The sequence below is a fragment of the Carya illinoinensis genome, chromosome 4 (assembly GCF_018687715.1).
Source record: "Carya illinoinensis cultivar Pawnee chromosome 4, C.illinoinensisPawnee_v1, whole genome shotgun sequence".
Classification (NCBI taxonomy): Eukaryota; Viridiplantae; Streptophyta; class Magnoliopsida; order Fagales; family Juglandaceae; genus Carya; species Carya illinoinensis.
The window spans coordinates 32,936,013-33,008,101 of NC_056755.1; the positions used below are offsets into that span (position 1 = coordinate 32,936,013).

The following is a 72,089-nucleotide window of genomic DNA, read 5'->3' on the forward strand; positions in this document are numbered from 1 at the left end:
CTGTAAAATAGACATCTTCATCTGACTATAATAACGTGATAGCATATTCCTCCATATGTGTCTATATTTAGTATACCGGATAATTAACATGTGACCAAGTCAGCCATGCTGAACTAATAGTGGGTTTTGCCTAGGAAATAGCATTAACTATCAAAACTGAATAACTTATCAAAGCCTCAAAACTATCAAAACTGAATAAATATAAGTAAGCTTAAAAAGACAGCCTTAGGAATAAGATCTTACATTAGCATGAGCTTTGTTTGAAAATTCACACCTAGTAGCCCGTACCAAGCATACTAAAATTGAATTTAACTAAATCAAAGTGATTTTTGGAATGAACAAAAATAACTCTTGCTATATACTTGTTTTTTGTTTAAAGCCTGCATGGACAATGTTGGAGATATACGGTTTCTTTTTCCCTAATCAATTATTTCCCAGAATCTAGCCCTAAAACTAACCTCAAATGCACATTGTTAGAATCATGGAGAAATCACAGCAGCAATTGCCAACTATATATCGATCAGTGAAAGACCTAATATATTAGAGGTTATATATGCAGAAATTGCCAACTACCATATATGGATAATCAACCAATGAATCCACAATAGCCACAGCATCGACAGATCACAAAAAAATAAAAATACATATAAAAAAACGACAACGAGTTTATCTAAAAGGGATTGTTATAGTCATCCAACAATCCAAGTAACCAAATTCAAATGGGGCTATGTTCATGCATGTATGGAGAAAATAATGACTTCCAAACAGAGTTTCTGAGTAGAAAACTACCTTGGACACGCTGAGCAGCACCCGAGCAGTGGATTTTGGCCAACCAAGGGCTTAGAATGGACTATTCATCCTCGCACACAGGATGCTTGGGACAGGGATTTTAGGGGGATTTCTGGTAGCTCTAATGCACAACAGAGGGCGATTTTGGCAGTTCTCGCCGTCTGTCCATATGCATTCAACAGGAGGGGGTGGCGATTCTTGGTAGCCGAAGTATTGGGTGGCCGAAGTAGAATGTTTGAAGGGGGTTTATACAATTTCCTAATGGGTTAGTCGTAAAATGGAGGCAAAGCTTGGGTTTTGGAAGGAATGGATGAGAAACCTTCGCCGGCACAAGGAAATTGTAGTGGAGGTGTATCGATGGGGCTTCGGGAGCGTTTCGGAAATGGGGATTCCTACTATCACTACCACGTATGGCTTCGTCGGAACGGATTTTCGAAATCGCTGATGGGCAATCGAATGATGTGCAGAGAGGGTACTGTGTGAACTACTCGCGGGGAGGGAAATAAAGTGAAAGTTTGGCGCCTGAGATGATTTATGACATTTAGCAGCGACATTTTTCGCCGCTAAAAGATGAAAAAATTGCTGCGATACTCCAAGTGCCGATTCTCGCCAGCTGATTTAATATTTCCTCCAGCGACTAAGAAATCGCCGTGATAAGTAACATATTACGGCGATTTATTTCCCGGCAATTTTTAAATCGCTGCTAAAAGTCCAGATTCTTGTAGTGTACTCATCATCTCACAACAAACCTTACATATTTTAAAATTATTTTTTATTTTATTTTATGTTTGTAAAATTAATTGAATTGTTTTATTTGTAAACTATAAAATGTCAAGTAATATGGAAGAAAAAGTATTTCATTTGAATGGAATATTATACCATTCAAATGGTGTAGAACTGTATTCGAATAGATGGGTTTGGCTTAAGGATTGGCGGGAGAAATTTCTACCAAACCTCGGATGACTTTTTGATTCGAATGCAATATTAAACATTCAAACATATCCATGACTAATGACATATACATTTGATGGAATATGATGAGGAATATTTCTTTCACTCTGTTCACATAGAACATAACTCATTTGAATAGTTTCTGGTTGAAATTTGGCCGCGGCAGATACGTCGCTAATCTAAAAATTTCACATTCAAACTTGTAAATAAGTATTTGTACGCAAACATTTCAATTAGATTGCTCCAGACTTTTGTCTTCTGGGACCTCACAATCCCAAGCCACCGAGAACAAAAACCTACACACACAGAGAATTCGTTCAAAAAAGAGTGTATTTTCACAGTGAGGGTTTTGGTGTTGATAGTGTGCAAATCTATTGAGGTTTATATTTTTCTAATCCCAATAGTACTTAATTTCAAACTTTCACTAGTTTTTGTATTTTTAATTTATTCGTTGAGTTCTCTCTCATCTTATGTAGTTTTTGAATTATAGGTTTTGAAAATTTGGTCATTGCTATTGGATTGCATCCCTAGATGTGAATTGTTGTATGTATTTTTATAGTGGGTTTTTGTATATTTCGAATTTGCACATACTATGTTAGGGAATTTCGAATTTGTGATAACATTTAGATCAGCGGAGCTTTCTTATGTTTCATGTGGTCTCTTTATCTTGTTTCATAAACTGGATATGTTTTGGTCTTTCATTGGTTTCTGTGTTCCTTTAAAGCAACTGCCCATCTCCTGTTCTTGGGAAATTGCAACACTCGTACATTTAATATTTATTGCCAAGTTCTTTTTTTTTATTATGTCTATACGAATCTTGTACATATATATATATATATATATATATATATTGTCATCTATTGAAATGAATCTCGTACATATATTTGGATTTTGTGAATGAAGTTGTGAATAAATGTGGATATGAAATATATAATTGTAATGAATTTTGTGGATTATTTGAATGAAGTTGTGATTAAATTTTGTGTACGTGAAATATATGATTGAAATGGATTTATTAAAAAATAATAACTCTAAGATGAAATAGACGACGTAAAACATAAATTAATCTAATGTACACAAACTACTAACTATAAAACAAAATTTAATAAATCTAGTGCAATTTCCCCATAAAAACAACTATTATAGTAGTATCATAGTTCACTAATTTATGAATTATAATAAATAAAAATAACTTATTAAAAAAATAATAACTCTTAGATCAAATAGACAATACGTACACATACTAATAACTATAAAACCAAAATTTAATAAATCTAGTGCAATTACCCCATAAAAACAACTATTATATTAGTGTCATGGTTCACTAGTTTATGAATTATAATAAATGAAAAGAATTTATTAAAATTACAAGAACTCTTAGATCAAATAGACAATAAGTGCATAAATTATAATGTACACATACTAGTAACTATTAAATAATAATAATAATAATAAATCTAGTGCAATTAACCCATAAAAACCAAAGATCAAATAGGCATTAAGTACATAACTCAGTATTAGATTATATTACTTGTATCGAAGTAGATACTTCTTATGGAAGTATAATGAAGTGTGGTTGCATAATTGATTTTCTATCCAATTGAACTTTAGACCCGTTCAAGAGTTGTGTCCTATTATTCATGAAGAATGTTTGGGTATAACTCTTGAATTATCTAAAATGAACAGTTTGATTTCTATTATCTATATTGCAGGTAGATTCAATCTAAACTCTTGTGTTAGCTTTGGAATTTTGGTTCAATGTTTCCTTTCATTTTTCGGGTGTGTGGTCCATAAGTTCATTACTTGTGGATAGGGTTGTTGACCTTTTGCGACTAGCATACTTAGAGAATTATGGGGAAATGTTGCCAAAACTCTGACCAACATAGAAGTTTTTGGTTGAGTATATATACAATATAGATGATAGTCTCTCGAATGAAATAGGACTAACTTCCTTATGAAATCTATGTTGGTAGTGAATATAGAAACACTCGTGATAGTGTCTACCCTGATAGTGTATATGTTGGTTTTTTTGTTTCGATAGTCGACTCACGAAAGTATAATGGATAAGAGTTGGATGCTTCTAGGAGATAAATTTGGTAGAGACTATAAGGAACATGCAAAAGGAGTCAAGTTTTTTTCATAGAATTTGTTCACTAGAGTGTTGACACTTGAGTTTATAAGAAATTTGTGTAGGAAGGCAAAAATCTTAGTTCTTATAACTTGGTGGCAGTGGAGGAGCATTTATATGTCAATGGAATCAATCCTAAATACTCAATGTGGGTCTTACATGGGAAACCATTTCCTCAAGATATCAGACTTGGCACTCAGGCCAAGCAAATGTAGGAAGATAATGACATCAATATAAATGACAGAAATATGGATGTATCTTATGATAGTGATGATAATCGAAATGATATGACAGAGATGTTAGGCGATCTTGGTGCAGGGATTTTTGGGGCAAGGGATGCAGAAGGGACATCTACTCATTAATCATCTGAGTCATGGAAATTTTGGAAGATTGTGGGAGGACAGATAATGAAAACTGCACGAGGGGTGCACTCATCATAGCAAGTTATCTTTCATAGTGAAGTTGCTTCATATTAAGTTTGTATGTCGTATTTCAAGAAAGGTCATTGACATGTTGCTCAATTTATTTAAAGAGGTTCTCCCATCGAATAACATATTACCCCATAATTTTTATAAAGTGAAGCAAGGGTTAGGATTCAATTATAATATAATTCACGCATGTAACAATGTATGTGTTCTCTTCTAGCCCTTGGTTGGTATACACTGTCAAATGGGTGGTCAGCTTATATGCCCCTCGGTTGGTATACATTATCAAACGATGAAAGAAAAAAATTATGTGAGTGGTTCATGGCAATCGAATTATACCTGATGGCTATACTTCGAACATATCAAAATGTGTGCGAACCCATGATTGAAAGATAGCTGATTTTAAATGTCACAATTTTCATGTATTTTTACAATGTTTGTTTTTAGTTATGGTGCATGAAAAGCTTACTCGAGATGTTTATTCAGCACTAATTTAATTAAGGGAATTTTTTAGGGACATTTGCAATAAAACGTTGAAATTTGATACATTAATAAAGATGGAAGCTAACAATGCAGTGATAATGTCCAATTTGTAGGGTATGTATCTACCATCATTCTTTGATACAATCGTCAACTTGGTTGTGCACCTACCTCGTGAGGCTTTAGTTACTAGCTCGGTCCAGTATAGATGGATATATGGTTTTTCGGAAAGGTTAAGCGATCCGTAGGGAATAAGGCTTTTCCAGAAGGTTTGATTATAGAGTCATACATTGAGAATGAATGACATACATTTGTTCTATGTATTTCAGTGGGGTTGATTCACCATTCTCTGTCTAATGGTATGTATTGAATAACTACGCAGACATTGACAACTACTTGAGGTTAGTGATTTGTGCATATAAAAATAAATAATATAACTTCTATGAATTAATTGTTAACTTTAACATGTGTAGTGAACATATTCAGTTACTTCAAATGGATGGTGTAATTGACATAGAAAATAGGGGTATAAAAACAAATCGATAAACCAGTAAACTGGATCAGACCAGACCAAATTGGTGGGATTGGTCTAGTTCCAAGTTTAGTTTGGTCCGATACCGGTTTTATTTTTTTTTAAACTGATCAAAATCGGTCCGATTTCGATTTTTTTTTTCTAAAACCGGATCGGACTAGACCAATTTATATATATTTTTTAATTTTTTATATTATATATAATATTTATATATAACATATAACTATATATAAAATAGTTTTGTATTATATGATAAATTACTAATTAATATAATATTAAATTTTAAAATCATATATCATTTTGTTTATTGTATTAATAGTTACAATAATATTATATAATGCATATTAATAGTTATACGAATACAATATCACTATATATTATAATATACTATAATATATTATGACTATAGTATTATATACTATAATATACTATATTATATATATTATATAATATATAATATAATACATTAAAACAAGTAAAACCGGACCAAACAAGACCCGAAATGGGTAAAACTGGAGTATCGGTTTAGGAGGGTAACTGGTGCGTAATCGGTTTTGAAAAATACAAAACCAGTGCATACCGGTTCGGTCCTAAATTTTGGCAAAACTCGGACCGAACCGGACCGGTTACACTCTTAGTAGAAAAGAAGTACAAAGAAGAGTCTGCCTTGTGGTTTGAATAGACAGTATTAGTAAATAATGTTCTACTATCTACAAATTTCATACCACTAAAATGGATTTTTTCTAACACTGATATAACTGGAATAAAATTTATTAATGTTGGTTGTATCAAAATATGGTGATAATTCAGAAAAAAATCTAAAGTGAACTGTATACTTTGGCATATGGTCCATCCAGGCAGGCCAGTCAATACTCAACATGTTTGATGAGTGGATATAGATTTCACGTAATTGATAGAGAACAATATAAAAAAACTCAAAATCGTGATGTCGTAGTCGAAGGAAGTCATGGGGAGGAGAGCATTGACTTTTACAAAGTTGTCAAAGATATCATTGGGTTAAAGTACATGGGGGACATATGGTCTGGTTGTTTACATGTAATTGATTGGATGTCTCAAATCCAAGTTTCGGAGTGCATAATAATGAATATTTTATGAGTATCAATACATTTTGCATAGGGTATAATGATGATCCGTCCATTCTTCCTTACCAAGCAAATCAAGTTTTTTATTTAGATAATCTAGAGTATGGAAACCCATGGCAAGTAGTACAGAAGTTTGTACCAAAAAATGTATATAACTACATTCCAAAGACAGATGGACAACATGAAGAATTTGATAGTCCAACAAATGAAAAAACATATCAAGAAAATGAGTTCGACATCAATTTATTTGTTATTCTCAACCAATATGACATGGTTCTATTGCGTAGAGAAGATGTTAAACCAGTAGTAATTGAGGGCTATTTGTCAGAAGAACATTAGTCAACTGAAGTGTCTAGTGAATATGTGTGATACCCCGTATTTACGTGTATTTTGACTAAGTAATTATAGTATTTATTAGGATTATGGGCTTTCTTGTTTTAAATTTTAGATGATTTTCATGGTATTATTTTAGGACTTTTAATTGTGAAATTTAATTCATGTGTTTTATTGTTATTGATTATTGATCATTATTTAAAATGCTCTTTATTTTAAATTATCTCATTGTTTTATTGTTGAATTTTATTATTTTATTTTATTCAACCACTTTGTTTGAATTATTTCATTTAATTTTCGGTTTGAAATTTTATTTTTAAATGATCAGTTTGAGACCCACGATGAAAAGAGTGGATCTCTATTTTTCTTTTTTCCTTCCTTCTTTCTTTTTCTATTTTCTTCTTTCATTTTCTTCTATTCTTTTTTCCTCCCTGCCTCCCAGCTTGTGCGACCACCCCCTCCCCATATTTCTCTCTGTGCACCTCTCCCTCATCTCGCCGCCGTGTGCCACCTTATGGCATCACTGCCTAGCCCATCCTCTTCCCCACTGGCCAGAGACCACTCCCCTCCAATCACAGCCCCTACCTCACCTCTACCTCCCTCACACATACTCAACCCGAGTGGGTTTCCACCCACTCCGTTCCACCATCGCACGGCATTAGCACTGCTACCATCTACAGCCAGCTGCCTCCCCTTTCACTAGTGAACTCCTAGACACCAAACCCAGCCCCTCACAACAACCCTTTCCCCCCCATGAGCACCACCCGAAATGGTTTTTGCCCTCTTTGCACTGCCTAAATCTCCCACTAGGCCCGTTGTAGACCGCCCTCTTGAGCCACCACCAACTCCACTGACAGCCACTCAACCACCTCCATGCCTATCTTAGCCAGCCAATCTCTCCCTTCGAAATTCTCAGTTTTGAGACCTACGACCATTGCTTGGAAAACACTGCTCCACCGCTACTTCGCCACTTTTGGCGTGACTTTTGATCTTCCAGAGTTTCTTTCATTATTGGAAGTAACTTTTCAAATAAATTTTTGAGATATAAATATATTTTTGCGCTAACTCATATTTACTGTGATTTGGTTGGTTGTGCCGGACTGAGTCCGAAGAGTTTTGGGGTCGATTGGATTGGATGATGGAGTTATTTGTGTGATTGGATTATGCTAGGATTTGATAACTGTTGAATATTTGTGTCGTATCATATACATTGCATAACTGCACGCATGCTCATGTTTGTAAATGAAAAGTGACTTTTCGCATAATTGCATGCATGTTCATGTGTATATTTGAAATCTGGATTTTTATGTGAGAAATAGTTTTTGGATGCATGTGTATCATGACTCCAAGCCGAAATAGGGCATTATCTTGATGGAGCTCTTCTAGTTAGGAGCGTAATATACTGAGTGACGTTCCCTTGGTTGTCACTGGGCGACAACAGGATTGGATAGAATGGTAACGCTCTCATACCGACTCCGTGGCCTCTCTGCTGGCGGGGGCTAGAGCACGCTTGACCACGAACTCATTGGGTGCGGAACCGGATATCGCTCGTTACAAAGTCACATGTACGGTCATTACCCATGGTGTGACGAATGAAGCCAAGGTGTATGGATGGTCCCTATGGGAGATCATTGTGCATACGATAAAAATAGATAATGGGCCATTTTCTAGAAAAATGGTGGTTTCGATAAATGGATATTTGTGGACCAGTTTCTAGGAAAATGGTGGATTTTATATTGGGCCATTTTCTGAGAAACTGGCAGAGGTTATTTCAATAGACTTGATTTTTGGTCCAAATGGGATTTTGGCATGTGTTAGAAAATAATCATTTTCAGGAAAAATGATGTTTTAGATATCATGCATATTTCATCATATGCACGCATATTTGTTGGTTGCATTAATGCATTTTTATCTCTTGGGTTGTTTGGGTTGTTACTTGCTGAGACTTGCAATCTCATGCTATTCGATACCCTATGATATCATTTTCATGGTATCGTAGATTTTGATGCAAATAATGAAGTAGAGTCTGAGGATGCGGCTCCACCAGAAGAGTGATTGGGGATCACTTTCTTATGTATCGGGATTTGTTTCTCACTTTTGGTTGTTGTATTTTGGCTTTATTATGTCATTATTGGATAACTGATTACTTTTTGAAATGCTTGTATTTAAGCGAATTTATATTTAACAATTCTAGTACTTAGTTGATTTAGTTTAATTTATCTGCTGCATTTTTTTCTTACACGTGTTACATGTGCATACACTTAGCAGTTGTCATTGGGGTGTGTGACTCATGTTGTTATCATCCTAATTTCTCGATTTTCGCGTGTCCGTACATGAGAGTTGGGGGCGTTATAGGATAAGGGTGACTGGTCCAGCAAAACCGATAGTGAATGATAGTTGTTTATATGAAAGTATTGTTGTTGTAAAAATAATAACATTTTTGTGAATAATAATTTATTACAGTTTAAAACAGATATGCCTCACAAACGCGAAGTAACTCATGTGCCATCTCCATCCATTTATGACTCCCTAATTGGTTCATCTCCCATGAATTGTTGGCCAATATCACCAGACGTAGAGCAAAGTATGTTACATAGAAACTTGATCTTATGTGATGATTTAAGTAATAGTGTTTTAAAAATAGAATAATTTTTTGATATTATCAACTAATATATAGTTGTTGTAAGCCATTGTCAAGGTCGAGGGTCTATTAGAGGTGTCTGCATAGAGAAAGTAAGGGAAATGGAAAAAATTAAAGTTGATATTCCTGATGATCACACCGGTGGCTCAAGAGATTTGGCAGCTTGGCTTGCTTTCTATGTTGGTACCCTTAGCGACATCCTCTTCGACTGAAGTTAACTAAGATTTGAAAAACCACATCAAAAATCATTTCTTGGTAATAAGTTACTTAGAAAACAATTACATATAACTTATTACTTAATTTATAATTAGTTTGTATCTGAACTAATCGTTTATAATTTTTTCAATGATGAGTTTCAATTTAATTTTGACCAGTGAAAGGATCAAGTAACGATTGATGAGTTGATGTCCAATGCATTCCGGAGGTACAAAGGTAGATGTCATGCACACTATCAAAACTTTAGTAGTGCAACAGAGGCGCATTAAAATCCATTCCAAGACAAGCCACCAAACAAATAGGAGAAGTTTTGTCATATATTTGAAGATCTCGCATATCAGGTAATTTCGCTGCTATCTTTATTTATAGTATATGTTAGATGCATTAAACAAATATAGTAATAATTTTGTTTCTTTTTTTGTAGTAACAGAGTATTGTCAACAAAGTAAATAGAGCAAAGTTAATGATACACTATCATACAGGTTCTAGATCTTTTCATCGATAATCAAAAAATTGGTAACTTTATACTAGTCCCTTTTAAATATTAACATATCAAAATTTGTGATTAAAGTTATAATATAAATTTTCCTTTTGCAGGAACTAGATAGTCCTACTTAGGGTTGTAATCGAATCGAGCCGAGCCGAGCCGAGTTTTGGCTTGCTGAGCTCGGCTCGACTCAAAATACTCGAGCTCTAGCTCGAGCCCGAGGTCGAGATTTTTTTTTAATTTTTTGTTCGAGCTCGACTCGATAAATTAAAATCTCAACTTGAGCTCGAACTCAAGTTCGTCCCACAAACGAGTTCGAGTCAAGTTCGAGCTTGAATTGTTTTTTTTAATAAAATTTAATAATTAATAAATAAAATAAATAAATAAATAAGAACTAATATTAAATTTATACAACTAACAAGTAGAATCTCTATTAAATTATAAAATTTTAAAAAATTTATAAATAATTAATATCTAACTAGTTGATATTTATCCAAAATAACAATATATTATATGCCTATATATATTATTAATACATACACTTAATATAATAGAATATATCTATTTCATATATGGTTCCCACATATTAGTATATGAAATTATTAAATTTTATCAACTAATTATTATACAAAGTATAAACAAGCGGTATGCTTACGTAATTAGAATTTTATCAACTAATTATAAAATATACCTATAAAGTATATTTACTATATAGACATACGTAATTAGAATACATATTATATATTTAATTATAAAAGTGGTATGCTTATATTATTAGCTAATACATATATATATGCATAGGTGTATGTATATATTTATCAATATATGAATGAGTTTTAATCGAGTCGAGCTAACGAGTCGACTCGAGCATAAACAAGCGAGCCTAAACAAGCCTTAATCGAGTCGAGTCGAGTTTTGTCGAGTATGTGTCATTTACAAATCGAGCGAGTATCTACTTTAATGAACGAGCTTTTTTTTCACGAGTCGAGTTCGATTCGAGTTTAACCGAACGAGTACCGAGTGAGCTATCGAACAGACTGGTTCATTTACAGCTCTAGTCCTACTAACCATAATTTGATCCATTTGTATACTAAATTACATACAAATTGTGATAGTGTTTGGACCAATTGTGAACTAGAAACATATTATGTAGGTTTAATTTTTTTATTATTTGTATTTTCTAATAACATTTTTGTTATTTATACTATTTCTATTTTTTTTTATATAGGACAAGAATGCATCACTTCTAGAAAATGATGTGGCTCCATCTGATAAATAATATGTGAATGAAGTTCAAATCTTTTCTTAGGTTTTTGGACCACATTCTGGATATTTGATGGGTTTAGGACGTTGCGTGAAGCCTTCCTCAACATCATTCTTTTATCAAGTCAGATCAAATAACAACTCTCGAGAATTAGAGGAAGCAAGGCTCGAGATCGAATATTTGAAGTCCAAGCAACGAGAGTTCCAAACTCAATTAGATCAGGCAACGAATATAGAAGCTAGAGATTCAATCCCAAAAAATGTTTGAATAGTGGCAATTAATGATGTCCCAAAACTCTATGCTACCAACATCCTAGAAATTATTTTCTTTAGTTATGTCTTTTGACTTATTCTGAATTGATGTAACATTTGAACAATTGTCATATTTTAATTACAATATTTAATATTAGTTTCTTATTTTGAATTTACAGCTTATTATATCATGAGTACCATTCGAACGTAAAATACCCAGTTCGTATGAAAATTTACAGTTTATTACCCTTCTAACACATTTTCGCTGACATTCAATGACCAATCAAAACAATTCGAATAGATTAATTGTCTATTCGAACAGATTGTATGTTTTAACATTCGAACAACTAATATTTTGTTCGAACACATTTGCCATCATTCGAATGTACCATGCAACATTCAAATAAAAATATCAAACAAATTGTTCAAATAGATTTTCTCAACTCAAACGTTTGTCAATGGTGTTCAATCAGATTCTATTTGCTCGAACATAAATATATTTGTTCGAATATAAATAAACTGTTCAAAAACTCACTCCATTCAAACATGAGCAAATAAATTCGCATCGTTCTAATCAAATTTCAATAATGTTCGAATAGCTACCCGACTGTCCAAATAGTACTTGTGTCATTCGAACGGCTTTTTCGGAAGAAAACATTTCATTCAAAAAAACATTCTCATTTGAACATGTTCCACCAATTTGGCCAGATTTCATCCCTAAAAGTATTTTTTGAGACAAAAAAAAACAAATTTCATCTCCAAAAACCTTTTGAGACAAACCTTCTGAGACAGAATTGTTTCATTTCTAAAACTTTTTTGGGATGAAAATGGCATTTTTTTGTACAAAATCTTTTGTCCCAAAAAATGTACATATTCTCTTGTAGTGTATAAGATTCCGTCCATCATTAAGACTGCAATAAACGTGTAGTATATATATCAAGCTAGAAAATGAAGCTTTTATAATTTTTTCTTTTTTTTTTGGTAAAAAAAAGGTTTCGAATATGACCACGATTTGAGGCTGATCGACAAAATATAGCTTAAATGATCATACATAGGTACGTAGTAGTCAAAGAAGAATTTCAGGCCCATTAAACTCAAAAAATTCGGACCATCAAAATATTTATATATGTTGCACAAAAGAAAAAAATTAAAAAATAAAATAAAAAAAGACACAGAACAACTTAAAGGCAAGCTGAGTAAAGTATGTTTATAATTAAACATATAGCCATCCACGCATCTTATCAATATGTAGAATATATATATATATATATATATATTACAGTTTTTACATTATAAATCTCCAACAATACAGATCGAACAGTAATGTATGGAGATACAAAAACCCTGAAAGAAGCAAAAATTAACGCAAATACAGTTAATCAGGAAAAATACTGCAAGTCTAAAAATGGTGCTACAAAATAGATCAAAGGACAACCTTAGTATTTTTGCCTCTAATCAGCCTAATTATACCATTTTTGGTTAACTTAATCGTTAGTGAAAATCCTGTGTCCTGGCGATAGTATGATTTTGGGATCAAACTGATTCTTTCTCTCTTGAAATGTCCTCCATTTAATACCAAAATGGTATCTCCATTCTTCCGTCGTCTTGTAATTGGGAAGATACTGCTTAACCTCAATACCCGAATCATAACAAAACTGCAGGATTTCTTTGTTCTGTACATCGAGGGCTCCCCAGTTGTCAAACCCACTTGAATGCAAGAATCCGATGGTGTAGAAAACTTCTTCATCAGGTATAATTGCAGACATCCTATCATCCCACCTGTAATAAAAAAGGTACGTTGCAACAATTTTTTTGAGATTAATGCATGTTTCGAAATGTGTGCCCTATGTAAGTGCACGTGCATGTAAAGAGTATTTTATAAAAATAAAAAAGAGAAAAGATATCAACTGTTTATCCATAAGCTATGAAAGTCTTTTCACCGTTCAGTAACATCTGGCGATTAGGATTTGTGCTACGTAGGTTGCCAATCATTCTATAATCTCAACGTTGTCTGACGATTAAGGCACTGCAAAGTGTTTAAACTCATGATAGCTTGAGTGTGCAAAGTGTATCTTTTTTCTTTAAAGATAGAGAGAGAGAGAGAACTTACTTGCTCCGAATCATGGGATAAACAAGGATTGGTCCTGTGGTAATGTTACGTTTAAGAATAATGTCGTTGAAAACTCCATTATTGAAATCTGAGATATGCGACTTCGGCACAAAGAGATTTAACCACGGATGAGGAACATCCCAGAGTCCTTGTGACTGCAGCTTTATCTCTCCACTTCGAACTCTATTCAGAAAATCCACATACAAGACGTCTTTCTCATACACAAATCCTGGCATGAAGCTCAATTCTTCCCACAAAGCTTGGACTTCCTATATTTCAAGGAAAAAAAAATTATCACCTATTCTTGAAGGTAACTTTTTATAAAATAAGGTATGCAAGCTAGTTTTGATGATCATTATGTGATATATTTACCGTGTCCATGGAGGCAAGAGTGTGATCGTCATAAAATTTGACTACTTCAAGACAGTAAAGGATGCCGTATTTGGTTAGCAAGGAAATGATTTTGGAGTGATCTGATAGTGAAAAAAAGGATGATCTCCAATTATTTGGATGAGGACCCTGGCTCATGAGAAGTGAACCTTCCAAATAATTGACTGCGTTCTTTTGCTTTCTTCCATTAAATGAGATCAAATGCTCTTGGTCTCTTGTAAATGCAGAGAAATCATTGTAAAGCATTCGAACCCACTTGACCTGCAAACAAATTCATCACAAATCACGTACTGAAAAACGAGAGATCTAGTCATTTGTATTAGAATATAATTAAAATAATTAAATTTACTTCTTCCAATCGAGTTAAGATTAATTTGGAACATGTGATTTAATATGGTATCGAAGCAGAAATCTGATTCAAACCAGACTCCGTACTTTACCCTATTTAAAAGCTTGAGATGGCTTTAAGCTTTTTCCTGATGTGCAACCAGAACTTTCATATAATCATGAATTATTACTTGATCATCAATCCTATGTTCTTAATGGTTTGTAAAAAATCATGGGTAGTTGGTAGGTTACTTTTGTCAGACTTCATCATCAATATCATAGTTGTAACATAAATATCAGATATTAACACTGAGTTAAGGAACATGTCATGCATGAAATCGACATTAGACTGGAAAGTGATCAGAGCGATACATAAGGTAAATCTAAGTAATTGATCTATCTACTTCGTACATACCGTCTTTGGTGCTGGTTCTAGGGGAATTCTCGCTCTGACTATAATCCCAAACTGCCCTAAACCTCCAAGAACCGCATAAAAGAGCTCCGTATTCTTTTCTGGGGAACAAGTTACGAAATCTCCTTTCCCTTAATCAAACAAAAGCAAGCCAAAAACCTCATAAGTAAACCCTAATTAATGGCTGCATGCATGCAGCTAAATATAATTTTGCATGAACAGTAAGTATTATTGAAATAAGGGGGATTTCGTTTACTACTAGTCGTCTTTGTAGCCATGATATTTTCATCATTTCCTAGTTTAGCTTGAAATGATTAAAAAATATTGAAGGCGTGTAGTATAAAGGGTTTAGAATAGAGTTATTCTTAAATATTAATAAGTTAAATACTTATTTTTAACTACTATATTATTTATAAAATATTATAATTTTTTTTTTAAAAAAAAAAAGGGAAAGAAAAAAGGTGAATATGGAGAAGAAATTCATACCAGTGATGACATCCATTTCAAGGACATTGCTAATCTGAGGACCGAACCTGAAGGTTTGCCCACTAATCCCCGCATTGGAAAGTGTGCCCCCAACCGTTAGGTACAAATAGTCTGTCCAAGATACCGGTGCAAATCCATGTTCAAGCGTGGCATTCAATACATCTACCCAAAGCTGCTCTCCCCCAACATCTGCATACCAACCCACTGACGATGATGCTGCAGATGACACCTTGACTCCATTCCCATTTCTATGGTTTCTTAAGGATTTCATGTCCACCACAACCCCATCTCGAGCCATTGCTTGTCCGCGGATGGAATGGCCTTGGCCTCTAGCAGCTATCTGAAATGGAGGAGAACTACTGTGTGAAAATTTGATTAAGCTTGCAATATCATTGTTGGAAGATGGATAAAGAACTGCAGCTGGGATCTCTTTAGCCATATTTCCGAAGTCGGTTGAGGCTAATTTAATGGCACTAGGATCATCACTCAGCCTATCTGCAAGATGGATATTTTGAAGCTTGGTTGGTAGCAAATTTGTCCATGACTTTGGCTGTCCTGAGGTGGACATCAAATGGCTTACATATATAAAATATATGACCATAACATATGTTGCAATTGGAACATTGTCTGCCATTTTTGACAACAGAGAGAAAGGAAACTAGTGAGGGAGGAGTTGTTGGTTTTTGTGGGGATTGTGGAAGAAGAGGTAAAGCTTGGTAGAATATATACATGAGAGAGAGAGAGAGAGAGAGAGAGAGAGAGAGAGAGAGAGAGAGAGAGAGAGAGAGAGAGAGAGGAAAGTTGCATGAGAATCTGGATGCATGGAAATCTGCCTGCAGGGAGGAAAATCTTTGGTGTTTGCAGAGAACACGAGTCACGACGTCGTGGCCTGACTGGTATGCTTATTCAAAGATACGCAAGGACAGAGACCTTGGATTGATTCATTGTTTTTCTAATTTTCTCGTTTTCCTTCATTATTTCCAAGCGTCGACACGAAATATTGCACCTGTCAATGGATTAAAAAATTTACATTTTTACTACGTTTTTTGTGTTTTTATGAGTCGGTCGTGATAGTGTGTTGATGAAGATTCAAAGCCACCCACAGAAGTCTTCATTCTTGTGGCCCTCCCAAGGACCACAACTTCTAATATAGCCCGTGGGATCATCATCTCAAGGTCAAGATTAGTCAAGTTTGGTCATTTGGAATCTTACCAAAGCGTTGTTTAAAATTAGAAAATGGGTCGTTTCGCACTCGAGGCAGAGGAAAGTGGTCAAAATTAGGTAATCATCAAAAGGATCTTTGAGATTTTCTTTTTGGATAGATTGGGTGAATTCTTATGAAACAAGGCGCGCTAATCAGAGATTCATTGGACATCAAACAATATCATTTTTCTTCCATCTAGATCATCTTCTTTGTGCTTCTAATGATCCAAGGCTTACATGCATGCATGCATGCATGGTACCTATATTCGTACGTGGATCTCAATTTGGATTCGAATTACAAATATTTCCCAGCCCATTTTGTCTAAAATAATATTCTATATATATATATATTTATATACTATAAGAAAATTAGACAGTTATTGCCACTTATTTCCTATAAAGATGACTATATCTTGTTAAAATAATTCTGTTTTAGCAGAATATAGTCATTTTCGCAAGAAATAAGTGACAATAACTATCTAATTTTTTTTATAGTGATATATAATAGCCAGGCAGTAATATTAATTTGCTTTAATTTCAAACTTCAACAGGTAAAACAAATAGTACTACGTCGTAATTATATCCTGTAATAATATAAATTATCCACATTTTGCATGCATTTAGAAATATAGCAAATCAAATGCACATGGCTTGATTGGCATAATCCCTAATCTCCAAAATAGAGATAGGTATTGGGTTCGAAACCTGATCCCCAAATATATCAATATATATATAGCAAGAAAACTAGTGGTTTAAAAATAAAATAAAAAAATATATTAAAAAAAAAACAATAGTGGATTAGCAGCTCTAATTAAACGATTTGTAACGATCGATCTTTTTTTCCCTATAATTTTTGGTTGCAAAATGTTAATGTAGAGAACTCAGAAATAAGTTTATAAAGATGCATATATGAAGATTGTGAATTGGGATCATTAGAGTAAATTAGAAATTATTAAACTGAAGATTCAACGGACAATCTTTGACCTAAAGATCTCGTGGGTAGGGGGGAGTTGTCGGATAGCAAGACCCCCGACCATATTGCAACCAGCTAATTAATTAAATGTGTCCATATTCTATTGATCTGTACATTAATATATATTCGAAATATTATATAAAATTCGAGAATATTAATTAATCATATACACATGTCATTATAATAAGTCCCTTCCATGCATGCATATTGATCCTCCTCATGTCTAATCGATCCATACGTAACCTGCCTTTAAAAAAATTACAAGTTACTGATCATATTCTCTAGTACCTAGCTAACCGTGTCGGTCGTGTCATATATTCTACCAAAAGTATAAAATTAATGTCGGTCGTGCCATATATATAATATTAATTAATTGGAATATATAAATGTAAAGAAAAAGGAAAAGGTACGTATATTAATGACCTACACCAATGTTTGAAGAATTATATATATTTGTATGGTGCTGATCACACCGCGTACGTATCGTACATTATGATCTATATATTGTGTGATACGTACAATATTATTATTATTAAAAAAATGTTAAAAGAGTTGTTTGAATTGAAAATTACTCTCAATCAATCTCATCTTATCGTCTCAACTTTCTCAAATTTTTTCATAAAATATAAAAATAATTCAATTTTTTTAAATTTTAAAATAATAATAATATTAAAAAATAATATTTTATTTAATTTTCAAATCCATCTAAAATCATCTCATTTCATTTTATTATCTAAATAATCTCTAATTGATAAGATAGATTTTCACATTAATAATTTATTTGATATGTCAATAAAAAAGATTAAAATTTGTAAAGTTTTTCAGATTTCAAAAGTCGTCATTAGTGAACTTTCGGGAATGGTCGACATTAATGATCAAAACAGTTCATAAAAAGACAAAATTAAGGGCATATATAATATGTTGGAAGCGACCAAAATGGACTTTGATGAAAACTAGATCTCACCAGAAAATGTGGTAAAAATTAGAAAAGAGTGTTGGGTTATCCACCCAGGCCGGCTAGGGTATGAACTTGGACAAATTAAGCTAGCTGGTTTAGTTGTGGGAGTAGTACTGGAATTAGTCATGATGATTTAGGGAATTTCAAGCTTTTATTATAAGCTTAGTAATTATAATGTCTGCAGGTGAAATAATGGTATTACATGTACATGCATTTAGTTCTCATGCATATTATATATATATATATAAATATATATTAATGTCCTACTTCTTGTAGACTATTCTAAGATTCTGGAAATCTTTATGGGGATTTAAGCCTACCAGCACCCAACGTCATCACATGCTAACTCCAATTAAAATAATATACTTCTCATTTTTACTGTTATTTATACCATCATTATTTGAATTTGAGAATGTTTTTATGAAACAATATTATTTTTATAAATTATTTTATAACTATGCTTAAGTGAACAGCCAAATTCATGTCATTTTGATAGCAGAAATAATTTGGGACCAGTAGTGTCCCGAATGGGTTTTCTCTGTTTTTATTTAGTGATTAAAGAAGTATTTTTTAGTGATGTTGTAAATTTAAAAAAAATATATTAAAAACTATAAAAAAAAAAATTCACCATTATTATAACTTTAAGATCTGACCTTTATGGCTAAAAAGAGACAAATGTATTGCCTTCACGAGCCATTACAGATTTCGAAGTCTACCGAAATTGGTCCAAACTGTAATCCGTCATTTTTTATATCTATCATACCGCTTTCTTTTTTTATTTCCTTATTAATGTTAATTAAAATTTAAAAAAATAGTTTGTTTCTCAGACTTTTGTATGTAGAAGTTGAGTTCTCTATTTTTAGGAATGGTGAGTTTGAGTCTCTATTTAGGTAGAAAGTATGGTCTCTTGGATATTTATCTGTAGAGAGTATTAACAATAATGAAAATCAGACCAGTCACAAAATAAAATAATATGATAGTGAAGCTCCAAATGTGTTATTTTAGTTTATGATATCATGTTTAATATAGAAATATTCTAAATTATATCCGATCATGAATGTAAGTTTTTTTTTTAAATGAATGATGACAGTCTCCTTTAAAAAAAAGAAAAAAGAAACATATCCCTGAGTATATACTAAATTTTTTTAATATTTTTAATTTTATCTATTCCTTTTAATAATTTAAAAACAAATAATATAGACCTTAGTGTATTTAATGTTTCCTGTATATAGCATTTAATACAAAATCTATTATAGTGACATACATCTGGCATATCCGCGTTTAAGATAGAAAATTGTAGGAAATATCAATCCATCAATATCTAATCTGGGATCGGTTGTTGTCCTTGTTGATTTGGTTTGATTTTTCTATCACTCATAGTTTTAGAGAATGGAACATAGTGACAGATAAGTTGGCTAGAGCTGAGGCTTTAGAAAAGGAACTGCTAGTATTAGAGGCAGTGAATTTGCCACATGAGGTGCAAGATTTATTCAAGTTAGATCTTATGGGTACAACTTGTATTTAGCGTCGATATTAATTTCTGGCATGTTTTTTGGGTTAAAGTTTGTTTTGTTTTTTTATTAATATTTATAGTTTTATAAGTGGGTTCGGTCTTTTGTTATGGTATTCCTCCATTATAAATGAGAATTTATTAATATATATGGAGAGATATCATTTTGACTGGTGACCCTGACTCTTAAAAAAAAAAAAAAAACTGAAAGGTATGTGCATAGACACTCGGTTGAGCATTTTGGTTTGTTTAGGTTAATTAAGGCATTGTTTTGGTAATGAGATGATATTAGAATTTAATAAATAATAGTGAAATAGTTTGTAAATAGTAATGAAATAATTTAAATTAAAATATTTTATTAAAGCTTTTTTGGAATTAAAAATCATTTTAACTCGTCTCATCTCATCTAATCATTATAACTTTTTTAAACTTTCAAATAAAATATAATGAACAATTCAACTTTTTCAAATTTCAAAACAAAAATACTATTCTAATAATTTTTATTTAACTTTCAACTTTCAATTCATCTCATCTCAACACAACTCACTATCCAAATCTCCCTTAAAGGCTGATTTGGTTACCTCCCTTAAAGGCTGATTTGGTTACCAGAAACCAAATTATCTCATCTCATTTTATCTCATTTAATCATTACAATTTTTTCAAGTTTTCACACAAAATATAATAAGTAATTCAAAATTTTCAAATTCTAAAACAAAATTAATATTATAAAAATATTTTATTCAACTTTCAACAAAATATTTCACTTCATCTCATCTAAATTGTGTAATCAAATGAGTTTTGAAAAAGAAGAAAATTTTGAATAAAAATAATATAAAGTTAAAATATTGTTAAATATAATTTTTTAATATTTATTGTTATTTTGAAATTTAAAAATGTTATATGTCTTTTTTGTCTTTTGTAATAATGGTTAGGTAAGAAATAGATGAAAATGTTGAAGATTTGAAATTGAAAAAAATTTATATTTGAATGATATTTAAAAAAGAAATTATGAGAGTTTTGAAATAAGATAAGATCAAATCAAATCATCTCACTTCCCAAACAATCCTCAAATACTTGTATTTTTTTAATGTAAAAAAGAAAAAAAAAAGACATCAATTAAAACTTTTAATAAACCCTTTAATTAAAACTTCATTCCATCCTAATTAACCAAAAAAGTAATATTATGTATAAGTCTTAAATATAAAAGTTTTGTTCAAATTTTTTGTAAAACGTGGGCACCACCAAAGAAAAAAAAGAATTTTTCACACTTTTTCATAATAAAATTCATTTTTTTATAAAATGACTATGCAAAATATGTACATTTAAAGGTCGTATGTATCATTTCTCTAACAGAAAGGATGACCAATGTAACAATTCACACGAAAAACGCATGCAGGTGCGTGCATCGATGGTCAAATTTAATTTTTTCCATGTGGCTAAGGTCTCAGCCAGCGCATGGGTAGCCGGCCAGATCTAGAACCATCCCGACGCCTCTCCCAACCACCCTCACTATACGGCAATCCAATTTAGGTTTGAAAAATACGCAATTCATACGACCTAATTATTAACATTTCCACAAGTGGATTAATATAAAATGACAGCATTAGCTCTCACTCAGCACAATTCTATGAACCAACTGTTGGAGGGTTAACACCGATCAAAACAATTGATAATAAGACAGAACGTACGTAAGGCTCATGGCGCAAGAAAACGGAAAAACCTGCAAGAGGTACAGCTAGCTTGGGTCCTACGACATAAATTTAGGAAGGAAAGAGGAATGAGCTACTTCAAAATGTCATAAAAGCTCTCTAACTATCAACTATATATGGAGGGCTGCTACGTACGTGTACAGCCTTTTCAACCCGATGATCGAAAGTTTTACATCTTTAGAGTTTTGTTTGACAAAACGACCGGCCCTACTTGCCTAACTCGTGATTTGATTCTGTCTGTACTATGGGGAACCTAGTACAAGATTTGAGCGAATAGGTTAGACATCTAGGTCCTGTGTTCTTCATTGTTAGCTCCGTTTGTAAAGTAAAAAGTGTTTCGCGATAATTATAATTTTTTTAAATTTTTATATAAAATATAATTAGTTATTTATTTTTTTAATTTTAAAATAATAATAATAATATTAAAAATAATATTTTAATAATATTATTTTAAAATTTTAAATTTCATTTCAACTCTACCATTCATCATTCTTTCCGACTACACTCTCCCAAATTTAAGAATTTGTTTTGTCTTTCAAGAATTTTTATTTTAAATTTAAAATTATCATCTCTTCATTATAATTTTTTTAAAATTTTTATATAAAATATAATAAATAATTTAATTTTTTCTTAATTTTTTTAAATCTTAAAACAATAATAATATTAAAATATAATATTTTAAAACTCAAAATTCTCATTTCAAAATTTTTACTTACCAAACCATGCCCTAAGCCTTGTTTAGATGACAGGGATATTCTAAAAATTTCTCCAAACTTGAAGATTGCAAGCATATATACAGGGTACGCAGTACTGCATTTGGAGTTCTTCTTGATGCATGTCCGTTTGCAATATGGTTAACTTTCCAATTATTAATAGATTATTATAAAAGAATTATTAATTTACGATTAGTTATTTTCAGTGAAATGATTATTTTTAATTAAAATGAATATGTTTTCATTGCAACTAATTATTTTTATTACAAAAAATTAGTTATAAATATTTGTTTTCCTTATAATCGATGCATGCATATATCATCCATTCTCAACCATTAATACTGTTCAAGCTGCTAGCTAGCTCTATGTGCTTGCAACTCTTTGAATCTTTCATAACCTAGCTAGCTAGTTCCAAAAAAGCATTAAAATTTCATACTCTTCAACCGATTTCATTAAGTTGGACCTAATATTAATTAGAAGACTCGTGATCGATTATGCAACCTACAACAATAGTTGAGAAGAATTTTCCATATATGTATGCTTTTAGTGTCTGTATATATGGTATGCAATGGAAAATAGTAGTTCTTGTACAAGCTATTACAATAACTACCTTGTTTAAATTAAGAAACCATCTTAACTCATGTTATTATTATAATTTTAATAAATTTTCATATAAAATATAATAAATAATTTAATTTTTTTAAATTTTAAAATAATAATAATATTAAAAAATAATATTTTAATAATATTTTACTTAATCTTTTAACTTCTACCTTAACTTAACTTAGTTTATGATTATCTAACCCCAATTAAAAGGTAAACGACGTGGAAAACGTGTTTTCGAAACCCTACTACCGGCAGCTTCCGATATTATATTTTTATTACTAGCCATAAAAGTCTAGTCTATGACAATGGAAATTAACGAGCGCCGATGCATACATACATACAGTATATGCATGGACAGTACACTTTTTTGAAATTTCTTCGCAAAAACGATCCATCAATCAAAATCAAAATAGTCGATTTATGGGACTTTGGAATTGAAGTACTTTCTCTTTTTTTTGAGTCCAAGTCCACGAGAGAGATTCGTCGATGTCCTGCATAGATAGTGTATATGATCACTGAGATCTGCTTCCTCTCTTTCTGCAATGCATGTAACCTTTTTCTTGCGTGAACCCGTACTTGGTTTCTATTTTCTTTCTATGGATTGTGGCCAGTGATTCAACCCAACGTGTAAGCTGTACTTCAGTCTCTGTTTTTTAGTGAACTGCAGATCACTCTTTCCTCTTTGGTCAAGTTGCATTTTGTCTCTACTCACTGATCCTGCTGGAGAAAATCTCCTGCTGGAGGAAATCCATGAAAAGTTTCAACTTTTACAGATTTGATTCGTTGTTTTCCGCACTAGCGTGTTGTTGGTTCTACTTTATATGATCCACGGTCAACTAAAGCTAGCCTTTTTTCACGTGCATGATATGTTAAAATAAAGTTATTCTTTTCCCACTCGATCTATCAAACTCATTGAAATCTCATAAAGAGCATAATACTTATCACTCTTTAAGCAATGTGAGATTTGATGCACCATCTATCCTTATTCTTATCATATGGAATATCACAATCTCCATTCTCGTAAATTCTCTATGTCCACATCACCATTTCTAATGCCTCAATATAGGTACAAACCACATTATATATACTTCAAAAGAATTAGTCAATAATAAAATTGGAGCCGAATTAGAATATTATAAAAAGTAAGAACTTCTCATTCCCAAACAATGGGGGATCTCTCATACACCACCTACCCTTATTCTTATCATATTATCACAATTTATCTCTCTTAAATTTTTAATGTCCTCATCAAACCATTCTGTCGTAGGTAGCACAGCTTAAGTATTCTTACAAATGGCTCTAATAGTACCATTTGTAATGTCTCAATTAAAAAATCACATGATATATATTCTAAAATGACTAGTCAATTATATAATTGAAACTCCATTAATGGAACCTTATAAAGAATAAAAAATTCTCATTCCCAAATAATATGAGATCTTACACACCACCTACTCTTATCATTATCACTATCACATGGGATCCTATAAACCATCTACTTTTATTCTTATCATACGAGGTATCACAACATATATAATATCTAAGCAATTTTTCCTTCCCAAATATAAGATCTTATTTTCATCATTCTTCTAATTTATAAAATTTCTCCCTTTAATTCCCAACCTCTTCGTCAAGCTATTTTAGCATTGATGGCACAACTCATATTAACTCTGTATTTTTAATCACTAGCTAAGGATTAATATCAATGATACCATCTATTTCGATACAAGAATAGTTCAATTCACATCTTTGCCTATTTTCGTATAAAAATAGTCGAATCATATTATAATAACTATTAATTATAACGATCAAGAATTTCTTCCTCCTTAAAGATATGAGATATTATTTATTATCTTCCTATACTCAATCTAAGATATTGCATCCATGCAATCATATGTCGTTTTGAAGTAGTTATTAATATGAGTAATGCTAAGTACAAATTTCAATTAGATAAGCCTTATACAAGCTACTGCTAATGTAAAAAAGTGGATCTCACTAATAAAAAATAATTTTTTTTTTTTACACTTACTTTTACAATAATCCATCATCACTTATATTTCAACTTAAAAACAATCAAAATATCATCAAATATATAAAAAGCTTTCATATAAATATATATATATATATATATATATATATGTCAACATATCGGTTTTCCTTAGTCGATGCCTATAATTTAAAACTGCAAAAAAGTTCACAAAAGTCTTTTAAAGCCCGCGGTTTCAAGTGTTTTTGTTTTATACGTTTTTCCGATGGATTACCTTTGGATATCCTCAGCAGTACTAGCATCTTGAAAAGGAACATGAAATTAACAACATAGCCTCAATCACACATGATCTGAGCGCAAAGTTATAACTAAAGCCTTTTAATTTTGAGGGGTTTCAATGTATATAAAACTCGTAAATTAAAACAACTGTAAGAATTTTATTATTATTATTGAATTAAGAAACTTTCTATAGAATAATATCATATCAATTTATTATTTTACATATTTTATGTTTAAGTTAAACTGGTCTGTACCTACGTACTAAAGTAAAATCTTGAGTACTCCACATGCATCTTCAAGTTTTTGCAGTGTTTCCCATGAAGCCTGCACGTACTAAAGTATTCGTCCCTACAGCATATAATAATTCATTATTAAAGTGGATTAATTTGGTACCAAACATTGTTTGGATTTGATGGGCGACCTCAATGGGAACTTTCCTTGTGGAAATTTGAAGTCGTTCATTTGACCAGGTTCAGCATTGTTGACTGTAACATGATTAATTAATAATAATTGTCGTTTTTTGGTTTTTAACTTCTTCTGAAATGAAATAAGTTAAAAATTAAATAAAAAATATTATTTTTAATATTATTATTATTTTAAAATTTGAGAAATTAAATTATTTATTATATTTTATGTAAAAATTTAAAAAATTTATAATGATTAAATAAAATGAGTTGAGATTAATTCTGAATCCAAATAAGGCTATATCTCTTGGGTTTGAGATTATGTTGAATAACTGTTTTAGTCAATATTCACTTTTTTTTGTAGTAATACTCGTTTTAAGGTGGATTTACAAAAAAATAATATGTTATGATCGATTGTTCTTTTTTTTTCTCTTTTTTAATAAAAATATTTTATGAATGTTCTGACCATCGAGATTCATGCAACAATAATTTTGATTAATGAAGAAAACGTGAATGATTCCTGCAGGAATGTTTTGTTTAAGAATGATCATGTCCATGGAAACATCCGACTCGAAACCTGATCGGTTACAAGACTTTGGTACAAAGAGATCTAAGGATTTGCTCTTCACTTCCAACTCTGTATTTTGGAAATTTATGAATGAATGTACATCTTTCACCAACAAATTCCAGGAATAGCTTAAACCCCTTGAGCAAGTAGGCCTATAATTCTGTCACAACCCGATTGAAGATCGGAGGAAATTCATTTGAACCAAACCGAGCTGTTCTAAAACTTGTTCAAAACTGGGTCGGAATAAGCAATTTGTTTTTTTTGTCAACAAGTCCATATGACATTGTCTAGATGTCTAAAAAATAAGGTTGTTCATAGGGGAGCTACCCGCACCTCCCAGGTGGGCAGCCCCTAGCCCCAGTTTAGATGACGGGGTGTGGATTAGCCCCACCCACTGCCTACACAGAGAGAGATACTTAGGACCCAATGGAGGCGATGACGAGAGGGAGAGAGTCCGAGAGACCGGTGGTGGTGACAGAGAGAATAAAATGATGCATAGAAAGGAAAGAGAGGGAAACCGGCAGGGGAGGGAGAAGTTTTTTAAAACAAAATCTAAGATAAAATGACGTCGTTATATTTAAAAAAAAAAAAAAATAATAATAAAAAAAAAAAAAAAAAAAGAGATAAAACAACATTATTTAGATAAATTGTTCTACCCCAAATGATGTCGCTTTATTATAAGAAATTTTTTTTCTAGCATATATAGCATTGCAGCCGTTTGCCTGCACATTGGCCGGGGTGTGCGGGTGCCTCTAGTGGCCCCATGCCACGGCCGAACAAGGGGGCTGGTGGGGTGGATGCAGGGCCACACCCAGCCCGAGCAGTTTGGTTTGATCAAGTCGTTATTCAAAACTACGAAACGTTTTGGTCGGGTCTGAATAAATAGCAACGCGTCTAGGAACTTGTTTTAGAACGATCGGATCAAGTCATAATTGTTTATTTCGGTAATGAGTTCGGGTTGGGTGAAAAATTTTGCACATCCCCGGTGAGCAAAACTTGCCAGTGATGGGAAGAAATGGATGCCTCTCTTGTGTTTGGTAACAAAGACATGTACAGGGTAATGAATTAGAAGTGTAAAATTATACCAATGCGGACTTTCCCTGGTACCATTTCAAGTCCAATATCTGTTAGTTCTATAAAATAAAGGATTTCCCTCAAGTTATAAATCAAAGTTTGTAAGAAATAAAGATGAGTTTTGCTGGATATAAAATGAACTGGGTCCACCGCATTGGAAGCCCATTACCAAGAATAAAAGGAAGAAATAATACGAAGAAGAGATGAAGTCATAAAATAGTTGATTGAAATGCAAAAATGTAAAAATGACATAAGGTAAATAAGATCCAAATACTTTAAAGAATGAAGAAGACCTCTATAAAAGGAAAGAACCACTGCAAACGCAGGGCATCAAGCAACTCTACAAGAAAATACTTTCTTCTACTTCTCTACAACTCGTGGCACTCTCTCTCCAATAGGAAAGCATCTTCTTTAATCTCCCTTCAACTTTATTTTCTCCATTGTATTAAGACTTATGGGAGGCCATGAGAGATTCTAAAATCACCAAATAGATTTCGACCCCAAACAACCCATAGACATAGCTTTTTATACCAAACCACGTAAATTTTTATATCTCACTAAAACCATTGCAAAAAGTTCATTTCTCGCTGGAAAAAAGTATTTGCAATGATGATATCTCATTACCCTAGTCTTGCAAATGCCGTCATGGGAAAGGTATATCCCGATGATGATTTTTTTACTTGCAAATAATTTAGCCACAAAATTTTATTGTTGCAAATAAATTTATCATCGTCATTGTTGTCTTCACGATAATATGTACATTCGTTGCAAATGCCTATTTACAACAAAATGTAAATTCATTGCATATATGCCTAGATGCAATGAAATGTTCTTTCGTTCCAAATAGCTATTTGCAACACACACAAAAAGCTATTTGCAGCGAATGTATCATGATGCAAATAGTCGTGATGCACGTGTTACAATAATTAAAAATACAATTTCACATGTTAGGGATAGGGATCATCACCCATTCAAACATTAAATCAGGCCTCATTCACGTGTTACAATAATTAAAAATGAATCTAAGATAGACAATATGCAAAAAATTCATAGATCTAATCTTTGATAAAAACTAATCATGAGCAAATGAAGATAAGGGTTCATCATCAATTAGGTAGCATGATCCAAAATCAAGCATTACAATTGGCTTGATCTTTTTGCACTTATGATTTATGTTTCATTCCACAACGCTGTGGTTTAAGGCTGAAAATGGTGTTTCATTGGTGTCTAACTAGATAATTGTCTAACTGTCAATTCAGCCAAGAAATCCAAACATAATAGAGCATTGCCTGTCAATGTTAAGATTTAGCAACCTAACCATTAAAGACATGGGGATTGAATTTATATCATAAGGCTTTTAAAAGCCCCTAATGTTGTACCACATAAGCAAAAAGGACCAATACACATATTTCGTCATGATTCAGCGCTACAGAATTAATGATACACCCACATTTCAGTTTTGATATATCGACACATTTTCCATAGGCTAAATTGAAATTACGAAGTGCATAGATATAAAAATGAAGTCTGGAAATGATTTAGCTATGTTTGAAGAACAACAAAACCACTAACAAGGATCAATTCTACAATACATTTGCTGAAGAAGACAATAAAAACATAGATGACATTGGTAAAACAAATCATACACCCGAAAATGACAAACTTATAATCTCTATTTTCAGTGAAAATAAAAATAAAAGGTGCAAATAGCCAGCCTCTTAATGGTTTTACTATCTTCTGGCGAGAAAATTTATCTCGCCTTCACTCTCTCCCTTCTTAACAACCCCTCTCAATTTCAAGGTTTGGGTATTGGATTCAACAATTTGGTCCCTGTTTTCTGGACCCTACATCCAGAGTTGAAGCCTACCACCACCGAGCAACATACTTTATGGTAGTTTTCTTCTTCTACATCCAGAAGTAATATCCAGCTGTGAGAATTGAAACAATCCAACAACAGTTAAGTTCGAACTAAGCCTATTGTGAGAAGAACATCACTGCACTGGGTTCAGGGGTATGGAAAAGAATTAAGATGCAACAACTTCTCACTTAAACAGGTCAGCACACAACATAATTGATATAGAAAGCTACTTGTTCTTCTTAATTTCTAGAACGGTCTTACATAGAGAGAGAGAGAGAGAGAGAGAGAGAGAGAGAGAGAGAGAGAGAGAGAGAGAGAGAGAGTTTAAGATTATAGTAAGGAAGACAACAATAGATCAGATTTCAGAATAGCTACATGACTAACATGCCTCAGGTACACAATAATGCATAAATCAACAAAGTATGACATTTATCAGTGTAAAATAGATACACATGTTCAAGATTGTGATTCAGTAGCCGATAGAAATAACATGTTGTGGTCAAAAAGAAATTTTTGCAGAGCTTTTCATACTTTCCCAAGTTCTCTTTGTCACTGGTGTAGCCCTAAATAGAAAATAAAATGGAACTCAATATCGAAAAAATAGAAGCATAGAGAAAAAAAAACAATGCCAAATAATACACTACCCAAATAAACATAACACAAAGGTTTCAATGCAAACAATAACCAACTAATTTCCAATGAAAAAATACGTCATAAGTGCAAAAACTTTGGTCAAATACTGAAAAATATAAGACTGAGATACATATCAAGTTCATGTATACAAACGAGTAATACCTCAGTATGTGTATTTTCTTTTTTTTCTTTTTTTTTTGCCCATTTATGTACTAACTTGAGTATTGTTCTAAAAATGAAAAACTTAGTATCAATGACTAATACGTCAAATGTCTCAAAAAGTTGGGTTGGTTCCCAAGGAAATAAAAATGAAAGTAAATAGAAGAACTTTAAAATTAAAACTCAGGCATTTTTTTTACCAACCTTCTAGAAAATGCAAATAACCGTGCGTCCACCAAACGAGAAATATCCAAACTGTGCAAGACAATAAAATGACAATCAGAAAACCAAGATGATAAACTTCAGACACAGCTTAAAAAAAATGGTGAACATGAAAGGGGAGAAGACCCATGAATTATGAGATTGATAGAAGATTGTGACCAAACATGGATATCAGGGAAATGCCTTGGCAGCCACCCAATTCATCATGTTCAATTCAAATTTTCAGAGCTTGAGAATAACAAGTTCTGAGGGAAATGAAACCAACATTACAAGGGCGTGACCAAACTTGAGACCAAATAGAGCCAAAAAAGTGCCACACTGCTCATAAGAAAGTAATTCACAAGGCAATGCTACAGACTATACATGAGAGAAACTTAAGTAGGACGTGATTTTATCATCATAAATGAGAGAATATTTAAAAAATTTCAATGACAGATGATTGCATTGACAAACCTTTCCAAAATCCATGGTTGAAATAACTGATACCACTCGGTTATTCTCAGCGAAGACATTACAATACTTGATATTCACAGTACAATGTAAATAAGGAAAGGTTTCAAGAAATACCTGGGATGCCAAACGAAATATCACTAAGGCTCCATCAATAAAAGAACCGAAAGATACATCTTATCCCAAAAGGCCTTGAATTGAAAAACTCAACAAATTTCGGTATATGTTTACCAGATTCAGCAAAATTCATTTTCTTCCCCTGCTTTTTAGATATGCTCTGTAAGAGCACCTTTGCCCCTGTGAACAAATGACGCTTCAAGGTAATTCGCAAACAACTAATATTTTTATGATAGAAAAAGTGAAAAAGTCGAGAAAAACTAGAAAGGCGGAAGGGGAGGGCATGACAGGGTAATGGCGGTGGCTAGGGTTTAGCACCCAAAAGCTTTGGGCTTCAAGATCTAGAATATGTAGGAAGGAAAGAGACAGATTGAGGAGACGAAGAGGCTTATTGGCGTAAGGTGGCGGAGGTAACCAGTGTGAGGCTTTGGTGGCGGCAGATCCAAACCATTTCGGCAACAAATTTCAAACGAAACATAGGAGGTTAAAGCATCACCTTCAGAAGTTCCATCTCCTCCTTGGTCTGAAAGAATCCTGACATTCTCCACATCGATGGTCGCGAAGGTAACCAGCGATTTTAAACCAGAAAACCGGTCCTGTTTTGAACCGGTTGGATCTGGAACCGGTTGTATGATTTTAAAATCGGATAAAATCGGTTTGGTTCGGATTTTACAATTTTCGACATCGGGCCGGACCGGACCTGTTAGTATTTATATATATATAAAATTAATTTTGAATATTATATTAAATATTATATATATAATTTTTATTATAATACATAAAATTATATATAAAATAATTTTATATTATAATTTACAACATAAAATTATAATATTAAACATGAACATTTATTTAATCATATATTATTAATATAAAATATATATAATTAATAAAATATATATATTAATTACATTTTTAGGCCTAATAAATTTTTAATTTTTTTGAATCCTTTCGATAAATATATATATCCTAGATAATATATAATAAAATTATAATAAAATTTCAGGTAATATATAATAAAAGGTAGTAGAACCAGCCAATTGTATATACAAAAGATAAAAAATGATAAAATAGATTTTATTGAAAATATAATACTTATGAAGAGATTAATTCTCAAAAAAATTGAGAACTGTTGACATGAAAAGAAGCTTAGATTATAAGAGATGAAATTTGGAGAGTTGAAAAAGCAAGAGAGGGAACGGGAATGGCTTAGATAATTTCTTAATGCCTTTCTTAAATATAGACTCCCTTTTTATATATATGCATGTACATTAGAGATAGACACTAAAACAGTAGACTGACATTAGCATAGTAGACTGACTGGCACTAGTATAGTAGGCTGATATTAGCTATAAGGTCTATACGTATGCTTTATCTTCCTTTTCTACAGTAATTAACCGTAATATGTAATGTAGACAAAGTCTTTTATCTTTTAATTAGTTGCTAACTTGCAGATAATCATTCATCTGATCTTGAATAATAATCTGACATGTAGTTCTGACAGTAAATAATAATAAATGTAGTTGAACAATACTCTGATAGTGGTTGAACAATACTCTGATGGACGCAATCGTTTATCTTATCCTTCAAGGTGATAATATTTTTGATAATTTTATCCTGTTTTTACATAATTTGAAAATCATAATCAGAGAGTTTCAAATCAAATAGATCTTGAGAATCCATTCAATGGGATAGATAATTTTAAAATGGGAAGGCCTGTTGGGAAGGAGAGGCCCGTTGATAATTTTGAGTAGGAGAGGCATGTTGGAAAGGAGAGGCCTGATTAATTAGTGATGCTGTTGCTGTTTTTTGTAATGGAGATAATCTGATTTGTTGTTGAGGGTTTTCTTCATCGTTACTGTCTGAGACCTGTGACATCGCTTCAACCAGTTTTTTCAAATCCTTTTTGCTGGTAATTGATGCTAATTGTGCCTGAAATCTACTTTTTTGGACTAAAACTTTTGAGAATATTTTTATAACATGATTATAATTGTACTTTTCCCACCATTTCATAGAAACTTTGCTAGCCAAGAACATAATGTTTTTTAGAGAGAGATGCGGTTTAATAACATATTCTCATTTCATGATCCAATTTAATTTTGTTTTAAGAAAGAAAAGAATAAGTGGTGGACAATGTGATAGGGAATGTGGATAATCATTCTGTAGTGTAAAAATTTGGAGGCTTTCTTAGAGAGGAATGGGAACAATGAAAGATTTAAGTCCAAATTGATCCCACCGTAGCAGAAACCATCTTGGAAGAGTTTTAATTTTCTGTAATTTGTCAAAATGAAGGAATCAGGAATGGCACAAATTTTTATTTTGTCTTAAAAATATTTTTATCCATACCTGTTAGTAATCATAATAATCAAAATATGGTAGATCATAGGGTTGAGAAAATCTTCTATTCAAATAAGGGCTTTTTTTCCACTGTTCTAAAGTAAGAAGTTGTTTAATAGTAATTTTATGAAAAACAATAATCGGAGATGCAAGTGAGGATGTGACGCCCCCAAATCCCCACACCCAAACATGGGGAAATCGAGACGTCCGGATGGTGACAACCCGGATCACCATCCTTTCGTCGGGTGCCAAGTGTGTGTAAGAGCAACAAAGTGCACAAGATAAACGCAGCGAAAAGCAAGTCAATAACTAAGTACCAGAATTTTTTCTTAACGTAATACAAGCTGTTTAAAACATACATAAATAAAATATTACAAAAACACAAATACAGGTTTAAAAGCAAATAAAAAGCATAGCATCAGCAACCCGGCGGAGCCGCATCCTCGGGCTCAGCCTCCTCCTCCTCGTCCTCGAACTCTGCACCAAAAGCTACGGAACCAAAAATGGTTCCGCAGGTAAGTATAACCCAAACACTACCAGATAAAAACACATATGACTCAAACAACATCCATGCAAGAACAACCAAAACACATGCCCCGCAAAACCACAATTTCCACGCACGCCAAAAAAACCCATATGGCCCACAAAACATCCAAGAAGTCAAACCTCGCCATTATCCCCGATAATGGCCCAAACCACCATTTTCCCAGAAAATGGATCATAACCGAAAACCATACCACACCCACTCTGTATGCACCATGATCTCCCCTAGGGATCATCCGCACACCCTGGCTCAGTGCCACACCTTAGAGAACGGCTACGCGTGCGACACCTAAACAAGTGATGCCCAGACTCACGTCACACGCGCGAACCATCTGGGCCATCCTCTAGCCCTCGCCAGCGAAAGGCCACGGAGACGGTGAGTAGGGCGATGCCCGGTTCCGCGCCCGGCGCGTTCGTAGCCAAGCATCCCCTAGCCCCGCTCCCGTCATCGCTCTCGACAACTCAGGGGACGTCACTCAGTATTAACCACTCCCGAGTGACCAGAGGAGTTCCGATTTATGCATACACTATGATCTCCCCTAGGGATCATCCGTATACATGGCTCTGTACCACACCGCAGGTAACGACTCCGCATGTGGCACCTAAACGAGTGATGCCCAGACTCACGACACAAGCGCGAACCATCTGGGCCATCCTCTAGTCCCCGCCACTAGAAGGACCACGGAGTCGACACGACATCGTCACCCTATCGTGCGATCCGGTCGTCGCCCTGCGACAACCCAGGGGATGTCACTCAGTATTATCCGCTCCCGAGTGACCAGAGGAGCTCCACCGTGATAATAACCCATCCCGGCTTGGGCTCGTGAGACACATGCAACCAAAGACCAAAAACGCCGATAAACATGAAACACTCAAATAAAATAAAAAAGCACATGTACGAAAATAAAATGCATAAATATCCAATATGCAACGTACGCCGCACGGCACAACCAAAACAACCAACACAACCAACCAAACAAACACTCCGTCCTCAATCCATCCGACCCCCGAAACTCCTCGGACTCAGTCCGGAATCAACAACCAACAACAGATAAATAATTGAAAGAGCAATATATATTAAAATCTGAAAATAGGGTTTGGAAAATACTTACAGCGCTATATGGCAATTTTAGAAAACAAGCGGCGTTGCAAACGGCGGAAAAACAGCAACGTCACAGTGAAAATTCACTGTGGCCGTGGGTCCGAAAAACCCACTTTTGAACGGGGAAAAACTAGGACACGAGATTGATGGGGGGTGGTCAAGGGATGGTTGTGAAGCTAATGGAAGTGACGGACGGCCGTGGGTGGAGGCGGAATGGCCGGAAATGGCCAAAAAGAGCAAATCGGAAAATAAGCTCGTGGGAGCTGCTCCGGTGGTCGTTGGAGGCCGGAAATGGGTGGGTTAGGACGGCAAGGGACCGGTGATAAAGTGGTGAAGAAATGGTGGCCGGAGGTGGAGCGACGGCGGCGGATCGGAGTGAAATCCGTGGAGGCTTGTTGGGCTTTTTCCGGCCAAATGGCCGGCCGGTTGGGGGTGGTTTTCGGTGGGGAGGCGCACCGGATGGAGGAGAAGAGAATGGGACCGGTGGGGGTCCGGTTGGTGGCCGGACGGCGTTGGGCTGGAGGAGAGAGAGAGACGACGCGGGGGAGAGGGAGGAGAGAGAGAGCTCGGGGGGGGAAACCGATCGGGGAGAGAGAAAAAGAGAGAAAAAAAAAGAAAAGAAAAGAAAAAAAAAGAAAGAAGAAGAAAAAAGAAAAGAAAAAAAGAAAAAGAAAGAAAAAAAAGAAAAAAAAAAAAAGGAAAAAGAAAAAGAAATGAAAAAGGGAAAAGATGTAGGGAAAAGATGAGGTCCAATCCTCATTTCGGGAAGCAAAACTAACCCGCCAAAAAGATTAAAAACCACAAAACAACTAAATAAAACACAACATCAAATAAACTAAATTAAATTGAAAACCAATTTTAAAAACGCGAATAAATTAAAATAAATAGCTAATATATTAATTAAAATAAAAACAAATATTTCAGCGAAAATACACTCAAAAACAGGTCATCACATCCTCCCCTCCTTAAAAACAATTTCGTCCTCGAAATTGCAAGATCACCACCAACTTAAACCAAGCCACACAAACGTACATAAACCAACTGTGATAAAAAAAACAAGATACATACCTTCTTCATTCAAACAAATATGGGTACTGCTCCCTCATGTCCGCTACTCGCTCCCCAGAGAAGTCTTGTGCTAACGGATCTCCCCAAGCCACTTTAACCAACGGTATCGTCTTGGACCTCAACTGTTGCTCCTTCCAATCCATGATCTGCGACAGAACAACTTCATAAGTGAGATCCGGTTGTAACTGAATACTCGCTGGGTCGACGAAGCGTGGCTCTTGCTGTCCAAAGCTCTTCTTCAGGGATGATACGTGGAAGACATCATGAACATCCCCAAAATAATCCGGCAAAGCAACTCTATAGGCAACGGACCCTACTCTCTCCAGAATCTGAAAAGGGCCGACATACCTCGGATCTAGCTTCCTCTTCTTACCAAAACGCTTAACACCTCTCATGGGAGAGACTTTAAGGTACACCCAATCACCAACTTCAAATGACAATTCTCTCCTCCTAGTATCAGCGTAGCTTTTTTGGCAACTCTGAGCTGCCGCCATTTTATCTCTGATGATCCGGATTTGGCTTTGCATCTCTTGAATTATTTCGGGTCCAATAATTCTACTCTCCCCAACTTCATCCCAACACAAAGGCGACCTGCACTTTCTCCCATAAAGAGCTTCATAGGGAGCCATCTCAATGGTCGCATGGAAGCTATTATTGTAGGCAAACTCAATGAGCGGCAAATGGTTTTCCCAACTCCCTTGGAATTCCATGACACACGCTCGCAGCATGTCTTCCAGAGTCTGAATGGTGCGTTCTGACTGGCCGTCTGTCTGCGGGTGATAAGCAGTACTGAACTTCAATTTAGTACCCAAAGCTGCCTGCAAACTCTTCCAGAACTGCGATGTGAACCTCGGGTCCCGATCCGACACTATACTCTTTGGTATGCCGTGTAGCCGCACTATCTCCTTGACATACAAACGGGTCAACTTACCCAAAGAGTCGGTGTTATTAACAGGCAGAAAATGAGCACTCTTCGTTAACCGGTCCACAATCACCCAAACAGAATTCTTCCCACTAGGCGTTCTCGGCAAACCCACAACAAAGTCCATCGTGATGTCATCCCATTTCCACTCAGGAATAGGGAGGGGTTGGAGCATACCTGCAGGTCTCTGATGTTCGGCCTTTACCTGTCGGCATGTGTGGCATTTCTCCACATGTAAGGCGATGTCTTTCTTCATTCCATCCCACCAGTAATTCTTCTTCAAGTCCCGATACATTTTTGTACTGCCGGGATGAACTGAATAAGGGGCCGCATGAGCTTCCGCCATGATCCGTTCTTTGAAATCTGAGTCCTTTGGGACCACTCTGCGATCTCAGAACCGAAGTATCCCATCATTATCCATGCTATAATGCAACGGCCCTCGGGACTTTCTGACTCTTTTCCTGATGATCAGCAGCTTCGGATCCTTCCTTTGGAGAGTCTTCAATTCTTCAAAATCAGCTACCCGTATATCCAAAACTGAAGATAAAATCTCTACCTGCTGCGAACTCTCTATAAGGAGCCTTCTCATTCCACAAAGCAACGAATCCACTTCCGACGGCTCAGCTTCGTCTTCCAAATGTGACTTCCGGCTCAAAGCATCAGCAACTATATTAGCCTTCCCCGGGTGGTACTTGATCTCACACTGATAGTCACTGATTAGCTCCAGCCACCGCCTTTGCCTCATATTCAGGTTTTTCTGGGAAAACAAATGCTTCAAACTCTTGTGGTCAGTAAATACCTCACAAGCTTCCCCATACAAGAAATGCCGCCAGATCTTGAGTGCAAAAACAATCGCCAATTCTAGATCGTGCGTCGGGTAATTCTTTTCATGGTCCTTTAGCTGACGAGATGCATAGGCTACAACCCGTCCTTCCTGCATAAGGACACAACCCAACCCAAACTTGGACGCATCGCTGAAGACTACGAAAGGCTTATGCGGTTCTGGGAGTGCTAACACTGGTGTCGTCGTCAACCGGTTCTTTAATTCCTGGAAGCTTCTCTCACATTTATCTGACCACACAAATTCTGTATTCTTCCGAGTCAAGGCTGTGAGAGGTCCGGATAGGCGAGCAAAACCTTCAACAAATCTTCGGTAGTATCCGGCAAGCCCCAAGAAACTCCGGATCTCGCGCACTGTAGTCGGGCGTGGCCATGACAAGATGGCTTCTACTTTACTGGGATCAACAGCTACTCCGTCTCGGGAAATAACATGCCCAAGAAATTTAACTTCTTCCAACCAGAATTCACACTTGCTGAGCTTGGCGTAAAGTTGGTGTTCTCTCAATTTCTCAAGTACCAGACTAAGATGATACACATGCTCTTCAATATCTCGGGAATAAATCAGTATATCATCAATAAATACTACCACGAAGGAATCCAGATAAGGTTGGAACACCCGATTCATTAAATCCATGAAAGCAGCAGGAGCATTAGCTAGCCCAAACGGCATCACCTTAAATTCATAGTGTCCATACCTCGACCTGAAGGCAGTTTTTGGCACATCCTGCTCTCTGATTCTCAGCTGGTAGTATCCCGACCTCAGATCAATTTTAGAGAACACCGCTGCTCCCTGAAGCTGGTCAAATAAATCATTTATCCGCGGGAGAGGATATTTATTTTTGATGGTCACCTTGTTCAACTCCCGATAGTCAATGCACATACGAAGGGTTCCATCTTTCTTTTTAACAAATAAAACTGGAGCACCCCACGGCGATGTACTAGGCTGAATAAACCCCTTCTCTACTAATTCTTGCAACTGAGTCTTCAACTCTTTCAATTCAGCCGGTGCCATGCGGTAAGGAGCCTTATGCACAGGAGCCGCTCCAGGTTCCAAGTCTATAACAAACTCCATCTCTCGCACGGGGGGTAGTCCGGGCAAGTCATCCACAAACACATCGGGGAACTCTTCCACAACTGGAATGTCTGCCAAGGACTTCTTCTCAGACGGCGTGGACACCATCTGAACCAAGAATGCATCCGCTCCCCATGCAATCTCTCTTCTTGCCTGTATCGCCGATATAATCATCGGCTTTTCTTTTAATCTACTCCCCACAAATTCCAGACAATCACCATCCGGAAGCTGAAAGCTAATTGTCCGACTTCTGTAATTAATAGTCGCAGAATATCGGTATAGCCAATCCATCCCGAGGATGATATCAAAACCCAACAGCTTGAATACCACCAGATCAGCATCCAAAAACCTTCCCTCAAAATTTAACCGGCATCCCAAAGCAACCTTGGAACACCACACCATCTCACCATCGGGTAGAGCCACTACCATAGCCTTCGGCAACGGTTCCGTGACCACGTTACACACCCGAGCAAACGTGGAAGACACAAACGATTGTGAAGCACCGGAATCAAACAAAGTACAAGCATAAAACTCATACAAACGAACTCTTCCTGAACCAAACACACAACCCATGAAATCCAAAAAAACAAAGAAAGAACCAAAAGCACCAAAAATTAAATCCAACTTAAAATTAATGTAATCCATACCTGTGATTATTCCAGCATCATGGGTCGCTGGTGCCTCATCATCCACCTCTCCGGGTGTGACAGCATAAACCCGAGCTTGCACTGTTTGCCTCGGGTTGGTCCTTCCACCGCGCCTACCTCCACGGCTTCCTTGGGCTATTCGTGTACATTCTCGAGCAATGTGACCCTGCTGGCCACAACTATAACATCGAACCCCACCAGAAGAGCACTCACCCACATGGGCTCTATTACAAACTCCGCAAACAGGTACACGTCCTCCCATGCGAACACTTGAGGATGCTTGCGGTCGAGTCCCGGTCCGCTGAACAAACTTCTGAGGCGAACCCGAGCTGCTTCCTTCACCAGAAAAACTCCGCCTCTTTTGCCTTGGAGGGGAGCCCATACTCAGATTATTTTCCCGCTCTATAAGGGTGGCCACATCCACTAACTCCTGAAAAGTGGATATCCGATGGCTGACCACCAAACGGCGTATATCAGGGCGTAGTCCCTCCTGAAAACGCTCAGCTCGCAACTCCTCTGTGGCAACAAGGTGAGGAGCAAATCGCTCAAGTTCTATGAACCTCCGGGCGTATTGTTCCACTATTGCGCCCCCTTGGACCAGATTGGAGAACTCTCTTGCCTTTTGCTTTCTCACCGATGCGGGAAAGAAGCGGTCATTAAACTCCTTCTTGAAACGCTGCCAGGTCACCGCAGCGAAAGATCCCAATTCAGATTCCAGCATCACCCTCCTGGTATCCCACCAATCAGAAGCGATACCCTGCAAAAGATAGCTGGCGTAGAGTACTTGCTGAGCTTCAGTGCATCCACATACCTCAAAGGTTTTCTCCAGATCTTTGATCCATTTTCCAGCCTGAAGAGGATCCTCATTTCCAGTAAAGTGTGGAGTCCGATGTGCTAGGAAGCGCTCATAGGTGCATCCGGCTTGCACCATGCTACTGGACCCTCCTAGATACATCCAAGGTCCTCCTTGATATGGCCAAGGACCCCCTGGTTGTGGCCAATACACTCCTTGTGGCGGACAAGGCCCTCCTGGTGGTGGACAAGGCCTCCTTGTGGTGGCCAAGGACCCCCTTGTTGTGGCCAAGGTCCTTGTGGTGGCCAAGGCCCTGTCTGTTGCGGCCTAACATTCTGTTGCATAAACTCCGTCATCTGCCGTATTGCTTCGGCTATGGAGTCATCTCTGGAGGTATTGTCCTGAGGTTCCTGAGTATTTTTCCTTGGTCTTCCTGGTCTTCCCATTTTCCTGTCACAACACCACTCTTGACCCTCTTTTAAGAAAACAAAAAAAAAAAACCATCATAAAACCAACGAAACAAAACAACACAACACGACAAGAAACAAAAGAAACCGGCATGTTAAAACATAACTAAATAAAATAAAAACAAGCAAACAAGCACAAACAAATAAAACAAATAAAACAACTATACTTAACATAATTTTTAAAACACAACCTTTAAAAACATTCTGGTACCACCTACGGGACATGTGGTTTTACCCAGAGCCAAACCGCTCTGATACCACCTGTGACGCCCCCAAATCCCCACACCCAAACATGGGAAAATCGAGACGTCCGGATGGTGACAACCCGGATCACCATCCTTTCGTCGGGTGCCAAGTGTGTGTAAGAGCAACAAAGTGCACAAGATAAACGCAGCGAAAAGCAAGTCAATAACTAAGTACCAGAATTTTTTCTTAACGTAATACAAGCTGTTTAAAACATACATAAATAAAATATTACAAAAACACAAATACAGGTTTAAAAGCAAATAAAAAGCATAGCATCAGCAACCCGGCGGAGCCGCATCCTCAGGCTCAGCCTCCTCCTCCTCGTCCTCGAACTCTGCACCAAAAGCTACGGAACCAAAAATGGTTCCGCAGGTAAGTATAACCCAAACACTACCAGATAAAAACACATATGACTCAAACAACATGCATGCAAGAACAACCAAAACACATGCCCCGCAAAACCACAATTTCCACGCACGCCAAAAAAACCCATATGGCCCACAAAACATCCAAGAAGTCAAACCTCGCCATTATCCCCGATAATGGCCCAAACCACCATTTTCCCAGAAAATGGATCATAACCGAAAACCATACCACACCCACTCTGTATGCACCATGATCTCCCCTAGGGATCATCCGCACACCCTGGCTCAGTGCCACACCTTAGAGAACGGCTACGCGTGCGACACCTAAACAAGTGATGCCCAGACTCACGTCACACGCGCGAACCATCTGGGCCATCCTCTAGCCCTCGCCAGTGAAAGGCCACGGAGACGGTGAGTAGGGCGATGCCCGGTTCCGCGCCCGGCGCGTTCGTAGCCAAGCATCCCCTAGCCCCGCTCCCGTCATCGCTCTCGACAACTCAGGAGACGTCACTCAGTATTAACCACTCCCGAGTGACCAGAGGAGTTCCGATTTACGCATACACTATGATCTCCCATAGGGATCATCCGTATACATGGCTCTGTACCACACCGCAGGTAACGACTGCGCATGTGGCACCTAAACGAGTGATGCCCAGACTCACGACACAAGCGCGAACCATTTGGGCCATCCTCTAGTCCCCGCCACTAGAAGGACCACGGAGTCGACACGACATCGTCACCCTATCGTGCGATCCGGTCGTCACCCTGCGACAACCCAGGGGATGTCACTCAGTATTATCCGCTCCCGAGTGACCAGAGGAGCTCCACCGTGATAATAACTCATCCCGGCTTGGGCTCGTGAGACACATGCAACCAAAGACCAAAAACGCCGATAAACATGAAACACTCAAATAAAATAAAAAAGCACATGTACGAAAATAAAATGCATAAATATCCAATATGCAACGTACGCCGCACGGCACAACCAAAACAACCAACACAACCAACCAAACAAACACTCCGTCCTCAATCCATCCGACCCCCGAAACTCCTCGGACTCAGTCCGGAATCAACAACCAACAACAGATAAATAATTGAAAGAGCAATATATATTAAAATCTGAAAATAGGGTTTGGAAAATACATACAGCGCTATATGGCAATTTTAGAAAACAAGCGGCGTTGCAAACGGCGGAAAAACAGCAACGTCACAGTGAAAATTCACTGTGGCCGTGGGTCCGAAAAACCCACTTTTGAACGGGGATAAACTAGGACACGAGATTGATGGGGGGTGGTCAAGGGATGGTTGTGAAGCTAATGGAAGTGACGGACGGCCGTGGGTGGAGGCGGAATGGCCGAAAATGGCCAAAAAGAGCAAATCGGAAAACAAGCTCGTGGGAGCTGCTCCGGTGGTCGTTGGAGGCCGGAAATGGGTGGGTTAGGACGGCAAGGGACCGGTGATGAAGTGGTGAAGAAATGGTGGCCGGAGGTGGAGCGACGGCGGCGGATCGGAGTGAAATCCGTGGAGGCTTGTTGGGCTTTTTCCGGCCAAATGGCCGGCCGGTTGGGGGTGGTTTTCGGTGGGGAGGCGCACCGGAGGGAGGGGAAGAGAATGGGACCGGTGGGGGTCCGGTTGGTGGCCGGACGGCGTTGGGCTGGAGGAGAGAGAGAGACGATGCGGGGGAGAGGGAGGAGAGAGAGAGCTCGGGGGGGGAAACCGATCGGGGAGAGAGAAAAGGAGAGAAAAAAAAAAGAAAAGAAAAGAAAAAAAAAGAAAGAAGAAGAAAAAAGAAAAGAAAAAAAGAAAAAGAAAGAAAAAAAAGAAAAAAAAAAAAAGAAAAAGGAAAAAGAAAAAGAAAGGAAAAAGGGAAAAGATGAGGTCCAATCCTCATTTCGGGAAGCAAAACTAACCCGCCAAAAAGATTAAAAACCACAAAACAACTAAATAAAACACAACATCAAATAAACTAAATTAAATTGAAAACCAATTTTAAAAACGCGAATAAATTAAAATAAATAGCTAATATATTAATTAAAATAAAAACAAATATTTCAGCGAAAATACACTCAAAAACGGGTCATCACAGAGGAAGGTTGAGATTGAAGAGAATAAGGAATTTCAGAAATAATAATAGAATTTGTATCTACCAAAATAAATTCATAAAAATTTTGGATTTTTGTAATGTTTTGTGGTACATGATGCCACTCTACTAGTAGAAATGCATTAAGTAATTTTTTAGGATCATTAAGGTGCTGCAATTCTAATTCAATAGAAACGACTGGGTGCCAATGAGTTTTGAAGATAATAGGAGTTGTAGAAGACTAAGATAATAGTGGATGATTGATAATCTGAGAAAAAGTAGAAGAATAAGTAGAAACATCTTTTGAATATATGGTTAATTTGGAAGAAGATAATAATGAGAATGGATTATAGGATGGCCCGATATTTTATGGCAATGTTTCCAATACCGTGTAAGGTTTTGGAGTGGCAGAAAGATAAGGTGAAGAAAGAGATGGTGGCCTGGTATAAGAAAATTTGAACTTTACTCTAGACTTTGAGGATGACATAACTTTTCCTGTAAAAATTCTCGAGATAAAAAATCGGGAAGAGATTTAAATTCTCCTTTAATATATTCAATATCAAAACCAAAAATACTTAAAATAACTTGTCATTTGGCAAATATTTGCTTAGTACCCAGATTTTTTACATCTTTAATCAAAACTTCATTGGATGATTTACAATTTATTCTAAGTAAAAACTTTTGATTTAATAAATCGTCTTGAAATTTGGAAATATATAATACAATAGCTAAAATTTCTTTTTTAATAGTACTATAATTCTTTTGAGCAAGATTCCAATATCCTGAATGAAATCTAATAAGTTGTTCTAAGTTATTTGATCATTTTTGTTTCATAATTCATCCATAACCAAGATCAAAAGCATTTTTTTCAACAATTTTAAAAGTATATGGAGATATAAGTCCTAAACATGGTAGCTTCTTAATATGAGCTTTTATTTATTTTATAATATCTATATGCTTTTTTGTCCATGGTGGTAGATTCTTTTTTAATCTTTTAAATAATGACTTGCATAATTGTCTGAGAAATTGATAAAAATATACAACATAATTAAGACTTCCTAAAAATCTTTATAATTGTCTCTTATCTTTTATTTCATTAGAAAATTTATTAGCAAATTCTATTACTATACTAATTAGGATAATAGTTACTTGGTAGATATCATGTCCAGGAAATCTAATTTTATTCTGAAATAATTTTATTTTTGTTGTTGAGACAACTAATCCATTTTGTTTAATAATTTGAACAAAAGTATTTTAATATTTTCAATATTATTCAATGGATGAAGAAAATATCATAACATCATCTATATATACTATTGAGTGAGTAAATGAGGTAAATATTTCATTCATAATATTTTAAAATTCACTAGGAGCATTTTTTAATTCAAATGGCATAACATTCCATTCATAATGTCCGAATGGAACTGTAAATGCAGTTTTATATTTATCTTTTTCAGTAATTTAGATTTGCCAAAATCCACTTTTCATGTCAAATTTTGAAAATATAGTAGCATTATAAAGTTAAGATAATAAATCTTTTTTTATTGAGAATATAATATTTTATCCATTGTAATACTTTATTTAACGGTTTATAATTTGACTAATCTAGAAACATTTCTTTCTAATTCTGCTTGTTTCTGTACATAGAAAGCAGCATAACTCCATAGTAATCTACTTTTTCTAATTAATCATTTTAATAATAAATTATTAATTTCTGTTTTATAAAATTATAATAATTCATTATTCATTTGCATTAGCATAGCTTTTGTAGGAATAATCTTTTTAGAAAAACTTTTTCATAAGGTAATTCAACTATGTGTTGTTTTCTATTCCAAAAAGCATTAGGTAAATTAGAGCATACTTTATTTTCAATTATAATTTTAAAATTATTAATTTTTTGAATTAATAGTGGATTTTTTAATTGTTCTTCAATTATTTTGTATTTTATTCCCTATTTTAAAATTTTTATATGTCTTTCTTTTCTTTTAATCTTATTCTTAATTAAAAGATTAATTTCTTTAACTAATGAAACTTTTAAGTATTAATTTCTTTTGAAACTGGGGAAAATAAAAATTTAAATTGAATTTCTTTACCTAATATTTTTGTGAAAATTTCTTCTTTTGTTACATAAAAATGATAGAGTAAGAAAAGGAAAGGATTTCCTATTATTACTCTAGTATTGATATTTTTACTAGGATAAATGTTATTTTAAAGCAAATTCCATTATTGCAAATATGTGCATTTGATAATTTAGAATTTTTGTTTAATTTTGCTTCATTAGTTTGAGATAATGTTTCATTTGTTTTCTCAAAATATTTAGAAGGTTTATTCTTTTTTGTATACAGTTTAAATCTGCTCTTGTATCTAATAAAGCAATTGCCGTAAAACAAAATTCTTTGTTAATAGAAATGGTTACTTCACCTTACTATTTTTGAAAATTTATTTTATTAAGAATTTTAATAAAATTATTTGGCCCTTCTTTAATAACTATTGTTGAGTTTTCTCCTTATTCTTTTTTAGGAAAATTAGTTTTATTATCAATTTTTAATAGAATAATTTCTTATATTAATTGTTCATTTGAAACTTCTAATCTAGTATTAAAGGCTTTAATATTTCTAATTTCTTGTTACAAGTCTTTTAAAGTAATTTTTTGTATTTCTATTTTAAATATATATACTATTTTTAAAAAATTATATGATAAAGGCGTTGGGGTAGGTACTAAAGTGGGTTGATTAGTAAAATGTGATTGAGCTGAAATATTGCATATTTTATATATTTAAAACTAATGTATTTTAATTACTTCGTGACATTATTATTAGTTTTAGATGAAAAAGTGGTTAACAAGTATAAATTTAAGTTGTAATTTAATTTGGTTAATATCATGATTTATATTTAAAGTTATAACCTCTTATTCAATTGAGCGATATTTCTTCACATGAACAATGTTTTTCTTTGATATTATTATTTTAATTTTTAATTTATTTTTAGTTTTCTATCTTTTTATTTTGTGTGTTGTTTCTTTTCCTCACGTCTTTATTTTGGACAGGAAGTCAAAGAAAAAAATACATGCACATGATTTCATGGGACCCACTCATTATTTTATGGAAGCACAAGCACACAAGGCAATTGCATTTCAACCATCAAGCATGTAAAAAAGGCAACGTATTTTAACCATCATGCAGTGGACTTTGCAACAAGAAAAGAAAAGGCTAACCTTTCCATGTGCTGAGGATGGACTTACTGGGTGTCATGTAGCTGGTTTTGGAGAAATTTAAGGAGTGATTCATGACGAGAGGCAAGGAGATAGGTTTGAAAAAAAATGGTTGGTGAGTGAAGAACGCTGAACTTGAAAGTCGTAGGAGGGGCTAAAAGTCATGGAGTAGGTTTTGAAAGAAAGAAAAAAAATCACAGAAACTTATGAAAGGAAAGAGAAGAGGCTAAAATGCGGGGAGCCTGACTAAGAGGTTTTTATGTAAAGAAAGGAGACGAGCGGCTGGGGGGACAGAAAAAAAGAAGCTTACGAATTTTTTTCTATATGTTGGACTTCAACAGGCTTGAAGAGAGGGAGAGATACTTCAACAGGCTTGAAGAGAGGGAGAGATACTCTTCGTTTGGGGGAGAGGATAAAGGAAAGGAGTCTTTCCACCGGCTTTTGACAGACTGAGACCTGAGTTAGAGCTTTTCGTTTTGAAGAGAGGCACGGGGGGTTACAGACTAGGGAGAGTGAGACGTGAAGAGGAGTGCTGGTTTTCTAGAGGGGGAAGGAAGCTTACGAAAAAAAGAAGAAGAAAGAAAAAACAGAAAGTTACGAAATCGAAGGGAGTACTCTAAGGGTGCTTTGTTTTTAAAAAGAAAATCAGAGAAGTGAGTTTTCGGAAGGACCAGTGGCACAAAGAGAGTTTTTCATTTAGAGCTAGGTAGATTTCTGGGAGCAGGCGGAAAAGTGTAGAGACAGAGGGAACTTGGTTTTGGTTGGGGCTAGGATTGTAATGGAGAAAGACTAGGGCAATTGGTTTGAGTTTCCGTGGAGAGAGGAACGGCAAGAGGTTGCTGGACGAAAGAGAAAGAAGCTTTAGTTCTTTTACAGGAAAAAAAAACAGAGAAGCAAGAGAAATGAATGGAGGAAAAAGGTGAGGGGAGTTTTTATTTCTTTTCCTCCAAAGAAATGATGGACCGAACAGACAGAGAGTATTTGTTTTCTGGTGCTCTCATCTTCTCTTTACTTACTTTCGTTCTATTTTTCGGTTGTTTTTCTACTGTTTTCTTGTATTTTATTTTAGTACTATCATGGAGAATATTTATTTAATTCTATAGCACTTTTGATGAACATTGTTGGCCAAATTCTCGTACTAAGGTTAAAGGTGAAGTTTAATGGTTTAGACATTGTTCTTAAATCAACATTGAAATTTATTTTGTGAGTTTGATCGATTGAATGGTTTTATTATTGTATATTTTAATTATTTATATATATATATATATATATATATATCTTGATTCATTGTGATTTTCGAATACGATGAATGCTTGAAAAAATTCATGTGATATTCAAATGAGTTTGTGAAGGTTGTAATTATCAATCGTTCATACTTAATCATTAGTCACTATTTTTCTCGACCTTAAATGCTATATCTTCTAATTAAACAGAATCCTTATGCTAGTTTAATTGAAATAAATCGATCGGAAGCAATATTCTGAACTATTAGACGAATCCTCGAAACCTTAGTTATTCTCCATATCAATTTATTTTATCATTTTAATTTTATTCTATTACTTTAAAAAATCATCTTAGTAATTTTTTCTTCTATTCGATTGCACGCTTCTTTTAATAATTTATTTATATTGTTTGAGTTTATTTTCGTTATCACATAAGTCAATCCCTGTGGATTCGATCTTGTTAGATACTACAATACCTGTATACTTGCAGGTAAAACTGTACTAAATTTTTGATTCATTAATTTGAGTCAAAATTTAGGTGCAACAAGTTTTTGGCACCGTTGTTGGGGATTGCAACATGTGATAAGATATTTTTTTTTAAGAAAAGAAAAAACATTTAGTACTCTTTTGCTAACTTTCTCGTATTGTTTTTTTGCAAGTACGGTTTTTGTTATTTTGATGGGAAATGGATCAAGTAACATTGCCTTCATATTCATATCATTTGGTAATCTCGTTCCATATTTTTTATTTTACTTTCTTGTTTGTTTTGCATTTAGTATTTAGAATAGAAGACTTTAAGTGGTGCATGCATTAATTAATTTTGAGACCTATCCATACCTTTTAGTTTTTGAATGCGCTTAAGCCTCTATGATGAATGATCTCGTAGCAACGTGATCAAACTAGTAGATTGAGGAAAGAGGAAATTGTTTTAAAAGAATTCGTTGATAGGTTGTCTGGTGATTCCAAAAATTCTCATTCTAGTACCATAGTTGACAATCATAGTGTTTATGACGAATTTGAAAATAAGGAGACACAAAATAATCCACCAATGAGAACTTTGCATAAGTATTTGTAGCCAACAATGACAAGTACTCCATTTTACATGGTTTTTCCTATGAATATGGAGAATTTTGATTTAAAACTGGGAGTAATTCAATTACTTCCCAAATTTCATGGCTTAGACTCAGAAAGTCCTTATTTGTATCTAAAAGAATTTGAAAAGGTTTGTACAACTTTACAAAACCAAACTGTCAATGATGATGTTGTTAGATTAAAGTTATTTCTATTCTCTTTGAAAGAAAAAGCTAAAAATTGGCTAAATTCCTTGAGTTCAAGATCTATTGGCACATGGCAAGAAATGCAAAGAGAATTCTAAAAAAGTTTTTTCCTACTCACAGGACCAATACTCTTTGCAGAAACATTATGAATTTTTCTCAAAAAGAAAATGAAATATTTTTTCAATGTTGGGAGCGTTTTAAAGAATTATTACTAACTTTCCCACATCATGGCTATGAGACTTGGTGCACAATTATTTTTTTCTATGAATGTTTAACATCTCAAATGCGTCAGTTTGTATAAATGAAGTATAATAGTGAATTTTTGAATAAAGATCCTGATGATGCTTGGGACTATTTTGACCAATTGACTGAAAATGCCCAATCTTGGAACAACACATATCGTTCTGATTGGTCAAATAAGCCCAAACTCAATGCCATGTTTCAAGAGGGTATGTATGTCCTTAGAGGAATTGATGATGTGAATGTTAGGATAACAAGTTTGACAAGAAAAGTCGAAACCATGGAACTTAGGAAGATAAATTTGGCTAAGGCCATTGAAAAAGAAGAAGAGAATTGTGGCATATGTGAGATTAGTGGACACCTAATTTAGGATTGTCCAACAATCCCCGCTTTTAAAGAGGTGTTGCACAAACAAGTAAATGCCATGAATTCTTATAGGAGACCATTTTCTTCTCTTTATTTAGAAACATATAATCTTAGATGGAAAAATCACCCCAACTTTAGTTAGAGGAACGAGTCCAATTCAAATCAAAATCCTTATGGGCCTTCTTTTTCTACTCCTTATGTGCCTCCACATAAGAAAACCCTTGAGGAGACATTACAAACTTTTATGCAAGGGCAAGCCAATATTAACACCCAGACAATGTAGGCCATTAATGAGATGAGAAGTTCTATTAGTAACTTGACCTTCATATTGCACGTTCAAGAAAATGGTAAGTTTCTTACTCAACCTCAGCCAAATCCTAAAAGTAAATTTGAGGTAAGAAATTTAAATTCTTCTGATTCAAAATTTGAACATGTTAAGTCCATCACCACTCTACGCAATGGAAAAATAATTGATAATAGTATTTCAATGAAAGTTGATGAGACCAACAATTCTTTAAATTCTAAAAGTGATGGTGAACTTAATAAGGTCGGGCTAGATATGCCTATGAAAGCCCCAATCCTGCCCCATTTCCCCAAATGTTGCAACATTCTTACAAATTAGTTCAAAATGCTGATATTCTTTAAATTTTCAAATAAGTGAAAATTAGCATTCCTTTGTTGGATGCAATTAAACAGATTTCATTGTATGCTAAATTTTTGAAAGATTTATGTACAGTAAAGCGTACAATGAAAGTGCAAAAAAAAGTTTTCCTCACAGAATAGGTAAGCACCATCCTTCAGAACAATTCTCCTCTAAAGTATAAAGATCCGGGTTGTCCAATAATTTCTTGTGTGATTCAAAATTTTGAAATTGAAAAAGCCTTACTAGACCTTGGAGCTAGTGTTAACCTCCTATCCTACTCGATATGTGAGCAATTGGGTTTGAGTCAAGTTAAGCCCACCAAGATAAAACCCCAATTTGCTTACCACTTAATAAAAATACCGAGAGGGATAGTTAAAGATATATTAGTGCAAGTAGGAAAATTTTATTTTCCAGTGGATTTTGTTGTTTTGGACATAGAACATGTCTTTAATGTTTGCACTCAAATTCCTATAATTTTAGATAGGTCATTCCTTGCGACCTTGAATGCTTTAATAAATTGTAGGAGTGGTGTGATGATAATTTCTTTTGGCAACATGACTTTAGAGTTGAATATTTTTAATATGTATAAACAACTTGGCGATGATGATGATGTACATGAAGTAAATTTGATCCAAATTCTTGTTCAAAATAAATTTGATTTGTCAATTCTTTCTGACCCTCTTGAGACTTGTTCGGTTCATGGTAAAAATTTTGATGATGATTTTGTGCTTGCATTTATAATTTTTTTGCTAAAATCTACTCCTATAATGAACACTGATAAATGGAGGACACGTTTTGAGAAATTGACACCTCATGATGTCGTGTCCCTCCCCTCAAGTGTGCAAATTCCAAAATTCCACTTGAAACCTCTATACTGCTAATCTCAAATATGCATATTTAGGCCAAGCAGAGACATTGTCAGTGGTCATCTTAGATGAAATTCAGGAGAGAAAATTAATTGGTGTTCTCATTGAATACAAAGAGGCAATAGGATAGACTATAACTGATATCAAAGGTATCAGTCATTTGATTTGTACCCATAGGATATATCTAAAGAACAATGCTAAACCCTTTGAGAGAGATGCAATGTAGACTAAACCCCAACATGAAAGAGGTTGTCAATGCAGAGCTGTTAAAACTTTTGGATGTAAGGATCATTTATCCTATTTCTGACAGCAAATGGGTTAGTCTTATACAAGTGATACCTAAAAAATCTAGTGTGACTGTAGTTAAGAATAATGATATTAAATTGATTCCAACTAGAGCTACTACTGGTTGACGTATGTGCATTGACTACAGAAAACTATATTCTGTTACTAGAAATGATCATTTTCCCCTACCATTCATGAATCAAATCATTGAACGTATAGCGGGGCATAAATTTTATTGTTTCGTAGATGGTTATTCTGGATATAACTAAATTGAGATTGCTCCTGAGGATCAAGAAAAGACCAGTTTTACAAGTCCATATGGTACATTTGCATATTGAAGGATGTCATTCGGGTTTTGTAATGCTCCTGCTACATTTCAAATATGCATGATGAGCATATTTAGTGACATGGGAGACCATTTCATTGAAATATTCATAGATGATTTTTCTATTTTTGGTGATTCATTTGATGAATGTTTGACTCATTTGGAAAAAGTGCTGATTAGATGTAAAGAAAAGAACTTGATTTTAAACTGGAAAAAATGTTGTTTTATGTTCACTCAAGGGATTGTCCTTGATCACATTGTTTATTCTAAAGTAGTGGACAATGCCAAAATTGAATTAATTTCTAATTTGCCCATCCCAAAGAACATCAGGGATATTATATATTTTTTAGATCATGTAGGTTTTTACAGGAGGTTCATTAAAGATTTCAGTACAATTTCTAAACCTTTGTGCAATTTATTGTCGGAGAAAAATTATTTTGTGTGTACTGATGATTGCGAGTTAGCTTTTACAAAGCTAAAATGTAAGTGGATTTCAGCTCCAATTATGCGATCACCTGATTGGAATTTACCATTTGAGATTATGTGTGACGCTAGTGATTATGCTGTTGGAGATGTGTTAGGCCAATGTAAGGACAAAAAACCTTCTGTTATTTATTATCCAAATAGAACTTTAAATAGTGCTCAAATAAATTATTCAACAACTAAAGAAGAGCTACTTACAATAATTTTTGCACTTGACAAATTTTACTCTTATTTGATTGGGTCTCAAATTGTCATTTTTACTGATCATGCTGCATTGAAGTACTAAAAAAAGATGCAAAGCCTAGATTGCATAGACAGATCCTTTTGCTGCAAGAATTTGATTTGATAATTAAAAATAAAATAAAAAAGAGTTGAGAATATTGTTACTAATCATCTGTCTAGACTTGTTCTTTCATATTCTATAGAGACAGCTCTTGTAAGAGACACATTTTCAAATGAGCAACTTTTTGATATATTTCAACTGCCTTGGTATGCTGACATTACTAATTTTCTAGCTACATGTGAAATTCCTTACATTTGAACTCAATAAGATAAGAGGAAATTTTTTGTAGAGGTAAAAAAATTCTTTTAGGATGATCCATATTTGTTTAAATATTGCTCAGATCAGATAATTAGACGATGTGTTCCAAATAGCAAATTTCAAAATGCAATATCTTTTTGTCACTCTGAAGTATGTGGTGGCCATTTTTCTAGAAAGAAAACCGCCCTTAAAATTTTGTAATGTGGTTTCTATTAGCCTATCCTTTTCAAGGACAGTCATGAATTTTGTATAACTTGTAAGCATTGTCAAAAATTGGAAGGAATTACAGGCCCAAATATGATACTATTAAATCCAACTTTAGTTGTTGAAATATTTGATTGTTGGGATATCAATTTCATGGGATCCTTCCCAGTTTTTTTTGGCAATCTCTACATTTTGAGCTATTGATTATGTGTGTAAATGGATAGAGGCTATTCCATGTAAGAAAAATGATCACAAAGTTGTGCTGAAATTTTTGAAAGAAAATATTTTATCAAGGTTTGGAACACCTCGAGCCATTATCAGTGATGGGGGTAAACATTTTTGCAATAAGTCTTTTGAGGCCTTAATGCAAAAATATGATATTACTTATAAGGTTGCTACCCCTTATCATTCACAAACAAGTGGCCAAGTTGAGATATCTAATCGGGAGATCAAATGTTTTTTAGAAAAGACGGTTAACCCAAGTAGCAAAGATTGGTTTTTATGACTAACCGACGTATTTTGGGTATACCGTACTGCTTTAAAAAGCCCTATTGGTATGTTCCCATATCGACTTATTTTTGGAAAGGCGTGTCACTTGCCTGTGGAATTGGAACACAAAACTTATTGGGTAATTAAGCAATTTAATTTTGATGTAAATAAAGTTTACTCTCTTCATAAGTTTCAGCTTAATGAGTTAGAAGAAATCATGAATGAAGCTTACAAAAACTCTCCTGTTTCCAAGGAGAGAATGAAAACTTTTTATGATAAAAATACTTTTCGAAAATCTTTTGAGCCTTCCCAAAAAGTTTTGTTGTATAATTCAAGACTCCATTTGTTTCTTGACAAACTTCGATCTCGATGGATCGGTTCCTTTGTTATAAAATCTGTGACACCCCGTTTTTACGTGTATTTTCACTGAAGGGTTGTTTTTAATTTAATTAATATATTAGTTTATTCATTTTAAATTAATGTGTTTTAAATTGGTTTTTAATTTATTTGATGTTGTGTTTATTTTATTTAGTCGTTTTACGGTTTTTAAAATCGTTTTCGGCGGATCAGTTTTGGTTTCCGGAGTGAGGATTGGACCTCATTTCTTTTCCCTCATCTTTTCTTTTTCTTTTCTCTTTTTCCTTTTTCTTTTTCCTTTTCCTTCTTTTTCTTTCTTTTTCTTTTTTTTCTTCTTCTTTCTTCTTCCTTCTCTCCCGCGTACGCTCATCAGCCCATTTTCTCTCATTTCGTCGCCGCCCCTTTGACCGGCCGGTTCTCCGCCGTCCGGCCACCGTTTGATGCACCGTCACCACCATTCTCTTCCCCTTCCACCATAGATCATCCCCACCAATTTTCAGAGCCATCGGACCAGCCGTTTGCTTTCGAGAGCCGCCGGAAGTCGCTGCACCTGCTCTGTTTTCACCCCTGTCGCCGGAATCTTCTTCAGCCCAGACCGCCGCCGTCCGGCCACCGTTTGGCTCGCCGCCGGTCTTGTTCGAACCCCCTCCCTCCGGTGCACCTTCCCACCAAATATCTCCCCCATCCGGTCAGCCGTTAGCCACCTAGAGCCATTTCTTTCCCCACGGTTTTTGGCTCGATCCGCCGCCGTCGCTCCACCTCCGGCCACCATTTCTTCACCACTTCATCACCGACTCCTTGCCGTCCTAACCCACCTATTTCCGGCCTCCAAAGACCACCGGAACAGCTCCTACGAGCTTGCTTTCCGATTTGAGTTTTCCGGCCTATTTCCGGAGTTTTCGCCGCCACCCACGGCCAACCACCACTTCCAAAAGCTTCACAATCATCCCTAGACCATTCCCTATCAATTCTAAGCCCTGGTTTGTCCCCGTTCAAAAATGGGTAATTTATTACCCACGGACACAGTGTAAATTACACTGTTACGTTGCTTTTCCTCCGCCGTTTGCAACGCCGCGAGCTTTCTAAAAATACCGTATAGCGCTGTAAGTATTTTCCAAACCCTATTTTCAGATTTTAATATATATTGCTCATTTAATTATTTACTGTTGTTGGTTGTTGTTTCCGGACTGAGTCCGAGGAGTTCGGGGGTCGGATGGATGGAGGACGGAGTTGTCTGTTTAATTGATTATGTTGGTTGGTTATTTTATTATGCATTGATTTGGCATTTCATGGTGCATGCACGTGTGTTTGTGGATTTATGTGAAAAGTCTGTGTATTGGCGTGAGTGGTTTTACGGGTGCGTGTGTATCACGAGCCCAAGCCGGGATGGGTTATTATCTCGGTGGAGCTTCTCTGGTCACTCGGGAGCGGAATAAACTGAGTGATGTCCCCTGAGTTGTCGAGAGAGATGACGGGAGCGGGGCTAGGGGATGCTTGGCTACGAACGCGCCGGGCGCGGAACCGGGCATCGCCCTACTCACCGACTCCGTGGCCCTTCGCTGGCGAGGGCTAGAGGATGCTTGGCTACGCACGCGCGGGGCGCGGAACTGGGCATCGCTTGTTAGGTGTCACATGCGTGGTGGTACTCTACGGTGTGACACTGGAGCCAGGGTGTGCGGATGACCCCTAGGGGAGGTCATGGTGCATACGGTTAAAATTGGATAATGGTTTATGAGGTCAAATGGGACTTTTGGCGTGGGCCAGATGGACTTCTGGCGAGATATTGGGCCGGATGGACTTCCGGCGAGATATTGGGTCAAATGGACTTTTGGCGGCCAAATGTGACTTTTGGCGTGTTTTTCGGAAAGGATGTGTTTGTGGGCCAAAAGGGTTTTTTTGGCGTGTGTGGAAAACTTGGGTTTTTGTGGGCTTTGTGCATTGGGCATGTTTCATGCATCTTGTATGAGTTTTATGTGTTTTTATCTGGTAGTGTTTGGGTTTTACTTACCTGCGGTACCATTCGTGGTTCCGTAGCTTTTGGTGCAGAGTTAGAGGACGAAGAGGAGGAGGCTGAGCCCGAGGATGCGGCTCCGCCGGGTTGCTGATGCTATCTTTATATTTGTTTAAATCTGTAGTCGTGTTTTGTAATATTTATCTATGTACGTTTGAAACAGCTTGTATTACGTTAAGAAAAATTCTGGTACTTAGTTATGACTTTCTTTATCCGCTGCGAGTTTCTCTGTACACATCTGTTGCCTTGCACACACTCGGCACCCGACGATGGGATGGTGACCCGGGTTGTCACCATCCGGACGTCTCAATTTCCCCGTGTTCGGGCGTGGGGATTTTGGGGGCGTCACAGGTGGTATCAGAGCGGTTTGGCTCTGGGTAAAACCACATGTCCCGTAGGTGGTACCAGAATGTTTTTTTAAGTTTGTGTTTTAAAATTTATGTTAAGTAAAGTTGTTATTTGATTTGTTTTATTTGTTTTATTTGTTTGAACTTGTTTGCTTGTTTTTATTTATTTGGTTATGTTTTTGCATGCTGGTTTCTTTTGTTTCTTGCTGTGTGATGTTGGTTTTGGTTTTTGGTTTTATGATGGTTTTATTTGTTTTTCCTTAACTTGATTTGATTTTATTTGAATTGCAAGTATGTTGTTTATTTGTTTTGTTTATTTTGTTTTAAGTTGTTTTGTTTTGTTTTGTCCGGAGTTAAAGTGGGATTGAGGATTGTGCTATGGCAGGAGGACGGTACTATTGAGAATGTCGTTGAAAAAAAAAAAAAAAAAAAAAAAAAAAAAAAAAAAAGAAAAAAAAAAAAAAATTTCTTAGTGAAGTAGGGTTGAATTTTATAAAGGTGGGTTACTTTTATAGTATTGTGGCTAGAAGGAAACGACATGGATTAGGCAATTTCTTGGGAGTAGGAATGTAAGTTGCAACTAAGGAGGGGAGTTAGCTTTAAGTCGCTTAAGATGGTTGAGGTCTTAGGTTTTGTAGAATTTATGTAATGAAGTTATAAAATAGGAGAGTGTAGGTTCAACGAACTTTAAGGATTGGTTTAAAATAATTTTATCTAAGGTTTGAGGCCTTATAGATTTTAGGAAATAAGATTTTGGTAATTAAGGTTTTAGGTTCGACAAGCTTTGGGGGAAATAATTAAATTTCAAGTTTTAAATTTCGCTGATTCGGATGAACATTTTGGTGGCAATTGGGGTTTTAAAATTTACAAGTTTTAAGGTGAATGTTTTGGATTAAAGCTATCAATCTCGAGGATTTCAGAAAATGACTTATTATCCGTTAATGTATTAGATTTTAAAAGTTTTGGGAGCCGATTGTCCTATTATGGGGTGTAAGCTCATTGATCTTAGAAATTTTAGAAATTATTCTTATTTGATTTAAGGTTTTAGAATTACAGAGTTGAAGGACCAATTTATAATAAGAGTTGAGTTCTTAATTTTACAGACTTGGGGTGTTAGCTTGATCCACTCTGAAGAGTGATTAGTTTGCAACCATTAAAATGGGGTTGATCAGAGTTTAGTTAATAATATGAAACTTTTCTGGGGTACATTTCTTTGAGAATGGAAGGTAATGATATAGCTCATATACTTTTTTTTGAGGATTGTAGATATTGACTTAGTTCAGAAAATGACTATTGTTAACTCGAGGTTGTGGTAATCGATTTTAGGAAATGATTTTTGTCGGTTCGGAAGATATGGACCCATTGAGGTTTTGGAAGCAATAGCTTAATTGTTGGTATTGAATTCGATTGAAGTTGAGACCTTATGTTCTAGAGACTTTTGGGAACGGATTATTAGCAGGTTTAAGGTCATTTTTGTACAAAGTTTTAAGCGTTAACTATTTGCTTATATTAAGGGTATAAGTTAAGCAGATATAGGAATGATTCATGTTGATTTGCGGATATAAGTCCAGATGATAGAAATAGTAGTAATGGATTACTTGTACGTTGAAATGACTATTGGTTTCGGCTAAGGACGTATGAGATTGACACATGATAGTGGTAAATCGATTGGAGCGTTCAGTCGAAGCGTGTTACTCAATGGAATGTGGGTTGGCAATAATTGTTATAGCTCGAGGTTATAGTGACAAGTTTTAGGATCGATTCATACCGAGTTGAGGATAATAGATGATGCAGGTTTTGGGAAATGAAATTTTGTTTATTTTGAGGATAAGGTACGGATGTTGGAAATGGAAGTGATGGATCACTTATACGTTAGAATGATTATTGATCTTAGCTAAGGGTACATGAGATCCATTTATAGTGGTAGTGAGAGTGTATGGATTTCGGAGAGTACAAATCCTAGTCTCTTTTTGGCTTGAGAGAAGTGGCTTTGGTGAGTACTGAAATGGATTAGATGTGATAGTGTTAAATTCAATAGATTTTAACTTCGAGTTCTTAGTGAGTTGATCGGAGTGTACAGTTGAAGTGGGTTACCAATTGGAGTGATAGTTGGCATTTATTGTGGAGACTATCTTAGAGAATTAATTGTGACTTGAGGTCACACAGGAATTTAAATTTTGAGGCTATACTTTCTTTTGGAGTTTGAGTGTCCAATTGGGAGAATTATATACATTTTATTTAACTAGAAGAGAGATTGTTGAGTCGCCATGTGTAGTGGTTAATAAAATCTTGAAAGTGGAAGTTTGGGAATCAACGGTGATTAGCCTAAACAGGTACGTAAGGTAATAAGCAATAGAAGTCAGGAGAGTAGTGCCATAATTTTGATGGATTGGAGGTTTGAATAGCATGGCCTATCTTGAGATTTAATTTTGTATGCAATTGAAGGAAATAGTCGTGCTAATATTAGGGTTATGAGAATAGAAGTAGGTAAGTGAGTTTATAAGAAGGGTTTATTAAGGTTACCGTGAATTTAATCGTGGTTCGTAGTGAATTTAGTTATCTCTAAATTAGACGATATTCAGAATTTAGTTGATGATCTTGAAAGTGTAAGTTGTTAGGTAGGAGTTATAGGTGCTTTATTAGTTGGTCGGGACGGATTCGAGCCCTATGTTCTTTATCTTAGATGAGATTGGTGTATTTTGAGATAATGATACTTGTTTTTAATTTGGAAGGTTGCAATTGATTGATATCGTCTTCTTTATTGATGATCATGGGTGTCGTTGCGGAATTTTGATTTAGTTAAGGTAGCTAGAGATAATTGAGGAAATAGGAGTGATAGTTCATGATTAGGTGTGCTGATTTTGAGTAATTAGTGATGACTTAAAATTTCGAGAATGTGCTTGTAATTAGAGAGTAATATTTTGTTTGGGCAAATTATGTTTATAGATAGTTTATTTTGGAAGTGACTATTAGGTTACCAAGATATAATATACAATGAAAGTTTTGATGATATAGCATGAAGGTTGATTGAGGTTAATACAATTCATTCTAAGAAGTAATAATTTTTAGAATTTTCTTGGGTGTGGTTTTGAAGTTCTTGACGATATGGTGATTCCGGTTTACGTGGCTACTTTAGGAGTTCTAGACGTGATGCGTCGCTGGGAGACTAGAACGAATATGATGGAATTGCTTTAGGAGTATAATTGGAGAGATCTTTAATCATAATTGTGTGGAAACGGCTGATGGTATGATTTTCTCAAGTATATTCTGAGTTGCGTAGTGTATCCTACTTGGCGTTGATATTGATCTCACAAATTTCGAGGACGAAATTTATTTTAAGGGGGGGAGGATGTGACACCCCGTTTTTACGTGTATTTTCACTGAAGGGTTGTTTTTAATTTAATTAATATATTAGTTTATTCATTTTAAATTAATGTGTTTTAAATTGGTTTTTAATTTATTTGATGTTGTGTTTATTTTATTTAGTCGTTTTACGGTTTTTAAAATCGTTTTCGGCGGATCAGTTTTGGTTTCCGGAGTGAGGATTGGACCTCATTTCTTTTCCCTCATCTTTTCTTTTTCTTTTCTCTTTTTCCTTTTTCTTTTTCCTTTTCCTTCTTTTTCTTTCTTTTTCTTTTTTTTCTTCTTCTTTCTTCTTCCTTCTCTCCCGCGTACGCTCATCAGCCCATTTTCTCTCATTTCGTCGCCGCCCCTTTGACCGGCCGGTTCTCCGCCGTCCGGCCACCGTTTGATGCACCGTCACCACCATTCTCTTCCCCTTCCACCATAGATCATCCCCACCAATTTTCAGAGCCATCGGACCAGCCGTTTGCTTTCGAGAGCCGCCGGAAGTCGCTGCACCTGCTCTGTTTTCACCCCTGTCGCCGGAATCTTCTTCAGCCCAGACCGCCGCCGTCCGGCCACCGTTTGGCTCGCCGCCGGTCTTGTTCGAACCCCCTCCCTCCGGTGCACCTTCCCACCAAATATCTCCCCCATCCGGTCAGCCGTTAGCCACCTAGAGCCATTTCTTTCCCCACGGTTTTTGGCTCGATCCGCCGCCGTCGCTCCACCTCCGGCCACCATTTCTTCACCACTTCATCACCGACTCCTTGCCGTCCTAACCCACCTATTTCCGGCCTCCAACGACCACCGGAACAGCTCCTACGAGCTTGCTTTCCGATTTGAGTTTTCCGGCCTATTTCCGGAGTTTTCGCCGCCACCCACGGCCAACCACCACTTCCAAAAGCTTCACAATCATCCCTAGACCATTCCCTATCAATTCTAAGCCCTGGTTTGTCCCCGTTCAAAAATGGGTAATTTATTACCCACGGACACAGTGTAAATTACACTGTTACGTTGCTTTTCCTCCGCCGTTTGCAACGCCGCGAGCTTTCTAAAAATACCGTATAGCGCTGTAAGTATTTTCCAAACCCTATTTTCAGATTTTAATATATATTGCTCATTTAATTATTTACTGTTGTTGGTTGTTGTTTCCGGACTGAGTCCGAGGAGTTCGGGGGTCGGATGGATGGAGGACGGAGTTGTCTGTTTAATTGATTATGTTGGTTGGTTATTTTATTATGCATTGATTTGGCATTTCATGGTGCATGCACGTGTGTTTGTGGATTTATGTGAAAAGTCTGTGTATTGGCGTGAGTGGTTTTACGGGTGCGTGTGTATCACGAGCCCAAGCCGGGATGGGTTATTATCTCGGTGGAGCTCCTCTGGTCACTCGGGAGCAGAATAAACTGAGTGATGTCCCCTGAGTTGTCGAGAGAGATGACGGGAGCGGGGCTAGGGGATGCTTGGCTACGAACGCGCCGGGCGCGGAACCGGGCATCGCCCTACTCACCGACTCCGTGGCCCTTCGCTGGCGAGGGCTAGAGGATGCTTGGCTACGCACGCGCGGGGCGCGGAACTGGGCATCGCTTGTTAGGTGTCACATGCGTGGTGGTACTCTACGGTGTGACACTGGAGCCAGGGTGTGCGGATGACCCCTAGGGGAGGTCATGGTGCATACGGTTAAAATTGGATAATGGTTTATGAGGTCAAATGGGACTTTTGGCGTGGGCCAGATGGACTTCTGGCGAGATATTGGGCCGGATGGACTTCCGGCGAGATATTGGGCCAAATGGACTTTTGGCGACCAAATGTGACTTTTGGCGTGTTTTTCGGAAAGGATGTGTTTGTGGGCCAAAAGGGTTTTTTTGGCGTGTGTGGAAAACTTGGGTTTTTGTGGGCTTTGTGCATTGGGCATGTTTCATGCATCTTGTATGAGTTTTATGTGTTTTTATCTGGTAGTGTTTGGGTTTTACTTACCTGCGGTACCATTCGTGGTTCCGTAGCTTTTGGTGCAGAGTTAGAGGACGAAGAGGAGGAGGCTGAGCCCGAGGATGCGGCTCCGCCGGGTTGCTGATGCTATCTTTATATTTGTTTAAATCTGTAGTCGTGTTTTGTAATATTTATCTATGTACGTTTGAAACAGCTTGTATTACGTTAAGAAAAATTCTGGTACTTAGTTATGACTTTCTTTATCCGCTGCGAGTTTCTCTGTACACATCTGTTGCCTTGCACACACTCGGCACCCGACGATGGGATGGTGACCCGGGTTGTCACCATCCGGACGTCTCAATTTCCCCGTGTTCGGGCGTGGGGATTTTGGGGGCGTCACAAAATCTGTTTATCATTTTGGGACCATTGAGATAGAAAACCTAGAGAATGGTAATTTTTTAAAATTAAGGGACAAAATTTGAAACCATTTTTGGGTAATTTTACTCCAGAGGGTGAGTCCACTACTCTGAAGGATCCTGCTTATCAGAATTAATTTCTGATTCCTCATTGTATATACCGTATTTGTTTGTTTTTTTTCTTTTGTTTTTTTGTGTCTTCTAACTTCGACAGAAATCTACTCCTTATGTGCACTCGAGTATCTCAGGTGACTTCTTTCCTCTCTGTTTAATCATTTTCGTTTCAATATATGTTCTGCAGTATTTATTTTGCTTCAATTCATGCCTGTATAGTATACGTTATCGAACATTCATTTGCTGAACATTAAGGACAATGTCACATATAGTTAAAGAGAGGATTATCTGTTGAAATTGCGTTAGTACAAAAAAAAATGTTGTGATGTGTATTGAAACACAAATGATTAGCAAACACTCCTTCTGGCATTTTTGTGAAATCTGAGTATCTTGATGGAGTGATTGAATGGAATTATTTTGTGAATATTTATTTTCAATCCTAAGTATAGAGCATAACTTATGATGCATAATATTTTGTTGAAAAGTGACTTAAAATACCGGGATACAACATTTATTGAAATGAGAATTAGTTTGATTTATATAGAAGGAATGGCAAGTTTTGAAAGAACATTTTGCACATGCTTACACTTGTAGTGTTCCTCATTAATATTCATTGATTTAAAACAGAAGAAGTAAACTGCAAGACTATTAAGCCTTATATATAATAAAAGAGAGAGAGAGAGAGAGAGAGAGAGAGAGAGAGAGAGAGAGAGAGAGAGAGAGAACAAAGACGAATAAATCAAAAAAAAAAAAAGAAGAAGAAAGAAATAGAAAAAAAAAAAGAAGAAGATGAAAGCATGTAAGTTTTCCTAAATAAAGGGCTAGAAACAATTACCCAAAACTTTAGGGGTTAATTGTTCAACTTTTAAACAGAGTTGAAGTGAAAACTGCTAGTCTCTTGGATTTTGAGGTAGTTAGGATCAATAATGATTAATCTTAAGGTTAAAAAATCCTATGATAAATCATGCTTATTATTATTAATGACGATTACATAGAGGTTCAACCACACACACATCCGAGTTCTAAAACATTTGCCCTAATTCTATGTGAATAATTGTTTAGACTTTCCTTGTGGATACAACTCCTGGTGTTGAGTGGTCATGAATCGATTTTTTGTGATAATTCAGAATTATGTTTGATTGTTTTTGTTTGAATTTTGAGATTTATGCAATGTTCATCTCAATTAATATTCACTATTTTGCTCAAGGATTAGCAAAAAGTTAGTTGGGGTGTGTGATTGAGCTGAAATATTGCATATTTTATATATTTAAAACCAATTTATTTTAATTGCTTCGTAATATTATTATTGATTTTAGATGAAAAAATGGTTAATATGTATAACTTTGAGTTGTGATTTAAATTGGTTAATATCATGGTTTATATTTAAAGTTATAATCTTTGATTTAATTGAGCGATATTCTTCATATGAATAATGTTTTTCTTTGATATAATTTTTTTTACTTTTTAATTTATTTTTGGTTTTCTATTTTTTTGGTGTATTTTTTCTTTTCCTTATTTTTACTCTTCCTTTGATTTTATAGTTTCTGAGTTCCTGTCTTTAGATAAAATACATGCAATTTTAACACATGATTGACTTAATTTTAGACAGGAAGCCAATGAAAAAAAATACATACACATGGTTCCGTGGGATTCACTCATTATTTTATGGAAGCACAAGCACGCACGACAATTGCATATCAAGCGTCAAGCATGTGAAAAAGGTAGTGCATTTCAACCATCATTCAGTTGACTTTGCAACAAGAAAAGAAAAGGCTAACCTTTTCATATACTAAGGATGGACTTACTGAGTGTCATGTAGCAAGTTTTGGAAAGACTAAAAGAGAGTTGCAGAATGAAGGATGCTAAACATGAAAGTCGTAGGAGGGGCTGAAAGTCGTAGGAGCAGGTTTTGAAAGAAAGGAAAAAAAAAATCACAGAGGCTTACGAAAGGAAAGAGAAGAGGCTAAAAGGCGGGAGCCTAACTAAGAGGTTTTTACGTTAAAAAAGGAGACGAGCGACTGGGGGGAAAGAAAAAAAGAAGCTTACGAATTTTTTTTGGAAGCTGGACTTCAGTAGGCTTGAAGAGAGGGAGAGATACTCTTCGTCTGGGGGATAGGAGAAAGGAGAGGAGTTTTTCCACCTACTTTTGATAGACTGAGACCTAAGTTAGCTTTTCGTTTTGAACTAGGGAGAGTGAGATGTGAAGATGAGTGTTGGTTTTCTGGAAGGGGAAGGAAGCTTATGAAAAAAAGAAAAGAAAGAGAAAGCAGAGATTTACGAAACCAAAGGGAGTACTCTAAGGGTGCTCTATTTTTAGAAAGAAAAATTGAGAAGTGAGCTTTCGGAAGGACTAGGTTCTTCGTTTGGAGCTGGGTAGATTTTTGGGAGCAGACAGAAAAGTGTAGAGAGAGAGGGAACTCGATTTTGTTTGGGCTGGGACTGTAAAGGAGAAAGACTAGGGTGGCTAGTCTGAGTTTCAGTGGAGAGAGGAACAACGAGAGGTTGTTGGATGAAAGAGAAAGAAGATGCAAGTGAAATGAATGGAGGGAAAAGGTGATGGGAGTGTTTATTTCTTTTCCTCCAAAGAAACGCTGGATCGAACGAACAGGGAGTATTTTTTGTTTGGTGCTCTCATCTTCTCTTTACTTTCATTCTATTTTTCGGTTATTTTTCTACTGTTTTCATATATTGTATTTTAGTATTATCATGGAGAATATTTATTTAATTTCTATAACACTTTTGATGAATATGGTTGGCTAAATTCTCGTACTAAAGTTAGATGTGAAGTCTAATGGTTTAGACATTATTCTCGGATCAACATTGGAATTTATTTTGTGAGTTTGATCAATTGAATGGTTTTATTATTGAATATTTTGATTATTTATATATTTATCTTGATTCATTGTGAATTTTGAATATAGTAAATGTTTGAAAAAATTCCTGTGGTATTCAAATAAGTTTATAAAGATTGTAATCATCAATCGTTCATATTTAATCATTAGTCATTATTTTTCTCGACCTTAAATGCTAAATCTTCCAATTGATTAGAATCCTTATTCTAATTTAATTGAAATAAGTCGATCGGAAACAATATTCTAAATTATTAGATAAATTCTCGAAAGCTTAGTCATTCTCCATATCAATTTATTTTATCATTTTAATTTTATTCTATTACTTTAAAATCGCCATCTTAGTAATTCTCTTCTATTCGATTGCACATTTCTTTTAGTAATTTCTCTTTATTATTTTAGTTTATTTTCATTATCACATAAGTCAATCCTTGTGGATTCGACTCTATTAGGTACTACAACACCTGTATACTTACAAGTAAAGCTGTACTAAATTTTTAGTTCACTAGCTTGAGTCAAAGTTTAGGCACAATAGTTTCTTTTAATTTTTCTAAATATTCTTTTCTTTCTTGTGGATTATTAATTTGATCTATTAGTTCTAATATAATATTTTCATATGTTGATAATACGTTAATGGTTTTACAAATAAAATTATTTTTATCTAAACAATCACAGACGTGCACCTCATTTTCTTCTAATTCATTGTCAGAAGATTGTTCTGAGAGGTTTGATTCTTTTAATTGATAAATTTCTTCTTCTTCACTTGAATGTATTATAAAAATATTTAATAATCTTTTTTTTACAGTTTCAGGTAAATCTAATTCATTAATTTGTTTTTTAACCTTACAATTTGATGAATAATGTCTAACTTTTTCACATTTATAGCGAACAGTTTGTTTTTTCTTTTTATTAGTCTTTTTTGGATTTTTTATAAGTTAATTATATATTGGTTTATTATATGTTTACTTATCTTTCATATTTCTATAAGGTCTTTTATATTTTCATGTTTTATTTTGGTAATTTTTATAATTTCTTTTTACCTTTTTCTGTCGTCTAGATGGTGCTGATAATAGAGTATAACCAAATTGTTCACAAAAAGTACCTAATTCTTTCTTAGCAAATTTTTTTCCTTTATCCATTTGCTTTTTTAATCTTAGATCATTACACATAATTAGACTAGTTCTATAATAATAGTTATTATGTCACCATATGTGAGATTAATAAAATCAATAGTACCATCCGATTTTACTAATGATTCGCGTACCTTTTGGGCGAAGTAATATGAAAGTCCAGCTATGAACTTTTCATTCCACTATGGTTGTTGACAATCATTTCTGATCATAACTTTAGTTAAAAATACATCTTTATATTATTTAAAATCAGATAATTTATGACATCTTAAATTAATTAATAAATCACTAGTCTTTTTTTTTAAATTGAATAGGATCACCAACAAAATGTTTGGTTAGTATAAATATTAAAATATTAACAACATCTTCTATAGGTTGACCATCTTCTGTTTTAATTTCTTGCATATTTTTATTATGTTTATACTGATTTAATATTCTTATTCTTTGTTCTTGTGAAAGATAATGATCCCACTAGCCTTTATTATCTTCTTTAGTCCATTGATTAGTAATTTTATTTATGGTTGATAATTGGTTTGATTTATATATTTCAAACCAGGTGAAGAAATGTACATTAATTTGTATGCTTTCTAAATACTCATAATATTTTGTTTGGATATGAGTTCTTTCTAATTTTGTGAAAGTAGAGAAAACTGTTAATATTTTCTGTTCATTTTCTTCTTTCATATAATCTTGTTTTAGGCAATCTTTATTAATTTTAAATTCTTTTTTACTCAGGGTGAATATATGAGCATAGTCTCCAACTACTTGTGAATATATTGGAGAAGAAGGCTCTTTATTTTGCTGGAGATTTTGAGAGTTGAGTGCTATATTAGTATGATTAATAGTATGTATTGGTGTATCAATAATATTTCCAGGAATAATTTCTCGGATCGGGTATCTAGGTGTTGGGATATGATGTCAAAATTTTGAAATTTATTTCTAAAAACTGAAGTAATAACAGATCTGGGTGTATGATAACTAGAAGGTGCTGGTGAAGAGTAATATGATAATGATCTCCTAAAAGGTTGAAATGCAATTTGGACTATTCTTTATGTTCTTTGATCTATGTAATTTAGATCATTTTTAGAATTATTTTCTATTTTTGGTAATGGAACAATATTTTCTAACTTCCATTCATTAGGAAGAGTAATTTGATTCCAATTTATTTGTTTAGAAATCATTGTGATCGGTTTTAAAAACAAAAATTTCCTATATTCAAAGAGAGATGAGTAGATTAAGATCTTGAGGGAACATCACCGAGACCACCCTTAGAGCCTTCTTGGCATGAATAGGTGGACCAACGGATTTTCAGGGCTTACCAACACAAGATTCTCAATATACTTTATTTTCTTTTATATGGGATATCTTTGTTAAGAAATCCATATCACTGATTTTTTTTTTTTATAACGCAAGAATACTTAAGTGGTTTCTTATATTTTTAATTTCTGCTCTTAAAAACCTACAATGATCTTCTAATTCTTCTATTGCAGCTTGTCTATTTTGATATACATGATATCTTTCTATCATTGAATAATAATCTAGTCTCATTTTTAATTATTTTTCTTTAAGATCCTTTACTCTTTGATATAATGTTTAAATTCGAGTCTAGTATTATAATCTGCACATATTAATTCATTCATTAGAGTCACAAAAACCAACTCAAACAAGATAATAGTTCATTATAAATTTACAAAATAACAATAAGGTATTAAGATAGCAAAAATCGAATAAAATAGCAACAAATAGCAATAACAATATCAATATATAATAGCCAGTGGCTCTTACCTTAGAACAGTGAGGAAAAAGCCCTTATTTGTCCAGAAGATTTTTTCAACCATATGATCTACCATATTTTGATTATTATGATTACCAGCAGGCATGGACAAAAATATTTTTAAGACAAAATAAAAATTGATATTAATATTTTACATGCCTTAATATTAAATATTATAGTAAGATATACTTTTTCAGCAAATGTATTATATGAATGGAACATAGATGAATTATTCGAATATTAAATATTAAATCATTTCCAATAAATGAATATGGTAGTTAATGTTTATAGAGCTAGCAGAAAAGCAGATCATCAAGTAACACATACTTTGGTTATAGGTTTCATTGGCTAATTAAAGGGCTGATGGGATCATTATCTTTCACAGGAACAAAAAATAAGAATATTAAATCAGTATGAATTTGTATACTAGAATTTGATGTGCTAGATTATAATAATAATGTGTAGCCTTTTGGGCTAGTAATAAGAGCTTGTGGTTTTAATGTTGTTTAAAATCAATTTATAATGAATTCTATACACTACAGTTAAAGGGTGTGATCCTTTCGTCATATGATAACTATTTGTTTTAATATTTAATGTTAAAGCATGTAAAATATTAGTATCAAACAATGAGATCAAATAATTAGGATAACAATTCAAACTGGTCCTTGAAAAAGGTTAGACTCTATACCATTCCAAGTAATGAATCATGAAAATTATAATGTCTCACATCTCTCAGATAGAGTAATATGAGACATTTAATCTGCTTCTAGTGAGTGGTTTTATAGCCACTTGTACTAATCCAATATATATAAAAGAATATTTTTGTTCTTTATGGTGTTTAATAGTTTCTTTTGTTAATAATTGTAATGATTTATAATCATTATTTCGACTAATAGTTTTTTCTACTATTTTAATGGTATAATTAGTAAGAAATGATAATTTTGAAGAAAAAGTAGATTGTTTGTATATTTGATTCTTAGGAACATTAGGAATAGTCTAGTCTTGTAAATTTCTTTCTATATCTATTATACTATAGTCTTCTTGGTTAACATTATCAGGCTCAGATTCTATACCTATATTAGTAGTGGATTCTTCTGATTTAAATTAGATCATAAAATGAGAATATGTTATTAAACCCCATCCCTCTCTAAAAAACATTATATTCTTGGCCCACCAAGTTTCTATCAAATGTTAGGAAAAGTACAATTATGATCATATTATAAAAATGTTCTCAAAGATTACCAAGGCTCCTAAAGTTTTAGTCCAAGGAAATAGGTTTTAGGCACAATTAGCATCAATTGCCAGCAAAAAAAATTTGAAAAATCAGGCTAAAGCCATGTCACAGGTCTCAAATAATGACGATAAAGAAAACCCTCAACAACAAGTCAGATTATCTCTATTACAACAAGCAGCAGTATCATCACCAATTAATCAGGCCTCTCCTTCCCAACAGGCCTCTCATTCTCAACATTATCAACATGCTTCTCCTTCTCAACAGGCCTCCCTATCTCAAAATTATCCACCCCATTGGATGGATTCTTAAGATCCATTTGATTTGGAACTCTCTAATTAGAATTCTCAAATTATGTAAAAAGGGGATAATATTGTCAGAAATATTATCACCTTGAAGAATAAGACAAATTTTGTGTCCAATAGACAAATTTTTTTCTCTATTGTTCAACCTAATATATATTATTATAGTAATTACATTTCGCTTTAATTAATTGGTATATATTAGTATACTAATGTATATTAATACTAATACTATATTAAATCACTACAGTATTAGTGATACTAATATTATATTAAATCACTATAACTTATTAATATTAAGTCACTTTTATATAGTAATATTAATACTAGTACTATATTAATATTAATACCATACTAGTATTATACTATAGTACTTAGTGATTTAATATTAATACTGGTACTATATTAAATCACTTTTATATAGTAATACTAATACTATATATTAAATCACTATAACTTATAATAATATAGTTATACTAAAATTGGAAAACCAAATTGAAACCGGTGAATCTAGAAGTATCAGTTTAGGAGGGTAATCAGTGTAGAATCAGTTCTTGAAAATACAAAATCAATGTAATTGGTTTGGTTCTAAAATTTGTACAAAACCAAACCGGACCGGACTGATTACATACCTAAGCATGAGGCTTGGGCTATGGATGTAACAACGTGAGGAAGACAAAGTGTAACAGATGGAGAGAGAGAGAGAGAGAGAGAGGAACTTACCGATATAGACACCGGACTGAGAGCGGCGAAGTACACCATATTTGGGGTAAGCTGGAGGGAAGACGTGAGGCGACTAGGTTGTTTGTCGAAGGAGAGAAGGAAATAGGAATGGAAATATAAGAGAAATACAAAACGGGAAGATAAAGAATTGGAGGGATGGAAAAGCGTTTCTAATTTTTATTGGATTTTGATCTTTTGAGGCAAATTAGTAAAAAATGCCGCAAAAATATTATTGTCCATATTATTTATGACGGTATGGTTTTGCTGCAAAAAAGAAAAAAAAGTAGTTACGACCTATTGTTCAAAGTATAGCAAATGGATTTCCATCTGAACCAAAGCTAGTTACGTAGTGGGTTTCAATCTAGAAGACATCATAGTGCACCAAATGAATTCCAGTATGTTGTTCGGTACTAATGGTAATGAAATTATTTGCAAAGATTTTAGTTTTTGTTGGGAAAACTTGTTATTTTGCAAATAAGTTTGGGATTATGATTATCGGTATCACTTTTGCAATGAAAGTATTATGCTGAAAATTTGTGACGAATATTTTCAAAAGAGGTTACTTTTGATAGAAAATATACATTTTCCATTGCAACGAAATAACGACCGTTGGTGATAGTTTGGTATTTTCTAGTTTGAGGAAATATTTTTTACAATGAACATATAACGTTGGTAATATGTATTTGTTATTTTGAATTATTTCTTTCAATGAAGAAAACTCGTTGGTAATATATATATTTTTTCAATGCATATTTTTGTCGCAATTATACTCAAAATTGTTGGTAACTAAGTTCGTATGCCAGATGCTATATTAATTGCAACGATAATTTTGTGAGAAAAATATTTCATTGCAATTATAACTATTTGCAAAGAGACATTGATGACCACTACAAAAAATCCTATTATTAGCAAGAAAAAGATTTTGTTGCAAATAGTGAATGCTAAAAGCCATTTATGTTGTAGTGTCAATGCCCAAACCATCATCATCGGCATTCGACCTAGTGTTGGGCTCCAATCATGCCGAAAAGATGCATCAATAGTTTGGAGCCATATGTGGGATTTAACAAATCAATTTCAAAACAATAGGTCGCTTGATCTGACAAAAGTTGATTCAACAAAAATGTGACACTACACTCATTGGAGTGTTACAGCAAGAGGAGGAATAGAGTCCCAATCATTCCACACACAGTCGGAGCCAAGGCCACCATGAACAAACTTCATGAACGTCATAGCAACCCCTATTTTAAATAGCCAAAACAAAGCAACTCCAAACCATTGAAAAAGTGGTCTTGCATGTCCTCCATTGTGGATGCAGCCAAATCCACACTGAGTACCTCCGACCGAGAAGCTCCCTACACTACAACATCTCAAAACTAGTCTCACCTTAGCCCCTATTTTACAGGACATAAATAGATAATTTCATTGACATTTTTGTGCATTTCTACTTATTCATACATTGGGAATCTTGTGGAATCCCGAGCCATGACTCAAAAAACCCAAGCGGTCGCTCAAAAGCTCCCGGGTAAACAATGCTCCTCACTTGGCCAGAAAGCTTGGTGGGCATCGACCATGTCAGCACTCGGAACATCTCAAGAGAGCTCCATCACTCACTTGGGAAATGGTCTTGAAGGGAACTTAACCTGCCATTGCTCGAAGAGTCCCAGGAGAGCAATGTAACTTGCCCAAAAGACAAACATGGTAGGCAGTTAACTGGCCTGCACATAGAGAACCTTGGGCAAGCAATGAGGCCACCTGAGCAAAAATCAAGGCAAGTAATCATGAAGTTCATCTAGCCTTTAAATGCTTAGCCCACCCCTACAAGTATGAGGAAAGTCAAATAAGGTAGGCAGGCAGGCAGTCAGCCAAACCCATGCATGCAGAGTTTTAACTTTTAAGCGAGTAATGAGCTAGCCCAAGCAATGGTCAAGGCAACCAATGAAGCTCGCCCAAGTATGGTAGGCGATGAAACTTAACATACTCCAAGTAAGCCAAGCAATGAATCTCACCCATGTTTGCTCACCCCAAGCACGATATTTAACTTTCACTTAAGTTTGAGTTTTGGATGTTCTCCCCGTAAAGTTCCTTAGGTTCCTACGAGTCTCTTAGGGGAACACACAGATGGACATACGAGCACCTAGTTTGGAGCAGCAAAGAGACTTCGGGTGAGCAATCACGCTAGTG

At 35.0% G+C, this 72,089-nt stretch overlaps 2 protein-coding genes across 4 annotated transcripts; both read right to left on the reverse strand.

Moving 5' to 3' along the window:
• Window positions 1–12,836: 12,836 nt before the first annotated feature.
• On the reverse strand, window positions 12,837–16,031 carry LOC122307894 (cytokinin dehydrogenase 3-like). 3 transcript variants are annotated; one of them, XR_006241850.1, is made up of 6 exons: window positions 15,326–16,031; window positions 14,843–14,970; window positions 14,083–14,361; window positions 13,711–13,979; window positions 13,541–13,626; window positions 13,239–13,379 (listed from the first exon to the last, which is right to left on the reverse strand). XR_006241850.1 is itself a non-coding variant. In XM_043121017.1 (5 exons), the coding sequence occupies exons 1-5, from the start codon at window positions 15,957–15,959 to the stop codon at window positions 13,085–13,087; spliced, it is 1,605 nt and encodes a 534-aa protein (XP_042976951.1). In that variant the 5' UTR covers window positions 15,960–16,031; the 3' UTR covers window positions 12,837–13,084. The 3 variants fall into 3 exon arrangements, 2 of the variants coding, with proteins under 2 accessions (XP_042976951.1, XP_042976952.1); XM_043121017.1 differs by lacking the exon at window positions 13,541–13,626 and having other exon boundaries at window positions 12,837–13,379; XM_043121018.1 differs by lacking the exon at window positions 13,239–13,379 and having other exon boundaries at window positions 13,389–13,626.
• Window positions 16,032–28,843: 12,812 nt separating this feature from the next.
• LOC122306426 lies at window positions 28,844–32,626 on the reverse strand. The gene is made up of 5 exons (XM_043118853.1): window positions 32,608–32,626; window positions 31,245–31,448; window positions 30,863–30,928; window positions 30,164–30,214; window positions 28,844–29,237 (listed from the first exon to the last, which is right to left on the reverse strand). The coding sequence occupies exons 1-5, from the start codon at window positions 32,624–32,626 to the stop codon at window positions 29,215–29,217; spliced, it is 363 nt and encodes a 120-aa protein (XP_042974787.1). The 3' UTR covers window positions 28,844–29,214.
• Window positions 32,627–72,089: the final 39,463 nt, after the last annotated feature.

What these genes read in the sequence shown, in the direction of transcription:
- LOC122307894 (XM_043121017.1), bottom strand. Translation starts at nt 15,959, where the DNA reads ATGGCAGACAATGTTCCAATTGCAACATATGTTATGGTCATATATTTT. An exon ending in TGAAATGGATGTCATCACTG is followed by an intron (nt 14,971 to 15,325) that starts GTATGAATTTCT and finishes TGTTTGATTAAG; the next exon opens with GGAAAGGAGATTTCGTAACT. An exon ending in TAGAACCAGCACCAAAGACG is followed by an intron (nt 14,362 to 14,842) that starts GTATGTACGAAG and finishes ATTTGTTTGCAG; the next exon opens with GTCAAGTGGGTTCGAATGCT.
- LOC122306426 (XM_043118853.1), bottom strand. An exon ending in AATGAATTTTGCTGAATCTG is followed by an intron (nt 30,215 to 30,862) that starts GTAAACATATAC and finishes TGTCTTGCACAG; the next exon opens with TTTGGATATTTCTCGTTTGG. An exon ending in TTATTTGCATTTTCTAGAAG is followed by an intron (nt 29,238 to 30,163) that starts GTTGGTAAAAAA and finishes CAATTCTCACAG; the next exon opens with CTGGATATTACTTCTGGATG.